General features: G+C 43.9%; 3 protein-coding genes across 9 annotated transcripts; all 3 read right to left on the bottom strand.

Annotated features, from left to right (window-relative positions):
• Nucleotides 1-469: 469 nt before the first annotated feature.
• UTP25 (UTP25 small subunit processome component) lies at nucleotides 470-18960 on the bottom strand. 4 transcript variants are annotated; one of them, XR_013956681.1, is made up of 14 exons: nucleotides 17115-18390; nucleotides 16202-16985; nucleotides 15121-15160; nucleotides 13701-13953; nucleotides 12763-12954; nucleotides 10559-10647; nucleotides 8780-9190; nucleotides 7542-7761; nucleotides 4905-5107; nucleotides 3697-3879; nucleotides 2560-2672; nucleotides 1898-2143; nucleotides 856-1164; nucleotides 470-553 (listed from the first exon to the last, which is right to left on the bottom strand). XR_013956681.1 is itself a non-coding variant. In XM_080616461.1 (14 exons), the coding sequence occupies exons 3-14, from the start codon at nucleotides 16300-16302 to the stop codon at nucleotides 918-920; spliced, it is 2298 nt and encodes a 765-aa protein (XP_080472587.1). In that variant the 5' UTR covers nucleotides 16303-16985; nucleotides 17115-17265; nucleotides 18898-18960; the 3' UTR covers nucleotides 842-917. The 4 variants fall into 4 exon arrangements, 3 of the variants coding, with proteins under 3 accessions (XP_080472587.1, XP_080472588.1, XP_080472589.1); XM_080616461.1 differs by lacking the exon at nucleotides 470-553 and adding an exon at nucleotides 18898-18960 and having other exon boundaries at nucleotides 842-1164; nucleotides 17115-17265; XM_080616462.1 differs by lacking the exon at nucleotides 470-553 and having other exon boundaries at nucleotides 842-1164; nucleotides 13704-13953.
• Nucleotides 18959-32833, bottom strand: MRPS10 (mitochondrial ribosomal protein S10). Of its 4 annotated transcripts, none has more exons than XM_080616465.1 (8): nucleotides 32781-32833; nucleotides 29515-29573; nucleotides 29345-29414; nucleotides 28098-28237; nucleotides 27538-27646; nucleotides 26368-26457; nucleotides 25998-26093; nucleotides 18959-19074 (listed from the first exon to the last, which is right to left on the bottom strand). In XM_080616465.1, the coding sequence occupies exons 1-7, from the start codon at nucleotides 32814-32816 to the stop codon at nucleotides 26007-26009; spliced, it is 591 nt and encodes a 196-aa protein (XP_080472591.1). In that variant the 5' UTR covers nucleotides 32817-32833; the 3' UTR covers nucleotides 18959-19074; nucleotides 25998-26006. The 4 variants fall into 4 exon arrangements, with proteins under 4 accessions (XP_080472591.1, XP_080472592.1, XP_080472590.1 ...); XM_080616466.1 differs by lacking the exon at nucleotides 18959-19074 and adding an exon at nucleotides 19830-19908; XM_080616464.1 differs by lacking the exon at nucleotides 18959-19074 and having other exon boundaries at nucleotides 24025-26093.
• A 3619-nt stretch (nucleotides 32834-36452) lies between these two features.
• Nucleotides 36453-56765, bottom strand: TRERF1 (transcriptional regulating factor 1; the record flags this gene model as incomplete). Its single annotated transcript, XM_080616907.1, has 14 exons — nucleotides 36453-37108; nucleotides 37754-37962; nucleotides 38404-38592; nucleotides 38838-38951; nucleotides 40618-40706; nucleotides 45477-45552; nucleotides 46706-46809; nucleotides 47520-47659; nucleotides 48409-48469; nucleotides 49047-49416; nucleotides 52749-52997; nucleotides 53921-54071; nucleotides 54764-54810; nucleotides 55392-56765. The coding sequence occupies 14 exons, from the start codon at nucleotides 56763-56765 to the stop codon at nucleotides 36787-36789; spliced, it is 3495 nt and encodes a 1164-aa protein (XP_080473033.1). The 3' UTR covers nucleotides 36453-36786.
• Nucleotides 56766-60948: the final 4183 nt, after the last annotated feature.

Raw genomic sequence — 60948 nt, 5'->3', positions numbered from 1 at the left:
AAGAACTCCCTCAAAGCTCATCACAGGATGGACGTTTCCTTCTTGCATTTGGGCTCATGTGGGGCTTACCTGCCCCTTCACAGAACAGCCTAGCACATGCCTACAAGAACTACTCTACTTGTAGCTCCTTTTAAATTAGGCTTAGCTTCCCGGAAGGAAAAGGGGCACCACGCTCTTTTCCAATCTTTGTGAGATAGGAGACCACAGGTACTTGCAACTGCCACACTGGTTTTGTACTCCACAATGCTGCTTTGGTGATCATAGCGGGGCCAGGCAGGCTCAGGTTTCTCTCCTGCCAAGTTTAACCCTGTTTCCCTTTGGAAAACACTTATCCCTGGTAAAACTGGGGCTCCTGTAAATAGGAGGCAGAGATATTTAGATCACTTACGGAAAAACGCAAAACCACAGCTCCAACCCAAGCACATTCATGGATTCTCACAACTCAAGTGTGAAGCAAGTTCAGTTCTCATTCAGCAAAGTGCTTGAGGTGAAGAAGTTGCTCCTGCACCTCCCTTACGTATACTGCATTGAATACTTGGGATCATTTCTTCCCCTAGATTAAAGGAAAAAGTTGGTTTTGATATAAGAAGATGAGTTTGCTACACCTGAAAATAGAGTGATTTTTAAATTAAAAACTTATTTATCTCAGCATCAATCTTGGTTGACCAGGGAGTTTTTCAATACACAGGAAGAACAGTTCTGCATTGACCTTGTTTCTATGCAGAAGATACCCCCCAAACCCTGCTGTCTGGAATGACATCCTCTGTTTGTTGTTAGACAGAGGACTGAAACACAAAATGCTGTATGAACAATTTCAACAGAATATTTAATAAAAGGGAGTAAGAAGTTTAATACTTTCTTTAAAAGCACCATCAGCAAGTGCATGAAGAGTAGAATGCAGGTCCATTTAATGTTACTTATTCACTTTCTCCTGTAACAAAGAGGTGCACGTTCTTCTTGGACTGTAGCATTTGAGCTGCGCGCTCTATGCCAACCACTGCAGCCAATTTCTGAGCATCATACTTGGAGTAGAGCACAGTACAGGTCCAAGTGGCATCCACTCCATTGTCCGTGGCCTTCATCATATTGCAAATCTCACTGTAGAAGTGGGAGTATGTTGGTAACTCATAGAAAATGAGGTTCCTGATGCCTTTTATTGTATACCTGTAGTAGGAAAACAAAAACCAAATGTAATTTGCAGTCCTGCATCAGTTCTTCCATCAACTTCAATGCACAGCAGCTGTACCTCAACTCCACAACCCTGTGTAGACTAAACCTAGCACAAAGGTGGAATTTAAGGGGGGGATATCGAATACTGCCAGGCACAATGACTTCCTCCAGAGTACAGACCACCACCAATTTCTGCAGATTTCAGCCTCTTTTAGCTTGGATTTTAAGACACAGAAGCCTGATCAGACCAAGCTTCGTGAAACATTTTCTGCTGATAGAAACGCTCCATTAGGAACCTCTAACTAGCCCCGGTCAGGATGTAGCAAATTTTCCAGGTGGCCTCAGCCTGCTGTACTGCATTATCAAACCAATGACAAACCCTCTTCCAGAATCTTATGTAATTATTGTGGCACAGATGAACACAAACGAAAGGCACAACGAATCCCATTTTGCAGGCTATATAATCCTGGCCTGACATCAGTGGAACTTGGCAGAACTTACCTTCCTGAATAAAGCCCTGTGCATACCAAAGTATTAGAGTCTCTGCAAAGGACTGCTGATAACCTGCATAGATTTTAAACTGAAAAGCTCTTAACTTCAGTCACAGAAGTCCTCAGAGAGATCCAACAGATTCATAAAGCAATATAGCCCACCTACAATTAAGGTCAGACTCTACATCCAAAACAGCACACACATAACTCAGAGGAAAACTCAATCCACAATTCACCTTTTGTAGAAGTGGAAGCGCTCAGTGAACAGTAAGAACTGCTTCTCTCCCTTGAGGAAGAAGCGCCTCGCTCTGCAGACAGCAGCCTTTTTGGTGTATTCACAAATGTGAGTAAAATTCAGCTCCTCTTTCTTGAAGTAGTTTCGAAGACGCACGTAGTCAAAATACGATGGGACGTAGATGAGAGTGTGTGACATGATGGCATCGCGGTACTCAGGCAACACCTTGTCGATGAAGAACTGGAACCTCAGATAAGAAAACAAGCATGTTATAACTACAGTTAACATTTAGCTTTCCAATACTGATATGACCTCAAACAGGAGTATCATCAGACAACAGACTATAGAAGATTTTGACTATAGTTTGCTGCCTTTAACTTCATGGGATTCCTACACATGTAGAAGATAAAAGGCAAAGGCTTTATCAGTACTACACAGTTATGGTAGAGCCTGGTATTCCTTTCCTAGTCCCTATTCTCCAGTGCTTTTGGCAAGGAGGTCAGTCTTCCATTCACCTGTGCAAGGCCTTGCCTGCATCTGAGCACTAATGAAGGCATACTTCTATGCTGAAATCACACTGTGCCCTGCAGGAAATAGTATGCTCAACAAAATCTGAAATTGCAGTCATTAGGGCACAGCAACATAGTCTGGAACACAGAGTACCTTGTATCTATGACCGAAGTTAAACTTTCAGCTTCTAGCCTCCGAAAAACATGAGGAAGCTGGACCACAACATGGCTAATGGAGCCACTGAGCGGTACATTGCGGATGGCCACCTGTGGACAAGAAGCAGGACGGATGTTTAGGGAAGCAGCATTTCAAAGGCAGACATGCTGCAGCCAGCTTTCTTCTAGTCACTCTTGTCTGCAGCAGTGCACAGGCTGTTCTTAAGAGAGCTCCAGTGCAAAACTACATTCCATATAGAATCACAGAACAGTTAGGATTGGAAAGGACCTTAAGATCATCCAGTTCAATCCCTCTGCCACGGGCAGGGACACCTTCCACTAGAGCAGGTTGCTCCAAGCACCTGTGTCCAACCTGGCCTTGAACACTGCCAGGGATGGGGCAGCCACAGCTTCTCTGGGCACCCTGTGCGAAAGCCTCAGCACCCTCACAGGGAAGGGCTTCTGCCTTAGATCTAACCTGAACTTGCCCTCTTTCAGTTTGAACCCATCACCCCTTGTCCTATCGCTGCAGTCCCTGATGAAGAGTCCCTCTCCAGCATCCTTGTAGCCCCCTTCAGACACTGGAAGCTGCTATACACATACCAGATATACACATACCAAATCTGTTAAATATACAGGATCACCACTTCTGCCCTGACTTCCATATACTTGAGATGGACAATGAAGGGTCTTACTTTCTTTGTTTCTTTCAAAGTAATAATGCTTTGTGCTTCTTATAGAACAGCAGTAAAGAAAAAGGAAGAAGGCAAACCCTCCACTGCACAGCAAAAGAAGTCAAATAAATAAATAAACCCAGATAACTGGTGTGTGCCAAATTAAGAATAAAACAGAATCTGATTTCTGACATGAAGCAGCTACCAACGAAATAACCAAAGATCAAGTAAGTATCCCTGCAAGAAAGTATTCTTCATGCTTTTGGCCCAGCATTAGAAATCGTTGTGCAGCATCACGGACATTCAGAAACAGAACTACTTGGGTAACAGAAACGATTGGCACATAGACAGTCTTTCCGCAACTGAGTTATGGAATTTTTCCCTGCGCTGCGTTTTGTGTTCCTCTCCCCTCCCTTAGGCCAGCATTTAAAAGGAAGCATTCAGCTCCTCTGTGAACTCACCTGCCCCATGTAATTGAAGCAGTGTTTGTTGAAGACAGAGTTAACCTGGGGGTCCTGCAGGGCGCTGAACAGCAGCGTCTGGCGGTAGTACCTGCACCAGTTATTGAGATTCAGCATCCGCACTCGGGAGAAGTCTACCCCGTGGGAATCCAGAGGCAGCAGGTTCATGTGCTTCATCAGGTGCTGCACGGAGAGATGGAAACACAGCCTCTGACTGACAGCCTCACAACCGGCCTGCAAGAGCCTCAACAGCAGTGAGAAAGTGGGCAGGGATGAGCCAGACAGCACAGAATATATAAATCAGTGGTGATCTCCCAAGACATGGCTGAATGGAATTGACAGACCACAGCAAGAATAAATGACTTGGTTTCCCACCACAGAACTGAAAGTTACCATCTCTTTAGTCATCAGTAACAGTGATCTTTGCTCTCAGTCTTCTCCCATGGGACAAGTGTAACAGATTTGCTTGTGGTATTAAAGTCAATGGGCCCAAAGTTTCTGAACTAAAAGAACCCCAAATGCAGTTCCCATCACATTCAGGGAGAGTTTGGGTGCAAGTGAAGGAATTCTCCTCACTGAATGATGCCTCAGACTGGCACTGCTGCTGCTGCAGTGAAGGCAGTTGCACCCAAAGCAAAAAACCCCAACAACCCAGAAACAAACCAACAGGAAACAGGCTCCAGGATTCATCCCTTGGATATTGTGTAGGCTCATGTGCCCTTCATGGGGCATCTTCAGAACTGGTTAACTTTGGACATAACTAGTGCTTAGTATCTCTGTGGTGATTAGAGACAAGCCCCAGCTCCTATTGCTTTCTGGAAGAACCTGAATGAGGATGTACAGATTCCTCACACTGAGGCACTGGGCAGTCACACAGCTGGCATATTTTCTCTCAGGTGTGATTAAAGGAATCATCATTATATTGTTCTGCAAGATAATTAAACCTATCAAAAAATAGTCTCAGATGAAATATGCCACTAAAGCACCAAATACTAAGATTTCTAGAGAACAGGTGCTGAATGCTACCAAAATCTACAGAAAGAATATTCTTAGTATAAGGCAAATATCACGGTGGGGGCAGGAAAAAGAACAAGCATCCATGTCTGGCATCAAGTCAGTAAATATAGCAACACTGCTCACTGCCAAAACTAAGTTCTATCAGACTAACAAGACACAGTGCAACACTGAAATCCATACGGACAACGCACCAGGACATGTTCCCAATTCTGCATCAGGTAAATATCTGCTTGATCGATTATGAGAATTTCTATTGATGACAGAAAATCAAAATCTCTCTTCTTCTCCCCCTCTGCCCCAATGACAGTCCTCATTCCCAGGGGAGAGGCGATGATGATATCCGAGGAGTAGAACGGTGCATAGAGCCTCATGCTCTTCTGGAGAATCGCAACCCCTGTCCAATGACAACCAACAGCAGGTTCTTAGTTAAGGTCAATCATCAAACATATTCTTCCAGCAGGTTCTAACTGCAACTCCCTACACTCCCTCTCCCTTAACACCCACTAATGGTTAGAGCTGGACAAAACCGATCTGTTCCAAACTCTTCTTTGCCTAAAAAATGCTTACCCACCCCACGCCCAAACTAACAAGCATCTGGCAGATGGAGTTCAGCAAACTCTTTCAGCAGTACTTATTTTTTCCCAGATTTTTCATGGCCTGGACATTTTTTATCTGAAACACACTTTTTTTTGTGATTGTCTGCTATAAAGGGAGATGAAGGGGTTAAGAAAAGTAAGAAAAAAGAAGGATAAAAAAGGGCACAAACGATTAACTACTCCTTTCTCCCTAACTCCTAAACTTTGGTGTCTGCCATTAGGTACTAGAGAAACTGTTACCTTGACCTGTCGTGAAAGATTCAGTGTGGATCTCTTTGACTATAAACTGTCTTTATCCACAACGCCACAAGAGTGGCTACTAAAACTCAAACGAAAAGGTTTTTCATGTTATGACAACTGAAAGCATAAGCTGGAGCACCTCCCATACAGACAGGCTGAGAACATTGGGGCTGTTCAGCCTGGAGAAGAGAAGCTGCGGGGAGACCTCAGAGCAGCTTCCAGTGTCTGAAGGGGGCTACAAGGATGCTGGAGAGGGACTCTTCATCAGGGACTGCAGCGATAGGACAAGGGGTGATGGGTTCAAACTGAAAGAGGGCAAGTTCAGGTTAGATCTAAGGCAGAAGCTCTTCCCTGTGAGGGTGCTGAGGCGCTGGCACAGGGTGCCCAGAGAAGCTGTGGCTGCCCCATCCCTGGCAGTGTTCAAGGCCGGGTTGGACACAGGCGCTTGGAGCAACCTGCTCTAGTGGAAGGTGTCCCTGCCCATGGCAGGGGGTTGGAACTGGGTAAGCTTTAAGGTCCTTTCCAACCTAAACCCAAATCCCAAAAGTCTTGGGATTCTATGATTCCCTTGCACTGCTTCTCACACCCCATGTTGTGGTGCACATGCCAAAGTAGCTTATGCATCACCTCTCATGTTAAAGAAAGGAAAAGGAAAGGAATCAAAGGAGTTTTTTTCCTGTGTTATAACTGTATGGTAACTTTGCTAGGACCCAGAGTTTTCTGATTTAAAAATCCAGGTAGTCTGGCCCATATTCAAACCACCCACTACAGTCTGCCCAACAAAGGTGTCAAAGGTGTTGCTTCAACTTCTCTCCCTGCATGAAGCCAACTACCATGGGCACAGGTAGAGGCTGTCACACAGACAGCAACAGGGACCTCTCCTGTGATCTATTTAAACCCAATGATAAAAATGGTCCAAAAAATGCAAAATTTGGTTGAATTTCCAGAAAGATCTCACTTCTCACCGTGTAACAACAGCAAGTCTTTTCTTTCTGATTAAAAATGTGAAAGGGTGGTTTTGGTAAAGCCTAACAAATCTGCTTTAAATGAGATCTTTGTGCAGAAGTAACAGGGTGTGAGGCACAGTAAGAAAGAATAATTATTCTGCTTCTACGATTTGCTTCTGCAAGTAACAGCACTGAAAGGTTCTTCAAGCACTTCTTCACACCTAGGAAGTGGATCAAGCAGACTCTGGTATGAGAGAGGGCTGAAAGGAAAACTATTATGCTACTGAAAGTCAGATGCTCTCAGCCAGAGGTACTCACTGGGGAAGGAAGAAAGACTGCGTGGGACCTGCTCTCATCTTCCACTCTATCATGGAATTTCTTGGGATGTCAATTTATCTCTTAAGAAACAGTAATTTCAAAAGCCTCTGATCTGCCAAGTTAGAAAAACTGCCTACTCACCATGGCAGCTCCAGGAAGCAAGCACTAGCTGATCCTCTGCATGCTGCGTTACTTCAACAGCATAAGATTATCATATTATGAAATAGCCTCAAAGTTGCTGCTTGTCCAACAGGCTTGCTGGCTACTCCTTTGCCTTCATGAAAACCATGGGCAGCACAGTAGAAAACCGCTTTGCTTGATACTGAGCTTTACGTTTGTTCTAATCATTATCCATTACAAGAAACACTGTGAACTGGCTGATTAAACCCCAAAGTTTTGGTGGTTTCTTTTCCTAGCATGGAAGACTTTGCAGCATAATCAAGGTTACACTCTTTAAAATGTAGTGTGGGCAATCTTGCTACAATCAAGCAATGACTGCATTTTAAGCAATACTGAACTTGATGTGCAAATCATTACTTTTGGGGTTCCATTTCATTTTTAAGTTCAGATTTTCAGAAACATCCAAGTTGCCAGTGCAAAACCAGCATGAATACCACAGAGCCTCGAGCCTTAACAGAATGTCCAGCCCTGAGCTAGACATTTAGGTAGAACTTGTTACTTCTCAGTTCTTTAGAAGGTAAAAATCATCTGTTGAGTACATTATTACCAATTCTGAAGTGGTCATCAATGTTGCCAGCAAAGACAGCTTCGTAATCTTCCGGTCTTTTCAGGTTGGGGGGCTTCTCTTCTGGGTCAGAGCCAAACTCCCCTTTGAAGCGCTTCTTATTACTTACATCTATTTTTCTTTTGTCATTCACCTCAAGCAGACTGATGAAAATATGTACAATTCTCAAAGCACACTCCCTGAAGGGCACTATCATCAGTACCTGTGTAGATCAACAGTTACAACAGAATAACCCATAAAATATACACTCACATTTAACTTTGTGATAAGTAATGCTTTTGACCTACCTCTGCCCCTCTGGGGCACTCCAGCAATCAAAACAGAACTCTGACATGCAGCAAGGAGCGAGCATACTCTGGGACACAGTGTGCTCATGAACAGGTACTGGCCAGCAGCTCTATTTGGTTCCCCATCTTGCACCCAGGGTACCATTACAGCAGAACTGAAAACAAAGCACGTTCTCCTGTCTCCCTAACCCCCAAGCAAGTGACAGCTCTCACCATACACAGCCACAATCAGTGGTTGGCTCCTGGATGCGTGGCAAGAGTCTCTGCACAGCACTCTGAAATGCAAGTATCTAACTGGGGAGTCACCACCACAACCCAACCTGTTCGACAGGTAGCTGGCACCACCAGTGACAAGCTAGCTGCTGTTGAATCCACCTGGTTACCAACTACAGGATGCTGTGAACCCAGGGAGCATTGGTCTGAGGCCAGCTCCACCAACTATGACGGGTAGCGTTGACAATGGAACTGGGATTCCCTGAGGTCTCCCATGTACAGAAAGATCCTTCCACACAGGCAAGTGCCTAACGACAAAAAAATTCCTGGGATATCCCACACTGGGTGACAGCCTACACTACTTGCACTAATACGGAAGATCAATGTGGAGGCACCTTTCTGTACTGGTAGATTTAGAAACAGAACAGGAAAAGGTGACATGTCAGTCTGTAGTGACAAAGGGACAAAGCAAAAGATAAGTCAAACTCATGGCTCCAAGCACAGAAACAGGCTGACCAACAACCCTGTGCTACTTCATGCAGGCACATGGCAGGTGACTTCCGGACATGATAAAGGCATGTGGAAACCCCCATGCCCAGGAACAGATCACTGAGAGAGCAGCAAGAGAAACAGTCCTGGATAAACTCCAAGGATGTTTATAGAGCCTGACCAGAAAGCCAGGGTGGGCACGGGGGAATCACATTCATGAAGCTCTCTTACCTTAGGTCTAGTGAGCCCTTGATCTCTGTGGTCATCATTGTCAGTCCCTGGCTTTTGGTTTCTTTTTTTGGCATTGTTGCTGAGCACCTGGGAATTTGCCTTCAGAACATGGTTCAAGGCATGCAAGCAGTAAGCATGCCGGATTTCTTCTCCATTGGTTAAAGCATTCCTTTCTGGATAGAACAAGTCCCTGTATGTGTTCATGATACAGAAGAGCTCTCTTTGTAATGGGGTAAAAAAGGCATCACTTGGTTTATTCACTGAGGACAGAAATTGTTTATTCACTTTTGGCCAAGTGGATTCCAAAGGCTTGTGAAGATAAAGCTGCTTCACATCAACTTCTTTGTCTGCCTTCAAAGTTTTCGGTTTCTCCAAAGTGGAAGAAAACGTCACTTGGCCCAGCCTTGGCCACTGAAAAAAACCCACACGCAAACAAAACCAAAGCAGTCAGATGAACCTTAGTGAGATGCATCTCAGCAGTGAGATGCACTCACAGCACCACAGCTGGCACCTTCATCAAGTTCAAGAACTTTGAGGAATTATCTTTCCATAATACAAATCAAAACCTTTTTTTTCATTATGCAATCTCTTTTCAAGCCTGCCAGGGTAAATAACAATACACTTGAGCTCAGCAGATCTGCATGTATTTTGCAGTGATGTGTCTATAACCATCCTCATTTCACAGATGAGAAAACTGAGGAAGGATGACATTTCTGCCTAACCCATCCAGCACATCAGTGGCACACACCAGGGACAAGATGACAGTCTGACCACATTTACAGATGAGCCGCACTGAGGTATGTACTTTGCTTAAAGATGAGAACAGAACCCCATTAGGGAATAAATCCAGAAGTCGTGATTCAGTTGCTAAATGCAATCTGAGTCTGTCTGATTTTGAGGACAGAACTATCAGTGTAGTAGGGGAAAACTAAACTTTAAGCCTTCTGCCATGCAAGTTGTCCCTACCTATCTCTGTAACATAGCTACACCAAGTTAGGCAAAGATACATCACACATTGCTTCAGGTGGCACGGGTATTTTTGGCCTCCACATTCCAAAAAAGAAAGAAAAAAGGAGTTAAACAAATCACAGCTTTCTCTCTGACTGACTAACCATTGGATATCTTCCAGGGAATGTCACCCAGCATATGGCTGACCAGAATGTAAGGCAACTCTCCAAAACAAAATCAGATGTGAAAAAGTTTGGAAGCAAAGGTTTGTCTAAAAATGAGTAGTTTGAAAACCAATATTCTCTCCCAAGCAATGAGGTGCTTTTCTGGTACTAATATTGTTAATACTGGAAATAACAGGTGAAGTAAAGTGTCAAATTGCCCTTTATGGGCTTGTCAATGTATATGGAGATGCAGTCATCTCAAAGAACGTGGAAGCGCACCACAAGTACTTACAAGACTGCAGATGGTCACCTCACAAGTTCAGTTACGGAGCACAACCTGGCAGTGTTCAGTTAACACTCAGAAGCCAGTCCTGTCCTACCTGGAGTCAAGAGCACTAAAACTGTGGGTTTGAGACCACAGCTCAAACTCTAAAGCGATGTTTCTCAGATCTGTTGCCTTGTGCCTACACGTAACAGCAGATTTCAGATTTCAACTCAAGCCCAGCACTAAGTGAAGAAGAGAACACTTCAGCAACAACACAGTGACAAAATCTTGACAATTACAATGCCAGCAGCTAATAATAACAATTATGAATTAACTTGTACAAAAAAGAAGAACTATTTTAATCCCAGATTTAGGAGCTCTGGATAGCTACAGAACACGTACCTGGCTTTGACTTGAAGTTTTAGGAAGCGTAGACATTTTTTCTACGTCTTTTTCTTCAAGTTCTTTGTCCATGTGCTGTTTAAATGGATCTATTTGTAACAACAACAACAACAACAACAACAACAGGAAAATATCCTGAGAACCATGCAGCTAATACTAGAAGCAAGTTTCAGAATCGATTTGCAAATGCAACAAACAGTTTCCATGCTGGCCAACACCACAGTTAAAACTAGTTATTTCAAAGCACTTGGAGACGAGCGAAAGGATGTCAAATTCTCTCTGCAAGAACAGAGAGAAGAGATTTGACAGATTGCTTAAAAGAAAAAAAAAGCAGCACTTATGGAAGTACTAGAACTTTCAATCACAAAACAAATGTTGGACAGGAAAGCAATATATAGCAGAAAACATTGTGGCGATTTTCTGCCTTAAGCTCTGACATATCCATCCCCTGCAGGTGAAATAGGCTATCAACAGTAAAGACTTCAAGTGAATTTATTGCCCTTCTTAATTTATAAGCAGTTCTGCCCAGGGCTTAGCATCTTTGGCCAGTGATATGAGTACAGTGTGTGATAAAGCATGGAAAGATTAAGTGGATTTTGGGAAGGGAGACAAAAAATGCCAGAAGTGAGCAAAAGTCTGATTTATCTAATCAGCATTTCTTTCTGGAAAGGAAAGGAAGGGCAGGGAAGTGTAAAATCATGCTGCATTCAAAGATACTGGCATGCACAGAGTCACATGCAAAGCTTATTTTGAAACCCAAGCCCTGTATACTGCTTGCAGCTCACTGCATAAAGCAAACCAACTAGAGAACACTAGTGCTTGCCAACAGATCAGTAGCCCACATGCAAGTTGCCCAGGCCAAAGTCAAGGCAGTTGCTCATCATGACACTGTTAGGAAAGTCTTCCCAGCAACACAAATGAACAGGGTATCATTTAATTGTAACACAGGCTCTCACTTCAGTTGACTTTCATAGATTTCAGCATTTGTCAGATAAAGTACAGAGAACAGAGTGAAGCATTTATAGGAATTCTAATGACCTCAGGACCAGAGGAGAAATTTGTCCCCTTTCTGCTATGTTACGACTCATTTTCTGTAATGAATTACAAAGCCACCTCCAAGCTGCAGGAACCCACTGAAAAGAAGTGCATCATTTATAGGATGAACAAAGCTGTTAGGATACTTAGCATTCAGTTGGAGAGCTACAGTTCTCATTAAAATGCAATGCCAACAGCCTAAGTAATATTCTCATGGTAACAAGAACGAGCTGTTTTTTCTATCACATGGCCCTTTGATGCTTCCACACATTTCATGTATCAGCTAGGCTGCCTCCCAGATCCAATGGCAGCTGCTGCTCCAATATGACAAGCCAGCATCACTAGGGATGCTACAACACATATTTCTCTCTCTCAAACTATGCCAGCTGATATTAACCAGAGGGCATGAAATACGAAGAGAAGCTCTGCAGGTGCCAACATGCAGTGTATCCCCAAACGATCACACACGTGTACACACAGGTATTTGTATCACACATGGTGGGATGGCTCCAACACTGGAGCTCTGATTGTACCCATCAGCACACTGCAGCACTGAGGTTCTGAGCTACGCCTTTAGAAGGTACCACACAGACTCCACTGATGCCTCATGCCTTCCTGATCCTGGTGCAGGAGGGCTCCTCTGTATCACCTTAAAACCTGACAGAGAGACTAAGCATTTGTCTCAATTACTATGGCTGCCCCAAGCTTCTCAAAACTCACCTCCACTGAGTTGTGAAGGATACCCTCACAGGTCAGCTTTTTGATCATCTCCTGTGCTCTCTGTGCCAAGAATATCTCCCAAAGTCAAGTGCAAGCTTGCAGGGCCCTTCATATTACACTAGCTTTTTATACTACTATTAAAGCAACAGAACACATCAACACCCTCCATGCATATTTCTAGCTCCTGATACTTCAAGCTTTATTGATCATAACAGAAACTACACACAAATCCCAGTCCACAGGGGCTGCAGAAACAAATGGTTCAGCTACACATCTGCATTAGCATCAAGCATTCCCTGTGGAATCAGCTCAAACGTGGGCACCACAATGAATAATGTAGCAGAAAAACTCGGAAGCTATATAGCATATCATTAGGCATCTGATAATTTACACGTTTACAGATCATCCTCTAGAGGCAGATCACTAAAGACAAACATACTATGTTTTACCTTCTGAGAAAGCTTGTGAAGAACTGCCATCTCTCTTATCTGCATTGCAATCTCCACTCTCCTCTTCCATGAAATTGGTTTCCAAGCTAAATTCAGATTCATGTTTCACATCAGTAAACTCCTCAATTACTCCACGACTAGGGTCACAAGAGGTATCTATGCCATCAGCCTGCTGCTCTGCCGTGTCTGTAGCTGTGAAGGGTTAGAGAGAGAAATGGGTTATAGTCTCCTGGAAAAGTTACTGTGTGTAGCTAACCTTTTGCTGGCTAGGTTATTCCTTTTTCTTCCAATGCGCTATCCAAAAAGATAAAAGCAGGCTTTGTATTCCATGGTAAAGATGACTTTTGACTAGTACGCCAAATGTTACATAATACACAACGTGTTTCCCCAGAGAAAATGAGAGACAGAACCTATTTAGGGAATATAAGTTTCAGTTTCCAAAGACCTCAAATAACTCAAAATAATAAAAAGTTGTCTCCCCTCTCCCAGAATTTCTTAGCAGTCTTTACGAATAAAGATGTCTCGTCATAAAGAAGGAGGTTTCCTCCCGATTTCCATGTTTTTTCCTCTGCTATGAGGCAAACCTTTCCCTCCTCTTGGCGGCAGCAGCCAAGGCAGATGCTGTGTGAGAGAACAGCTTGCATCTCCCCTGAGTGGGTGAGAACCCCTGGTGTGCTGCTCCATGTGGATTTCCTCTGTGCTGCCGCCCAAACAACATCTGAGGAAGCAGCAGTGGGCTGTCAGCTGGGAAATAAGCACAGCTACCCTCTCCCTGCTGAATCCTTCAGCAGCCACAGAGGCAATGGAGTAGCAGCAGCTCCAAGACAGAAGAGCGCCCAGCCAATAAGCCAGTCTATACCAGTATCCCGGCTAAAACCAGACGTTATTCAAACTTCCTAACTGCCACAACATTTACCAAAGCATGGGAAAAGACAAACTACCTTCTTCCTGCTCTGGTACATCATTCTGATCTTCTCCACCGCCATCTGCTTCTCTGGTCTCCTGCGACCCTTCGCTGTCCATTTCTGTCTCACTTTCCTCAGCTTCTGATTCACTTTCATCTTCCTCCTCCTCCTCACTCTCAGACTCAGGAGAGGTCTTTAGGGTAGCCAGGAGCTTATGATATACAGAGACCTGTTCCACTTCAGTCTCTGAATCGCTTTCTGCACTCGATTTATCAGAATTGTCAGACTGGAAGGGAAAACACCAGTGTAACAGCAACACTCCATTAGCCACAAGGCAAATACCCTAACTTCTAGTTCCAGTGTTTGGTTTTCCCTCTCCCATCCCACCCTTATGCAGATGGAATTGTTAAAAAATCACCATTTATGCAAATAGTTATGCTGGACACCTCTATTTGGATTTTGAAAGCATCTTTGTAGACCTAGGCTGAAGTGTCTTGTTCTGCACTGATTTAAGAGCACCACAAAACGTGGTTCTTTCAGTCTCATCTGAGCAAGTACATCTGATCTCCACTGACAAGGCATTTACTCAACTGGTCCTGGATTTTCCTAAGAGAACCACACACAGAACAAAACCAGGGCACACATATTAGGGACAGAGTACACCGAAAATGCTTCTGGCTTTTAAGGAGGTGACATGGCTGTTGGCTGACAACAGTTCACCGGTGAGCCGGTCAGGTTTGGCTCAGCTGTAAAGCTCTAACCTTCAAAAAACCAGTTCTTTCCTGGGCCAGTTCTGTCCTGGGCTAGCACAAACCAACAAGTACACCAGGTTATAGGCAGAATTAGAGTAAAACCAGGAGTATAAGCACAGCACCATTTACTCCATTCTTAATTCCTTTCAGCCCCAAAAGGCAAAACTAGTAGATAAGATATGCATCCATAAAATTGCAAGAGGAAATAAATGAAACCAGAAAAAGTAATTTTTCCACACTGAAACTTTGAAGTTTTTTAATAAACTGAAGATAAAGAAGGTTACCAAATCCTGAAAACAAAAGCACTGGCAATCTGAGGGAGAGGAAAGAGCACATTTCTTTGTTCAATAAAAATGAAACACCTCCTAACCCATGCAATACTAAGTTATTAATATAATTAAAACAACTTAAAGAATGATTTACTTTCCCCTGTGACTAAGTAAAATGCAAAATCCCCAAGAACAGCTGTGATATTTCCTGCTGCTTCTGCCCTCTCATGGTATTAGTTTTGAGTCTACAGATACTACAGAGAACAACTCAGAGCCACACAAAAAGAGACATTCAGTTTTTACTCCTGAACAGAGGTTTTCTAAAGGGAACAACTTAATCAGCTTGCATAGCTTGGTAAGATAAAATGCCAAGTGTTTCACTTCACTGGACAACACAAAGACTGAAGTAAGAAAGAAATAAAAATCAATTACCAGTTCACAGACTTGAGTTGCTTCTGGTCTTCCCGGAACCCTGAAGAGAAAGCACTGAAATACCTTACTCTGTCAACGATGTTATACACAGGATGAAAGAGATGAGGAGGAGAAGGAATTCATGCACTACACAAGTCTTAGAAAATGTAAAAGAAAGCATAAAATCAAAGCACCACACAATTAAGGAAACAGACTTGGCACTTACCCTGAGAGGTTACCCTGAGGTGATGCTACACTCTGTACATGAAGCCTAAGTGCTCAGGCATTATAACTGATCAAGAAGTGAAATGTTTCAAAGCAGAATCTGATGTTAATCGGAAGATGAAACATTAAAAGGAATCTAAGGAATCTAACTACAAAGGTAGTTCATATAACAAAGTTAAGCAGAGCAAGAGCCTGCCTCTAGCTCTTTTAACTATTGATCTGTGAAGTGGGAAAACAGACACATACCACAGGGAAAACAGCATTAGTTAACCAGTGTGGGGACTATGATTCTGCAGACAAGACACTACGAGCTGGGCCTGAACTAACCTCAACTCTTTCCTCAGCGCTAATTCCCTGCTACTAAAGACATGTAATATGAAACTGAACAGGGCACTGGGCAACATCATCCTTGCAGGCTTTCAGACTTTACAGCAACACCACATCACACAGCTCTTCGACTAAACAGCTCATTCTTCTCAAGTTTACGTGGGGGTCCAGAAGCGTGGTGCCCTTTTTGACAGACAGGCACCCCGCTGAGGCAGATCTTATCACACAAGCTCTCCAATGCTCTGTTTCTGCGGCCTTTACGAGATCAGAACAGGATGCGGTCAGCCGGAGCTCTGGCCAGCCAAGGGACCGCCCCAGGGTCAGAGCAGGAGTCCCGCTTCCCAGGGCAGGCTGCGGGCTGCACAAGAACACTTCAACAAGTTCGCTGCCCAGATTTCGTGCCTCTCCTTGCGAGACCGCAGCCCCACCTCCCCTTCTCTCCTCAGGGAAGAGGCCGCTGCCCAGGCTGGACTCGAGGGGCCTGGAGCCGCAGGCAGCCGCTGCCCGGCGCACCCCCGCGGCAAGAGAGCAGCGAGCCCCCCGCACTCACTTGTCATGGAAGGGGTGCTCCTCCCCGAACTCCCTCAGGTGCTTCTTCTGCTTCTTGCTCAGCCCCCGCAGCAGCTCCCGCCCGCCGCGCCGCTTACCCATGCCGGCCCACCGCCCGCCACCGCGCTTTACGGCAACGCGCGTGGCGCACCGCTGTCGCGCTGCCGTACGGCACGCCCGGGGTTGGCGGCGGCGGGTGCGGCCGGAACGGGAACCGCGGCCGTGCTGCGGGCAGGGACCGAGCCTCTGTGCCCGCCGCTGCCGGAACCCCGCGCCGCTCTGTGGCGGTTCCGATGGGGCCGGAGGTGCCCCGAGCTCTGTGGCGGCCGGGAGCCGCGGGCCGGCGGCACATTCTCATCAAAGCGGTGTTGCCGGCCCGCTTCCGCCGCTGCTCGGGGGGCGGGAGCCAGGGAAGTGTGGGGCAAGGAGGGCAGGTCGGGGTGGCACAAGAGATGGAGAAGAGCCGCCGCTTGTCTCTGCGCTGCATCCGCTGCAGCCGGAGGTCGGTCTCTTTGTACCATATCCACTGCAGGTGGAGATGTGTTCCTCTGTATCGTATCTACTGAAGCTGGAGGTCTATCCCTCTTCATATCCACTGCAGCCGGAGGTCTGTCCCTCTGTACCATATCCACTGCAGCTGGAGATCTGTCCTTCAGCGCCGCATCCACTGCAGCCAGAGGTCTGTCCCTCTGCAGTGCAGCTGGAGGTCTGCCACGGGACGGTATGACCGTGATGTTTCCCCAGCAGTACATTTGGGGTAGGCTCAGGCAAGCACTGTTTCTGCTCTGGAAACAGTCATCAAGAGGAAGCCCTGAGCAAGTAACATTTAATTCTTGCAGCATTACAGATGAATGTGGTGCTACTTCTGATCTCTAGGTACAGAAGCAGCAACAATCTAAATGAACCGAGCCTACCTTGGAGACTGACCCTCTGCATGCAAAGTGGGACGCTGCAGTGGCGTATTCTCCTAGATGTTGGTTGAGCTACAGCATCTTCCCAAACTGCCCTAGAACCCAGTGTACTCTGCAAAAGGTTGTTTTTTCAGGGAGAACTCCCGCAGTAAGGCTGAAGGAAGAGGAGGAGGAGGAAGAGGCCCAGCAGAAGTTCTTATTGTTCAGACTGCTTTAACCTAAAAGGTAGAATCAAAAGCTCCCAATGAAATCATACCGAATCCTGGATCTTCCAACATCTCCCTGGTCACTGCCATATGGATGAAGTTTAATGCTGCTTTAGCACGTGCAAAGACGTACAGTCCCCCAGAAACCACCTGACATTATGCCAAATAAGAAACTAAATTCAAGTCCATGTCTTCGCTTTTAAGTTCTTTCTCTTCCTGATATCCTGATCCTGTATCTTCCTGTGTGACGCAGCACAAACTCCTCTGAGTGCTCGGGAGGCTGAACCATGCTTGCAAGGACAGGCAGGTTGGTGGGTGCATGCAGAGCCCACCTGGTGCTCCTGGAAGTCATCCCTGCAGCTAGGAGCAGGGAGAGGAGCCATCCCCTGACCGGCACCCAGGCAGCCCAGGGCTTTACAGCCCGAACAAGCAGTGGGGAAAGGGAAACGCAGCGGGAGCGCTGAACCTGGCTCCCCGGAGGCTCTCTCCACAGCTTCTCCACAGCTCTGGTGTAAATGAAACCCAGTTGCCAAGCGCTCCCTCGCCTTCACAGTTTGGAAGCAAGCTGCAAGCTGAACTGGCATTTTGGAACAAGTGAAATCCTGTGAGGTACCCTGGAGCTTCCAGTTGCTAGCATGGTAATGTAGCACTGACAGTGCTCTTTCTACAGATCTCCTTAGTGCCAGCATCTTTGATTCCAGCAATCATATTGGAAAGAAAACCAAGGCAAAAACCTTGAATTACTTGTGATCTGTTCTCTTGCCCTAATTCTGTCAGCAGCAGTGTGCTGCTGCCACCTGTGTACCTTCAGCACTTGTATGTGTGTGACGTTCCAGACACACATGGGTTATAAAAGCTGCTTCCTTCTCAACTAACCTGAAGGTGACTCCTCACTGCTAGCTTACTGCCTTCGTGCTTCTGTCTCATTTCAGGTAGCAGTGCAGCACCAATTTTATGCTTTCTTCATCCCTCCTGTTTGACTTCTACCTTTTCCCTTGCGAGATGCCAGATTTTCATTTTAGTTTCTGGTTTTAGTTAGATAATAAATGTACTGGAATAATGGAATAAATGTATTGCTCACCCTCTTTCCTTCTCCACATGCACAATGGAGAGCTAAAGTTTAAATCATTTTGCTGTAAGTTACTTAGGCAGTGTAAGTTACATCATGGACTGTAGCATATAGGTTATAAAGTTAAATTTATGTACTACATTTAATTGATGTATCTACCCTGTTTTGTGGCATGTAGTAAAAGAAAGATGCATAACTCAAGATACTGGCTTGAAGCAATGTGAAGGGTAAGAGAGGAGTTAATTTCTTCCTTCTTCTGAGCCTACCCTTGCTTCACCTTCTCTGTTGCCTCTTTCTAGACATCACTCCAGGTAACAGCTGGCACTACACAAACATAACTACTTTGATGTTGCCTTGCTGTGCTATTTGCATATATGTGGAGAATAACAAGAAAATAAATACCAGTGAAAATAAAAAAGCAGAGCCATGACCAAATACTGGGTTTGGCAGCTGCTGACTTGAAATATAAAATGAAATTTATCACAAACCCCAAAACGTTCCACTTGCTCACAGGGTACTTAACATATCATAACTGGTCCTCTGCGCAAGACCACGAGCACTTCTGGAACTAGCCTGGCTCTGGAACTGTGAGGATGGAGCATGACTTTCTTGGTGAAAGAATGACTCTATTCTCTTCACCAGGGTAACACAATCACCCTTGGAAGCCACCTGGAGAGGCTATGCTGACCTATGAAAGAGCAGAGCATAACTGTAGTTAAGATGACAGAGTTTTAAAACTCCTTTTTCCCTCCCTTTCTGGAATTAACGATAAACAAAAAGTTATTGAGGCAAATATTTTTTACTTCTCTATGCAAGTTTCTTGTTTGTTTAGTCTTAATTTAGCTAAGAACAGAACTGCTGGGTGGTTTTGTATTAAACATCTGTTCTCAACCAGCCAGATTTAGCCTAATATTCTTATTTTGCTTGAATAAGTTTAGAAACTGCTTTGCCACTGTTTTTGGTTTTCTTTTTGCCAGTGTGAGCTGTATTTCAAGTGATGGTGTTGAAAATCAAGCTGCAATTCTTTTGGCAATAAAATGGCTGGTATGTTTACTGAACCTGTAATTCCTTACACTGTGGTTACTATAATGTATTGATACCATTAACTTAGTATTCTTTAAAGAACTACTAAGCTTACACACTGAAAAAATATGGAATATGGAGAAGATGCAATCTTAAATGCAATGTCTCTCAAAATGTTTTTCGGAGGAACATTTTAGAAAGATCCAAGATACATTAATCACATAAGCTGGCTGAATCCATGCGCTGCCTATAGCAACATTAGCTTAAAAACTCCCAGCCCCACAAACATTTATGTGGAAGCATTTATAATACAACAGCTACATGTTACCTGCCAGCTTGGTGGACATGTGCATTCCAGCTTACATGCCAGAAATGGGAAGCTGAAGGTGAAAGAAGGGAATGAAGACACAGCCCTAAGCTTCCTGTGGCCACCCACAAAAACGGGTATGTTCTTTTCAGCATTCCAAACTAGTTCTGCAGTACTTCCATGCCTGGTTTGCTGAAAATGGATTGGAGAGAGCATGTAAGGCCAAGTTCTCCAAGCCTGGGTACCCTGCACTGGGACAGGCTATCCAGTGTTTCAAAGTGAATGTCTAGATTTGAATGAGATCCTAGAGAAAAGAGAAGACACATCTGACTTCTTCAGCTTCTGGGTGCGTGCTAACATTGGGGAAGAATTTGTCAGTTTAGAATTGATCCTGTTTCAAATACTAGAATTCATTTTTCTTCCAAGTAGTTACTGAACTAACCTATGGGTTTATTTTTTTATGTCCCCTCTTGGATAATGCAAAAAGATAGTTTTGCTCTCAAAGATTCAACACTGCATTTGATTTTTGATGGCAAACTAAACCTTCTACTGTAATTTCTTAGCAGCACGACCACCACAGGCTAAAGCAGCTCTAATCAGTTCTAGGTATTTGAAGTTGCTGTACATGTTTGGAGTCATCTTGGTGTTGGTTATGATGGCACCGTGTCTCCACAATGTAGATATTTTAACCTTCTCTGAGCAAAAAGTGAAACCTTTGTACTCCAATGGTTATGGGGAAAAGCCCTATAAATATTTTCAGTAACTAGTATAAAAAAACCCTATTATTTTGAACTGGAAGTTCTTTCCTGTGAGGGTGCTGAGGCACTGGCAGAGGTTGCCCAGAGAAGCTGTGGCTGCCCCATACCTGGTAGTGTTCAAGGCCAGGCTGGACAGGGCTTGCAGCAACCTGCTCTAGTTGAAGGTGTCCTGACGCATGGCAAGGGGATGAAACTGGGTGAGCTTTAAAGTCCTTCCCAACCCAAACTGTTCTGTGATTCCGTGATTCTAATACTGAAGCAAAGAAGAGTTAGTATTTACACGGCAGGAGGGAATGAAAGTATGTGATAATAATGTGCTGATGTATGAAAGCCCTTGCATCAGCAGATGTGCTTTTTGATACCCTAAAGTGGTTATTTTATTGAAGTAGAAAGAAGAAAACATGCACTGTTTATCTATGATGTTTCTTTTAATGCAGAAGTGTTTCCAAAGAAAGGTCTTTTCTTTGGGAGAACTAGGAATTTCATATTGAATTGAGACAGCAACTTCTTTTTCAGCGAGACGCAAAACCCCAAATCCCATAATGCTTCGCAAACAAAAGCATGTAGAAAAATGTTATAGAAATGTGCTGTGTGCGCTGACTTGGACTAATAAACTGCTTGAATTAAAAGGGTTTTCCATATTCTTACTGTAAATGAAATATCCCATTCCTGTATGTTACAGAAACTGGGTCAGTTGAGGCACTGAATATACATGGGCACACAGTGGTACATCCGTTCCCTGGTGCATTGATATTCTGTCACACGAGCTCCTTGCAGTGCCTTAGGGATTTGTCATGGTTGGCTTATAAATTACTGTCAGAAATGCAACTTTCTAATTTGAAGGGACAGATATTAGACTCTGCCTGTTTTAGCAGAGTTTGATTTAAGACAAGAGCAGACTTAGAATCATAGAATAGTTAGGGTTGGAAAGGACCTTAAGATCATCCAGTTCCAGCCCCCCTGCCATGGGCAGGGACACCTCACACTAAACCATGTCACCCAAGGCCTCATCCAACCTGGCCTTGAACACCGCCAAGGATGGAGCATTCACAACCTCCCTGGGCAACCCATTCCAGTGCCTCACCACCCTCACAGTAAAGAATTTCTTCCTTAGATCCAATCCAAACTTCCCCTGTTTAAGTTTTAACCAGTTACCCCTTGTCCTGTCACTACAGTCCCTGATGAAGAGTCCATCCCCAGCATCCTTGTAGCACTTGAAGCACTTAACTACAGCTTTATATTAAACTCCCTTGGACTGGCTGTATTTTCCATGGAATAAAAGACAGATAGCAGTCAATTTCCTGGCACATGAAATGCAGACTGGTAGGAAAGGCTTCTAAAGAGAGAAGCTTGCTGTATAGTCATAAGTGGAGACCTCATAGCAGCCTTCCAGTATCTGAAGGGGGCCTACAGGGATGCTGGAGAAGGAATCTTCCTCAGGGACTGTAGCGACAGGACAGGGGGTGAGGGGTTCAGGCTGAAACAGGAGAAGTTCAGGTTAGATCTAAGGCAGAAGCTCTTCCCTGTGAGGGTGCTGAGGCGCTGGCACAGGGTGCCCAGAGAAGCTGTGGCTGCCCCATCCCTGGCAGTGTTCAAGGCCTGGTTGGACAGAGCCTTATGTGACACGGTCTAATGTGAGGCATCCCTGCCTGTGCCAGGGGGCTGGAACTGGATGATCTTAAGGCCCTTTCCAACCCAAACTATTCTGTGATTCTATGATTAAAGCTAACAGGCAATTAAGTTGTAGTGGCATGATTAAGACTAACTGTAGAAACCAAACCTGAGGTAACACTGCAAGCATGACTGATAACCCTTGGCATGTGTAAGAAAGGGAAACACGCTCCAGAGCACTTAGGTGAAATGCTGAGAATAATTTCATACTACATCCTTAAATACCATAGTACATGATACAGAAGTTACTGCTCACTAATTGGTTTTGCACTGAAAGCTATGGTCATATGCAAATGAACACTGGGTGTCTTGGAAATGCAGGGCAATTTAGGCTGGTTTAAAAATATCTTTAATCCATAAGTAATAGGATTTTGCCACAACTGGCTCTGAGCAGAGCCTTCCTGACAACTTTGAAATGGCTCAAAGAAAAATAAGATCAGTGAATGCTCTGGATGTAGTTTTATATCATTCTACGAACCTCAATGTTTTATAAACAGCTGTTGTATCTTGTCTACATAATATACTGGTCTGTATATTTTTGGACATCTAAAGTAGGCTGGCAGCAGTTAGTCACAAAGTATTTGTGGAAGGAAATCCACCTCCAGCTTGCTGGCAGTGCCCAAGGGTTTTAAAGACTGAATGTACTCAAAAACTTGCCAGTTTCAGTGCCAATATTTAGCAGAGCTCCTATTCAGATTGAGACAGTCTAACCACTGATGGAATGAAGAAGTTTCACTGTTGGATCTGGCAACTGCTTTCATGATACTTTTCTTAGTATTTGCTACCACTCTGTGGGTTGGCTTTTTGTAACAACTTTACATGGCATCTCTTTGCTATGACCCTTGGGAAAGCATTTTCTCATACTAGCAGATAGTGCTAGACACCTACCCTTACAAGCTGGAGAATGGTTATAAAGCAGTCTTCTGACTGTGAGTAACCCCACTCAGAAAAGAACCATGTTCTTTCTGTTAATGCAAATAGTTTCGGCTGCCTGCCTTACCCTTTAAATAAGAGAAAATGGTATAAAATATTTGCTCATTGGTCTGTCTGTGTTCTTGAGCATTTTCAGGTTTTTTCTATTAAAGATGTTCTTAAGTGCTCGGTGATAGTACACCAGCAGGCTAGAAGAGAATACAGCTATGTGCACAGGGGCAGGAGTGTGATCTGATTTCAGACTACAGGTGTCTACCCTTGAATGCCACACGCAGATTACACAGGGAAACCTGAACTGAGGGCAGGGAAAGAAAGGTAATGAGGTTGAAGGTTTATTGTTGCCTGAGTTCATATATAGGAAAACTTCATCTAGAAAGACAGAGCATTGGCTTAACCAAGCATTTTAAAATCTCTTGGGTTAAACCTGTTTGCTAGATAGGACTGATGAAGTATGAGCTGAGGCAAGAGAAGCAGTATTCAGAATCTGTGCCCTGATTATAGGGTGGGACTGCAGACTACTGGATATTGAAAGTCAGGCTTTGCTACTGAAGCTGTCAAGTCTTCTCATCCATCTTTCCTTCATAAAAAAGTGATGGAACTGATCCCCAGGATTTAGTGCAGTTCCATGACTGAAATCCTCTCCCTCTCTCCTTAAGCGGGAAGTGCTCATATAAAGTGACACTGAGTGGTTTGACTCTTTTCAGATCCAAACTGGAGTTCTAGGAAGGCAGGAATGCTTTGCTGTGATGCACACAACATCCTCTGTGGCATATATTGCCTTTACTTTAGGGCATGAAATTCTGGCAATTTTGCTGTATAAATGCAACAGCTGGCATTCAGTCAGGAATCATTTAAGCTTTGGATGTCTCACTTATAAGAACACAACGCAGCATGTTCAAGTAAGTGGTATGAAGCATGGCATTTTTATTAGCATCCTCTAAAAACCAACTGAAAATTTTCGGATTGAAAATGAGATGATATGGTCAGCTCAGTAGGTGGAAAGATGACTTGAGACAAGACCTAAAGCAATGATTAGAGTGTTGCCGTTCTTACTTCCTGAAGTGGCAGAAAGCAAAACTGGAGAAATGAGTTAAAAGAATGGCAAAAGAAGTATGAAAATAGTTTATCCAAAGTTTTGTAAATGAAGATCACAACCATGCTGTGAAAGCCAGAAGCCACATTAGTGGACAGCAAAAGATGATCAGAGTGTATTGCTCAGTTACGCAAATGCATAAGTAGAGATAAAAACAAAGATGTTGTTATGCTTTAGGAAACAGCTAAATGTGAAGGGGAAGATAGAGGAAGCAGGGAAGCATCACCATCTTGAAAGGGAGGAAGTTTCACACAGGGAAACATATCCATGAGAAGTGTGACCTAGTGGGGTTAGTAGATGGCACTGTTAGTAAACACGGGTCTGTAACACCAGATGCTGCACAGGTCCTTCTGCTTTCTCAGGGTGGAGATGCCCTGTGATGGCAGTTAGCTACAGCTCTGAAAACACAGTTAAGGTCCAGAGATCACTCTGAAAGCACACTGGCTTTTCCCAACATACAACGAAGCTGTATGCTCTATCAGCTTCCTCTCTATCACGAGTGATACCAGCAACATTGACTGTTGACTGTCATGAAGTATTTCTTCTGGAATAGCTTTGGGCCTCTCTACAGCTAGAAAAAGCAAGCAATCTTCAAGCACAAGCTTGGCTTCTTGTCTTCCAGCTGTTTCCCATTAAGATTGTCCATTTCTGTCTGATAACAACACTGGACTTCTTTGCTTTTGTGACTGCATAGAGCTCTGAGTGCTCGGGAAGAATGATCCGGCCTCTCCAGTTGTCTTGTCCTGGGACCGAGTTGGCTATTCCTTCCGTAATTTCTTTTAATAGCAGTCAGATCCAAGCACTCCCTTAATACTGGAGCAGATTCCTGCAGCTGTGTCCTTCCTACTAACCTAGTAAAGGTTAATGCTTAATGCAGTCTGAAGGTAAAATCAATGATGGCTTTGCACCTAGTATTATCTCCTTTGATTCATGGTGAACTAACCTTCAAAGCAGTTGAGGACTCATTTGCTATTTGTACTGTTTTTCCCCTCTAAGCATAAGTAGTGTCCAGCTAGACTACATTTACACAATAACCAACCCACCCAGCTTAGAAAAAGGCTACACCTTTCCTTGTAGTGAACCCTTCGTCCTACTCATAGTCACTCCTTCTAGTAACCACTTGCTTTGCAATGCGGTTCTACAAGCAGTTAATTTCAGTTAGCAATGTAAGCCTGTGGAAGTCTCAAACTTATACTGTGATCACTGTGTTCTTCTGTTAGGAAGCAGTTACTAAGACTGGAAATGAGACTATTGGAACAGTGGGAGCCTAGAAAAGTCTCAGGATGACTCAGTGTCCTCCAAGATTGTGGGGTTTGACTTACTACAAGTTAATATGCATGTACATATCTATATGCTGTATGTACACCCGAGATTCAGTTACTTCAAAGGAGCTATAGTAAAAAAAGTGTATCAATCTGGCATCCACAACATTAAACATTGCACAAACATGAAGTGGATTCTGCAAATACTTCAGAATTCAGAAGCCATTTAGTATTAAAAGGAGATTCTGATTTTTATCTATATATTGTATATATATACATATACATGCGCTTTTTATATATATATACACACACAACAAATAAGAACAGATTTTCACTTTCTACAAACATATTATAGATGACCATAGTTCTTGATCACAGAGCACAGTCAAACTTCTTCACTTTACAGCTGCTCAGTCTACATGTACTGGAGTTGTGATCAAGAGTAACTTGATGAAACAAGAGTTTATTAATCACTTTATGAAAGAATTTTTATTTAACAGTAGACCATCTCAGTAAATTAAGTTGATAGAAGCAACTAATTTCAGCAGCAATGGAGCCAAGTACCTGGTAAGTTCATGACTTGACTTGAGTTTCTTCTACTTGAGGTGCTGTATCCCAAACTGGTTCCTTAATGTGTTCAGGTATTTTCTCTATCTTAGTCTAAAAGGGAAGCAAAATGACCATATATTATACCAATTGGTTAACACCTAACTACTTTGCTTTATTTAGTCTGGTTTGAGATAGGCACCAGATTAGAAATGCCACCTAGTGACGTTTTCAAGCAATGCAGCCTCTCTACTGTTCCCATAGTTTGGAAAATGTTCCTTCCAAACTAAACACGTTTCCTCTGCTGACGCTAAAGACTTTGGTAATTATTGGTACTAGCATCTGGATGTAGTCTCATAACAGTTAATAATGTGAGGTGGAAACTTACCTTATTTACTTCCATGGCCACCCCTTCGGGTAAGTTTCGTTGCACATACTCCAAGTAAACTGCAGCAGTACTGCCCGTTATGTACTTTAACTGAAACAGAAGTAATGTTCTTTTAATGAGCTACTACTACTAGTATTTCAAACAGAATACAAACAAAGTTTGCCCAAACCTCTCTAGCTCTTGCTATGGGACCAAACATCTTACAGGATGGCAGCTGCCATAACACTGAACAGAGGCAGTTGAGCTGTTCACAACTCTCACACAAGTAGGAAGTAGTTATTTCACTCCACAATGCACTAATTATGATGGAGGGGGTGGATTATAACACTGCACATATCAGATAAAATTAATTACAGGTTATGCAAGAATTACCAGCTTCTGTATGCTCTCCAAGTTCACGCTTATTAGAAATCCTGGAACTCCAGAATTCCATTGAATTATTGGTTTTTCAGTTTCTCCTGGATGCCAAAGCCAGTGCTTATGGTCTGTGGGCAGCCATTTGTACTGCATGAAGGCAGCTGTTTGTACTGCATGAATGTCTGGGCACTTCAAGTCCCATTTTGCTAAGCACTGTTACAGTAAGAAACCCAGTAACCACAAAATACAGGCAGTAAACCTTTCTTCTAAGAAAGTCGACCACAGCTGCATTCTAAACCATGCACAAGTCTGTGTCATCAGCCATAGAGCTGGTGGTTTGTACACACTTCCTTTCTTGTATTTCCCCCACGCAGTTCTAGTTTGCCACATGATGCTGGCATATGGCAAAGCCATGCATTTTCAAAAACATCAGACAAACTCATAAAGAAGAGAACCCTTGGTGACTAGTGAAGGCAATGATTTAGCTGCATCTTGCTCCCATCCCACTAATTCTTGGAAAGCAAGAACATAAAACATACTGATAACCCTCCATTCTACCTTATTTTTTAATCATTCTTTCAGCTGTTAAGATGTCAAAATCAGCCTTTTAATCAAAAAATTATGTTGGCTGTATATTCAGAATAACTTGTGTTACATTGGCTATACCTAGGTCAGCTCTTCTATGCTATTCCTTGCACTCTCCTCCCCAACCCAAGTAACCAGGAGGCTTGTGTTCACTCCTGAACATCTATTAACATCTTTGAATTGTGTTCCTAGAACATACTTTTTTTTACTCTTTTTCATCTTTCTTACCTCCAAACACAGGTAATGTGTTCTCATTTCATACTGAACTCTGTGCTTCTTGTAAATATGTACAGATTTTAAGAGTGTCAATCGTTCTATCTTCTTCGGAGGGTTGTATCTGAACAAAGCACAAAATGTCATTTTGTATCATTTTATACTTTATATAAGGTAATACAAATTATCTGAACAATTATGCTGAAATCCCTGTTCTTATTTAGAAGATCTACAAGGAAGTATCAGACACTGGTAAGTTTATAATTAACCCCCATGGGCATGGTTAATAGTCAGGTATTAACCAACATTAGTTCAGGGAAGCTACAGCACTGCCAAATAGAGTACTGTCAATACCCTTCATGTAGTTAAAATGCGCTTCTACTATGGCAGTGCGGAGTGTAGAACTGCTGCTGCTTTCTCATCACTGTCCTGCCATCTAAGAAGTATAAGACTTATAATCTGAGAAAAAAATGTCAGATCACAGTTGTTTCTTCTGAAAAAAGCACAGAACCTGAATTACAGGAGTGACGTAAGAAGCATCTGACACCACATCCCTCTACAGATCAGTTACTTACACTTTTTCAATAGAGATGCCAAGTTCTTTAGCTGCAAGCACTGCAAAATATTCATAGCTGTCTAACACAGCTTTATCGTGGCCTTTAACTAGAAGGGATAATCTCTTGTACAGTATTTCTGGCTCATCTGAAATAGATACCTGCATTTTGAAAGAAAGGACACAAGTTACTACTCCCTGCTCTCCTTAGCTGACACATGCCCCACACATTTTCTCAGCCTGAGTGCCTCATTTGTAAAAGAAGAAAAAGCCCCCACTGCTAGCTGCTTATTTTAGTTTATCTGCAAAAAGCTGGCAGTAATACCTTGATGGACAGTTCTCACTCTTATCAGGGAAAACAGAAGTGTGAAGAGCTACCCAACCTCTGAACATTTAGATTAGATTTCTTGATCAGAAAAAGGAAGTGAATGCCAGATAAGGAGGACAACACTAGCAAAGGCAAGAATGAAACTCGGTGTTAAAGCAACTCTGGAGCAGCAACATTTGTATTTTAAACAGCAGCGTGAGCATATCTGAAATTCTCAGACTTCACTTGGATATGGACAGTAACTAGAACATTACGAACAGTAACCATAAGTCTCACTTTACTAAGTCAGTTTGTAAGCTATAGCTCTTTTGACTTTCAATTTCTGATTGCCTGGGCTACTGATCATCTGAAAAACCTTGATGTGTGCAGGAAGCACAGACTGTCCCACAGGTTTACTCCCAGTTTACAGTTTAGCACAGTAAATCCAGCATGTACCAGACACAGTAGGAAGGCTGGGTCTGTACTTTAGATCTAGTACTGCCTTTACATTGTGGCTGGCTTACATATGTCATACAGACTGTGTGTTTCTGATGTCCTCCTCAAAGTCAACGCATTCAGATTCTAAAAGCAAGATAACCAGCTCATGCCTTCATGAACTTCCCACCTCCTCGGCCCTGGGCTCCCAGCTTCCAAGCCAGAGACAAAGGCCTTAGCCTAAGATACTGCAGGCGCTGAACTGAGCGTGGCCAAAAAGATGGTATTTCATGGAGTTACAGCTGCACAGAAAACAAGAACAGTGACTAAGAGGCAACTGTGGGCTACAGAATCTTGCTGGGGAAGGGAGGGGAAATATCAAATACCAATAATCTAAATTTCTTTATTTATGGAAAATTTGACATCATTAAGACAGAACTTCAAAAAGCTGCAATAAAGGAAGTTTTTCTGTCCGCCCTCTTTATTACTAAGACAACATACAAAATACCATTCTATAAAACACTTACCAAAGGATTAGTCTTAGGCTCCTGTGTATCAACATGTGATCCAGCCAGTCGTGCTCCCAAGTTGGAGTTTCTACAAACATGGTAATGGGAAAGCATAAAGTAAATTGTTAAAGTCGGGTATTTTTCAGGATTGTGGATGAGAAGCAGAAAGGAGGGCCTTTTATACTTACAGAAGAACACACTGCTTTTGCATAATTCTGCTTGCATAACTGACAGGAAAAGCTGATCCCTGTATAAAACAAATAGGTTATGTTGGTTTTTTTTCCCCAGCTGTCAAGTAGCTGGTTCATACAGGTTTATTAAAGATTACTTTTTTTTCACATCAGAGCATAACATATTCCTAGGCATTGATCTGCCAAACTAGAAAGTTTGCTTTATCAGAAAATGCTGGAAAACGGAAATATGGAAATGTATTTTTGTATACAACAGCACCTAAAAAAAGGGAACACATTAAGGGCACAATGCAACAGAAAGTTCCTTGTGGTTTTGAAAACTTGTTCTTTTGAGGAAAACATTTAAAACCTTCTAACAAGTAAATGAGCTGTATTTAAAAGATAACATGATTTTTTTCTCTGTGTTAAAAGGGGAATACAACTGTTAATCAAGATGTAACATTACTGTCTTCCATACTAGAATAATGGCTCCCTTCTGAACATTATGTGGCTTCCAGCTCCCTTCCACTAATTCTCAATTTGGCAAAGTTACAGACTACTTAAGGGGAAGGAAAAAAAAGGTGGGGGAACCAGAACTCTCTCTTGCTTAAGAGAAACTCAGGGCTGCAGCAGAATGCTGAAGCAAAATTAGCTACTTAACCAGCCCCTTGCTACTCTTATTTAACAGGTGCCAGAGTCACAGCTTAAAGAGAGCAGACACATATCCCACACATTAGTTATGTAGGTGGCTGTATGATCAAAACATCAGAAAGCAGCCAAAACTGACACTTTTCCAGGTAAACTCAATTTAGTAGCTCATGGATATGAGTAACTATATGATGCTATTAGGTCCCATATCTTCTCCAGTACGCATTATATATTAATTATAGATCAGCAGTCAATGAAACTGTTTTCTGAAATCATTGTGCCTCGTTCGCTATTTATCCCACAAATTCTGCATTCAATAAGGAAGATGACAGCAGGAAGAGTTTCTCATTTACAAAGCTGCCTCTTGTTTGGAAAGCACAGCTCAATGTCTTCCCTTAGGCAAGCCTTTCAAATCCAGACGCTCACAGATGAGGGCTGGTGTTACATTCTTAAGTGCAGGACACAATAAGCAACTTCAGGAGTACTGAATGTTTGCCACTATAGTTGGTGACCATTCCAAATGCTTCAAAGTTCACATTGGGAACTACTTGAGCCTTAATACCTGAAACTAAAAAAAATTACATCTGATAAAATTATCATGTTTTCTGCACCTCAATTCTCCATCTCTGAAGCGAGAACACTGCCTCCCTTTCATTCAACACCAATATGAAGTACATTAACATCATCAGCTGACATCATTTTAGGGAGCAGACAGACCCATGAGCATAAAAGACTGTATTCAGTGTAGGGCAAATGTGAGTGAAGGACATGGCACAGAACCTGAGCCCAGATGACAGATGTAAGACTGCTGGTTGGAACTGTAAGTAAAAGCAGTATCTGTCTTTTTTTTGTGTGTGTGTGTACACAGCCTCTCCTATGTATTATTTTAATTCTAACTGCTTTACCTTGTGATATGGATTTATTACTTGCATGCAAAGGTATGTACACTCGTATTGTATTATGTGGCTTTGGATACAAAAATTTCAGTCTTTATCACATGATCATGAATAAAACAAAGCATAATGATGTTCTATCCCACATACTAAGCTCCACAGCCTTTACAACATTCCACAACCGTGCACAGTATTCCCACGTCATCTCCTTTTGTTACTAGTTATGCACCTAGGCACCAAATAAAAGGGTTTTGTAAACTAGATTAGATGTACTCCGTGCAATTTTGATAAAATGACATGATGAGCATCCCAGGTAGTAAAGATGGCATTGTCAGAATCCCATCAGAATTGTCAGATGGCATTGAAAGAATCCCAGACTGGTTTGTGTTGGAAGAGACCTTAATGCTCATCCAGTTCCAACCCCCTGCCACAGGCAGGGACACCTTCCACTAGAGCAACTTGCTCCAAGCCCCTGTGTCCAACCTGGCCTTGAACACTGCCAGGGATGGGGCAGCCACAGCTTCTCTGGGCACCCTGTGCCAGCGCCTCAGCACCCTCACAGGGAAGAGCTTCTGCCTAAGAGCTCATCTCAGTCTCCCCTCTGGCAGGTTAAAGCCATTCCCCTTGTTCTGTCCCTACAGGCCCTTGTCCCAAGCCCCTCTCCAGCTTTCCTGCAGCCCCTTTAGGCACTGGAGCTGCTCTAAGGCCTCCCCTTCAGGAGCCTTCTCTTCTCCAGGCTGCCCCAGCCCAGCTCTCTCAGCCTGGCTCCAGAGCAGAGCTGCTCCAGCCCTCGCAGCATCTCCGTGGCCTCCTCTGGACTCACTTCAACAGCTCCACATACCTCTTGTGTTGGGTTATTTTATGAGCTTCCTTCATTCTCTGGTTTAAACATCCTTGATGCGCTCTTGCTAATGGCCATCACAGTAAGTAAAAAAGACAGACTGCAACACTTCAAGAACTCCATCTCCTGCATGAAACAAGACCTTGCACAAAACAAAACTACCCCTCTCCGACTGCAAAACAGCCTTCATTTTGTTTGGCTGTCAGATTCTGGAGTACCCAGGAAGACACATGCCTGAAAGGTAAGCCAGTCCAGAACAGAGCACATACACAGATGAAAAGAGGTTAGGGTTTCAGCAAATGAACAGGAAATCCCGGCTGTAAATGTTTCTCACCTTGAAAGAAAGCAATCACTCTTCAGAAAACAAAACCAGCAGAAAACACTGGCAGTGTAAAAAGTTTTCCTTTTTTGTTCTTTTACATTATAGCTTGAAGAGTTTAAACTTTAAGACTAGAAACAGATAGGCTTCGTCCGTTTCTATGTGTATGTTACACACGTAAGTTACAGTTAATATAATACAAGTTCTGATCTACATCCAGTATTTAAAAGGCTTGGGCCAGATGAGCTCTGAACCCAAACTGTTCTAGGATTCTATGACTTCCAAGTCCAAGTTATCTCTAATTCACCATCCTTTACAGCGACTGCCGCAAAACCAGACTGCAGAACAGACTTCTGAGGACCTGCCAGGCCAATACTGAGGGGAAGAACCACATCCCCACACTGTAAAACCCAGCCCTCCCACAGCCAAAGGGAAGCCGCATGCCGCCTCCCCTGCACGACGGAGCCCACCGAGGCTCTCAACCCCGCTGCTGCTCCAGCTCCCTTTTTTCCGCTCAGCCGTGAAGATGCTGAAGGAAAAGATGAAGGAGAACTGGGCACCCACATCCCCTTTCCCGCCTCACCTGGCAGAGCCGCCGGCACAGCCACCCCGCCGCCATCTTGTCTCCGCCCCAACCCGACGACCATAGCAAGCGACCCGGAAGGAGAAGGGCGGCCTCATCCGGCACCGCCGGTGAGGCGGGGACACTGCGGCAGCCGTGTTCCGGGGCGGGGAGATGAGTTGGGAGCGCGGATGGCGCCGTATAAGACATAGGGAGGTCGTAGCTCGTCTCCTCCCCGCCTCGCCGGTCCCCGCCTCACATGGTCGGTTACCTCAGGGAAGGGCTGGCCGTTTCCCTCCAGCCGTCCCCTCACACGCGCTCTCCCATCCCGTTTTCCAGGAGGGAAGGAAACGGGAATTGTTAGTACTTTTCCCACACCGAGGCAGGGCTGGTGATACTACTGAGGGCGAGAGGTAGAAAAGGAGGATTCTTCAGCTTTCTCCCCCCTTTCTGAGGCCGCGTTTTACCACAGCTCGTTCTTACCAATAATATTCATGCCCACCCAGCTGCACAGAGGTAAATAGTATATATTTATATAGTATTTACTTCCCTATTTACCTATATATGTATAGTACTTGCACACACACCTCCCTTAAAAATACAGGCCTATTGCAGTGAACTGTATCTGTATTTACCAAAGTATAAAAGTGACTGGAAATGTCTTCTCAACCCCCTTTTTGTTACACATATAAATTATTATAATAATAAAAATTATATATATATATATATAATCTTTTGCCTGGAGCTATTCAGGAACCCTTTGTAAAGCAATTACACATGAACCTGATTTTCAGCCCTTAAAAATACTTTGAACAATAAAAGTTATACAAGCGTGTTAGCGAAACGCAGCCAACTGTATTGTACCAAAGTGACTGGAAATGTCCTATCAAGCCCTTTCTCTTTACACACGTAAATCACAGTCCATATAACACAGGTTCTGATCAGGCCCCAGTATTTAAAAGGAGGGATAAACGTACTAATTCACACCACTAAACCATCCTATACACAGATCCAGGTCCACAGTAACCTGAAATTAAGGTGTGTGCAAGTCAAACGGCAACCACAGGAACCTGAGAGCAGCATAAATCACAAGCTCTATAAAATGGGTGGGTTTATTAGGGTTTTTTTATTTTGTTACTTCCTCTGCCACCTAAAATTACAGTTCGCTTTTTACACTGAAGCACCTAAAATATTTACAACCGTCTGCTAATAAAATAACACTTAAATATTGAAAATAAGATTTTTCTCATAAAATATGTTTTCTATATGTACAGGTTTTATCAAAGAGGACTCGGTTCAATAGTGAACAGTTTTCCATCATCAACCAGCAACAAGAAAACAAGTTTCCTGAAACAAAACTATGTTCGACTTATGTACAAAGAGGCAGAACAGCATCTGTTTAACATCAGCCAATGCAACACTTAAGAATAATGAAGTCAACGTTTGAGGCCTAAATCGTGCACTTTGTTTCCTTTATGAGTAACTTCTTTGGTCATCGTTGCTCTATTATCTTCTTGGCTGTACAATAAACCAGCACCTGATTAATGTTACAGAACCAGGCATATATACGTGTATATGTAGTTATGTATACTCTGTTTAGCACAGATACCTGTCCAATTGATGGTAGAAAAGTTCCACTGTAGATCCTTTAATACAGAGTTGCTCTTCAGTATCAAGCCCACGTTTCTCCTGTATTTCACTCTGTGCTGTAAGTAGAACTCTGAGTGACTTCAATTATCACACTGTTAAACATTCATTTTTCCCCCTACCATTAACAGGGGAATCTGAAAAACACACTTCCATTTCCCAGTGTAGCAGCCTTTCTCAGAAGGATCCTTAGAAGCTCAAAACAATACCAGATTGGAAGAGAAAGAGTGGGCTCTGCCCAGTGGTTTCTAACACAGGCTCCTAAAAGCCACCACAAGTTACTGCTCATGAAAGCCTCCATTTATTTTCAGTGGAAATTTATTATCAGTGGATCTAGTTGGCAGCATACAGCTGAGCACCCAGCCTGCAGAGCCTGGGTGGCATGGCCCTTGTAAAAGTAAGGTGTAACAGGACAGGAACAGCAAGCTGGGGAGCCTGCTGACTGGGAGTTCAGGAAAGAAAAGGTGGCTGCCTGACCTCCTGACACTCACAGGTACAGTAGTTGAGAACATCATCCCTTACATCCCAGAGGCAGTGAAATTCCACCTGCTGGTCAACACCAACTAAGAAAAAAAACCCTTCTGGAACGACCCTCCAAAGCAGTAAAACACCACGTGCACAGGAACTTCACTAACCAGAAACTGAGAAGTGATTTCCATTCTCCTGAAAGGTTGTTCCTTAGTATCAGAACACTCGACCTTAAGTAGAAACTTCAGGTCATTTGGCTTCACGTAATTGGCTTTGACAGAGAAGGCACCTCTCTGTCAATGAGTCCCATTGGGTTTGAAACTTCTGAACTATACAAAAGTGCTGTGATTTACCCTCATTTTGCATAGTTATACAAGGAAGAAAGTAGAAAATAAGCTCCACCATCTCTCAAGATTCTGCTCAAGATGTTAGGAATGTGGCAAAAAAACGCCAATAAAACAAAACTGAACCCATAAAAAAAAAAACCAAACGACCCTGAAATCTGGAAGATCTGAAATCAGTCTTATAAAATATTTTATAAAGTTAGCAATACTCTTCTAACTGTGCAAAATTCACAAGAAAATCAGTGCTGCTACCTGTGAAAGCTCTACAATCAGTATTCATATTCTCTACTCAAAGGTCCACTCAAACCTAGCTTCAATACTTCCTTACGTCTTTCATTCTGCAGGGTACAATTCTTTTGAGATCCTATTTAGAGGACCAAATCTAAATTTGTATAAACGGTGTTAGACACCCAGAATGTAGATCTGAACCTAAGGGAGGAAAACCAGTAATGAAACAGCAATGTCAACTCACCTTTGCAGTACGTTTTACTAAAGAAACAACGTTTGAATTTGATGTAATGAGGACTAAAAGTGGCACAAGAATAACAGTTCATGCCTACAAGTAAAAACTGACATGCGCTGAAGGCATATGCTCCAATCTCTTCCATGGGCAAGAACATCTCCCTGTATTTGCCTGGTGAGAGAGCAAGCTCCTGCGCTGCTCAAGCATATGCTCTCCTAAAACCACTGAGATGGCTATTCAGCAGTGTGATTTATTGTCACAGCAAAACATATTTCCAGTGCAATCTGATTCCCAAGGCAGTGTTCCTGATTCAGTGTTCCCGATTCAGTGTTCCCATCAGAGGATGTGAACCACAGTACAATCATCTTTCTTCAATCCTTGAATTAGGTCATTTTAAAAATCGGCAGATCAAAACCTTGCTAAAATGGAAGCTCTGAAACATACAGTGTAGCCAATGCTTTTGCAAACTGCCTAACATGTCTGCATTAAGGCAAGACAGAACTGAAAAAGGACTGTGATACTGCAGATGATACAGTCACTCCTGTCATTATTTCACAGTTAAATCAGAATAGGCTTTTTTCCTCCACCTTCCTTAAAAATGACAGCACAAAGAATGTAATTATCTCCTTAACAGAGATGACATTTAGTCTCTAGAAGATGCTGGAAGTGATCCAGTATAGGCAAAAAAAAAGAAATGCTCCATCAGAAGTGTCTGAAGATCATTCTTGTAATTGGGGTAAAATGAAACTTGGAAAGAGTTAAAGACTAACGATCCTACCGGGACCATCTGGAGGGAAGTGATAGCAGAACCATGAACTTCTGTAATCAGTGGCCTTGGAAATTATCAGCAAAATGAGCTCAGATAAAAACACCTTATAAGAATATTTGTACCAATTATTTATTTTTCCTCCAAAACACAAATTAATAGAAAAAAAAAAAAGGGGGGAAAAAGCAGATTTCTCTTTTTTCTTTTCTAGACCTGGATAGAAGGATTATCATTTTCAACAGGTAGTTTACAATCAGTGGGGAATAAACGAGCAGTCCAGGTTTCCTGATTGATCCATTCAGGGTGTGCTCAGTAGCTGTCTTTATCAAACAACTTTATTTACAACTCGGCGTCATCCTGCAGTAGATCTGCATCTTCATCATCCAACAAAAGGTCAGCATCCATGACTTCATTCTCTTCCATGACATCACCCAGCTCCTGAACAACATCATCGTCAATGTCACCCACACTTCCAACATGTTTCACCAAACTCATGTGATCCAGAGGGATCAAACCATGCCCAACTGGCCCAGTAGTTCTCGCAATAGCGGCTGCCGCTTCTGCTGCCACAGCAGCTTTCTGAGCCTTCTGCCTCTGCTGTTCTTCTTGTTGTCTGTGAGTCTTCATATGAGCATTGCGGCTTTTGATTTTGAAAAACACCCTAAATTTGAAAGGAATAAGGGGAAAAAAAAAAAAATCAGATAAAAATGCATTCCTTTTGATGAAGTGAGCCAAAAAAGACTCAACAGCCTATCAGTACATTTGCTTCCTTGTCCTGAAATAGAAGTCAGTGAAGTCTGCAAAGCCACGGTGAGAATTTCAGGGACAGACTACCAGATTTATACATCCTGACAGTATCAAAATGGCCTACTCCTACTGCCGGAGGTACTTTGTAGCTCACACAGTTGCTTCAGTGTCTATGCACATCCTAATTCTCCCTGTCCTTAGTTTCACAGCAGTCCTGCACAACAAAGAAAACGTGAAAGAACCCCACGTTAGGATGGACAAACTCAAGCACAGAAACAGACAAAAAGTGACCCACTGTCACATGCAAGTGCGTGATGAAGCAGGAAGCTGGACTGTCAAATGTAGACATTCCAGCAGGTAAATGGATTCAGGAATACTGGAGTAAATACCGTGTAATTTCCAAAACATCCAAAATGTCATGCTAACCAATCTCTGAGGGTTTTGGCAAGGCAAAACTGTTCTTTTGAGACCATCAGAGCAAAGCAAAGGGTTTGTTGCAAGACTCTTCATCTGGAAAACAAATGGGCAAATGTGATACTGCAGAGTTATCTGCACTTACTTGCCACACTCCTTGCAAGGAAAAATCGTTGTTGGGTCGGTCTCCCCGCTTGTTGTGCTGTGGGCAGGTGAGCTCTTGATGGAGCAGTACCCGCTCTGCGTACCGCATTTCTGCTTCGTGCCTGCAATGGTGCACCGTGGCTTTGTCACCTGGTTCGTACCTCCGTGAATGCGAGCGTGGCCATTCAGCGCCTGGCGGGAGCTGAACACCTGATAGAGAGTGGGGTGGGGAAGAAGAGAAATCAAAACCAAGCAATACTGCACTGCAGAAAGAGGCATGCTGACCGCAGAACAACCATACACCTCTAACACGCACAATCTACTTGGTCAATGCTGCTTGCTCTCACCTATATCCCACTAGAGTTAAAGAAACTTAGTCGTAATAAAACAAACCAGTGATATATCTTATTACTGCAGTTGTATAGCAAAAAGGTAATCAGACCTGTCACCATACAGTATTTCTGTTGATACAACAACTCAGGATTCAGCTTTATACTGCCTGTGTTTTGTGGGCTGGGATCTAAAAGCAGGCAAAATAATTTGTCCAAAGAGATTCAGGAGATATCGCCAGCCAGCAATAGTCTAAAGCCCTGGTTTCACATGCATGCGTGCAACCCCTCCTCCTGCTATTAAATATAACAAAACACATACAGCACCACAGTTTGGCATTTCACAGATGAAGGAGGACGAAGAAAGTGAAAGACTCTGAAGGGCAGGCAGATCTATAGGTCCAACAAGAGGGATAGGTGGTGGATCAGGAGACTTCTGCATCTCCCTCTCTTCCTTTCTGTCTTCTTCAATGTCCTCATCTTCCTCTAACACTTCTTCCTCTCCGCTCGTCTGAAAGTGAGAGTGCATGTAAGAGATATTAGAAATATGGTCACAGGCAGACGGTGCTGGATAGCAGGGGAAGGCACTGGAACAGCATGCTGCTTAACCAAGCGTGCCTCCAGGTTTCCGTACTTCTTCCTCATCCTGAATTCAGAATTATGGAGCAGACCTACATCATCTAGTTCAACCTCCTCCTCAAAACAGGATGAACACAACTATTATCAGGTGTTATTCTTACACTCTTTTAGACTCACCAGGCATTCCTCTCTTCTTTTCTCTAAACGTGTTCTGTGTTTCCGTCCCAAACGCAAGATTTTCTTCCAGGTATAATAGTATTCCACACACTGTGCAACCGTCTTAGACTTAACCTGTAGGTAAGTAATGGCAGAAATAGTCCAATCCCAATACTCTGGCTTTCACTCAACACAATTTTAATATAGAACCATAGAATCAACTTTAAGCTCATCCAGTCCAACCTTTACCGCAGCACTGCCAAGGCCACCACTGTCCCATGGCACTGAGGCCTCGTCTCCACGGGGTGTGAACACTTGCAGGGACGGTGACTGCAGCCCTGCCCTGGGCAGCCTGTTCCAATGCCTGAGCACCCTCTGGGGCAGGAATTGTTCCTCAGCTCCGTCTAAACCTGCCCTGGTGCAGCTTGAGGCCGGTTCCTCTTGTCCCATCCCTTGTTCCTTGGGAGCAGAGCCCAGCCCCTCCTGGCTCCATCCTCCTGTCAGGCAGTTGTAGGGAGCCATCAGGTCCCCCCTGAGCCTTCTCTTCTCCAGGCTGAACCCCCCAGGTCCCTCAGCCGTTCCCCATCACACTGTGCTCCAGGCCCTGCACCAGCTCCGCTGCCCTTCTCTGGCCCCACTCCAGCCCCTCAATGTCTCTCTTGTAGTGAGGGGCCCAGAGCTGAACACAGGATTCGAGGTGCGGCCTCACCAGTGCCCGGTGCAGGAGCACAATCACTGCCCTGGTCCTGCTGCCGCACTGGTGCTGATATAGGCCAGGAGGCTGGAGTTAAAAGGCACTGAGAAGGACATATAATATATAATGCAGGTACTGCGTATGGGATGTAAACTTCATTCCAAATACCTAATGTGCAAACATTTGTTTTCCTTCAGATGCCTGAAATCAGGTCAGAACAACAGTAATGGGACACTGGCTTGTGCAAAACAATGCTTGCTTTTTTTAATAAGCAGGAGCCCTACCTCACCAGTGCCCAGTACAGGGGGAAACTCAATATATTGAGTTGGTCAGTATATTCTAAGAGGCAGGCTTTATTTCTCAAACATTCATATGGAGAAAACAACCCCCACAGTTTGACTACCACAGGAATACTCTTGTAGAGTAACATTTTTAGTTACTGTTTTCCAGTCAAATTTGTGGTGACTATTTCAGCTTCATTTCATTTCTCTGGGATTCTCTAGACTTCAGTCAGAAAATGACTGAGAACATACTTTTGTAGCTCAAGTGTGCAATATCACTGAGAAATCTAGGAATTAAAACTTGGTTCCCATAAACCCAAATGTTTTGCCCCATCTGAGCCAACAAGTAAGGAATTCTGTCCCGAGATGTACACACCTTGTCTTTTCTACTTCGTGGCAGAACCTGAAAATTAAGCCCAAACATTTCCCTCCTTATTAAGAGGCTTCAGCCTTTTCTGGCACCGAGCTCCATGCAAGTGACTCAGGTACGTTTGAACAGACTGCCAGAGAACACAGAGCTGACAGCAGAACACCATGCTTGTTCCACACGCACAATGCCATCACTTGAGCTTCCAGGTGTGAAGACTTCCACATGTAATAACAAGAGGAACAAGTCTGATTTAATTGTTTCTATCTGCTTTTTACTGGTGCTGCAGTTGCAGGCACAGGTACACCAAATGGATTATATCACTCCTATCGGAGTTCTCATAACCGTGGCTGGCTCTGTGCCTGCAAGGAGCTGGTCTGGCACTGGAGGGTAAATGAAGGGGAACAGAATACAGCAAATAGAAGAAAAACCCAATTGACTGAACAGAAATAACCTTACCATTTTCTGTACAAATATGAAATCTTTGCTGTAGGTGGACAGTGCCTCTTTGAACAGCCTCCTTTCTTGATGTGTCCATTTGTCAGAGCCTTAAAGAAAAGGGTGAATTCATTATAAATTATAAAAATCACCATCTTTATACTGACATCATATCTGAAATAGAAACTGGAAAACCTCAAGCACATGCTGCTACCCAAATACAAGTATGGCAGTACTGACTTAGTCCTCAAGTCCATCTAACCAGTATCTGGTCTCCAGCAGTGGCCACAGGCAGTTGCTTAGGCAACAATAAGACCAGGGTAAGCAAATACAATGCCTCTCCTGAAGTTTTCCTAACCTCTGACCACTTCCAGTGCAGGGGATTTCCCAAGTCTGCTGCAATTTGCTTATTTAGTAATTACCATTGTAAGTGCTGACCCACTCTTCCTTTCAACCAATTGAACTTCTTGCACCCAACCCATTCTCTGCCAAGGAGTTTCACAGACCAAGAAACCCTTTGCGTGAAGAACCATTTCCTCTTCTTTGGCTCATGGCTCCCTGTAGACTCACCGGAGGACCCTTTGTTCTTCAATTGGAAGAGAAAGTAACCTAATTCCAACCATCACCTCCATGCTGTCCAGGATTGCATGATCTCTCTGTAATGGCCATGCAATCCTCTCATGGCCATTACCGCTGTCCCTCTCTGAACCTCTTCCACTACTAAAGCAAGCCTATAGATATGAAGGGAGCAGAAGGGTGCATAATACTCAACACAGAAGCAATCCAGACTCTCACAGTGGTATCACTGTGTTCTCTATTCTAACATTTGACTTGGGTTTTTTTTAGCTGCTGCAAAATGCAGAGCAGATGCTTTCATAAAACTAGCATTGCAATCCCAAGGTCTCATTCTAATTGAAAAGTATCACCACAGAGCTCAATTTTATATGTAAAGCTTGTATTGCTTATTCCCATATATACCACTTTACATTCAACTACATGGAAGTCACCTATTATTTTATGCTCCACATCGTAACTCTTCTAAGGTCCTTTTGCAGCTCTTCACTTGCATGGCTTGATGTAAGACACTTAAATCCTCTGTAACAGAGGTCACAAGTAGATATTGTAGCTATGTGCAGTACAAAGTGTTTTATGAGCATCTAATGGAAGCTGTACACAAAACTTTCCAACATTGTTATTCTGGGTCTGCTTCTCCAGCCTAACTGGCCACGAAAATGTGAAATCAACATTGAGATTGAAATGAATTTGTTCTCCCTCAGTCTTAGTCAAACAGAAGGAACACAAGATCGCTATACTGCATCAAAGCAGTGTCCCATTGGTATGAGTGGGCAGCATTACATACATTAAAGGAGGATATGCAAGAAGCTGTAAAGCAGATGCCTTTGAAATGACTTAGACCATAAGAAAATTCTCCTTCAGTCTGGCTGAAGGTTTCTGAAACACATACAACTTTCATCCGAAGAAATCCCTAATATTCCTGTCAAAGTCACCGTTCTCCATAGAAATGCTTGCCTCTGCACTGAACTCAATTAACTTGGGCTTGGCCCCATGCATGGCATTGAACTCTACAGGTTACTTATGCCTATAAAAACCGCACAGATTTTATTAACTGCAAGTGTTTTGTTTCTCAGCTCCGGCTCCCAGGCTCGCAATCTCAGAGCAGGTGTCTCACTCCTCCTTCATATGCTGAAAACTACTAAATTAACTTCCCTCCAACCTGTTTTCGGCAGGCTTTCCCAGCACACATTTGTAATTTCCACAGAGATTTACACTAAAGCTCTCTCCACCGTCAGAGAAAAGCACTGGCTTCAAGCCAGTTTTATTTATTCTGTTATCACCCAAAGATCTTTCTGCTGACACACTGCCTCGCCATCTTTCCCACCCTGAGCCACCATCATTCCCTTCTTACACAGTTTGCCAGTGATTTCATATTTCATCCCTTTGGGCAGGGGCAAATGCACCGATTCAGTCCAGTGGCCTGCTCTACTATGCGGAGCTGTAACTCTAAGAGGCATAAAACCACCGCAGGAGAGATTTTAGGCTTTGGCAAACCTCTCTAGTCAGTCATGCTCCCCTGCCTCTGCCCCACTCTCCTGAAAAATAAATACTACAGAATCACTTCTATGAACTAATTTTATTGTACACCCATGGAGGATTCAGGCCTTACAGCATTTCCCCAATAGCTGTGGTATTAGCAGAGGCCCTTGCAAGATTATGCGGGTTAATTGGAAGTAACCTAATTAATAGAATAAATCCTGTGTAGGAAAAGAAACAGAAGAAAAGCTGTTTTTAACTCTGGTTGCTGGGAAACCGCTTTTGCTCTTGTTAGCTTGAGGGAGATACAGAGAACGTGCATAGAGAGAGATCTGCAATGCAGCAAGGAAGAATTTTGGACTTTGGAATACAGATAAAATTTGAAGGCTCCTCTTTATGTTCAGACATTTATCGGACACATTGTTTTACAGGCCCTGTTGTCTTTGCACTGGTTCACTGACTATAAGTATCTTCTACAACTCTGGGGGCTTTGGACCCAATCTGTCAGTTCCGAGGGGGCTACACATGCACCCCGGGAGTCACCCTGAGAGGTGGCTCAAATCCATCACATACAGCATATGCTGGCTCTGATCCACACCCGATCCCAGCAGGTACAAGAAGTTTCCAGGCTGCCTGAACCGCATTATTTCAGAGACCATTTCTCCTGCAATTCTCACTGCAGAAGAACTTCGGACCTGAGAAATTCCACTCTTCAAATGCAAATACTTCAAGTGTTTGCACAGTGCTCCTCCTGTATTAGATACATGTTCCCTCTCTCTTCCCTAGAACACCATCCTGACAGATGGCAAAGCTTTAGGACAAAGAGATGAGGGTGCTCTCCCAAGCAGCCCAGGGCCAGCATGCCCAACTCTCTCGGCACACAACAGAAAAGCCTCAAGTTCTACAACTCACTTCCCTCACAAGCTAACAGGTTTCATAGGCAACCTAGTTGCTTATACCCTCATCCAAGGGCAATGCTAAGGATGAATTTGGATTGACTGTGCTATCAGTTAATGCTCATGAGTCAATGCCATGCTCTGTTTCAGTTATTTCACCTTTAAATGTGGTGACAACCGAGAGCTGCAATTTCTGAGTATGGAGCAGAAAGCCCAAAGAATTAACCCACACAAATGCCACTTGAAGTTACATTAAGCTATTCATGCACTAGATTGCAAGAAATTCCCATATGCCTCAGGTGGCTGATTATCAACCACAAATGAGCCATTATTCAAGAGCTGCTGCATGGTGCTAGAGTGGGGCTGTCAATGCAAGTTCCAATCACATGCTGCATTCAAGAGCATTAGTAAGTAATGCTTCGTCTTGTTATTTTATGGCACTTAAATCCAGACTGGTGAGATTTTGTTTCATGCTGTGATAAACAGACTCAAACTTCCTTTACTGCTTCAGGAATAGGAATACACTGATGTCCACAGGTCTCAGTGCTAGTTAATAAGGATTAGCATCATCTCATGTGGAAGATTAAACAAAATAGCCTCTCCTGGCTTCTCCCTGCACCTTCTGAAACTACTTTGAAGGTGCTTCAGTAAAGACTGTTCCTCCTCCTCTGCCACACAGGCAGAAGTGTCTTATCTGCTCTGCTAATTAGACTGCTTACTGAGGATGAGGCTGCTGTGATAGCTCCTCACCTTCCTGCTCTCATGCCCTGGACTGTCTCACACATGATTTGGTGTCATCTCTTCATATAAGAGACCCTTGTCAAAGCTCCTGGCTGATGTCCTTCTCCACCCACCCCATATTCACCCTTTGGACTACAACAGAGCTATTATCAAAGGCACTAAGCATCTCCCCCAGACAAGACTCAAAACCTGATCTTCACATTCATTCATTCACTCTCGTTATCAGCTGCAATCAAACGTGTTTCTGTTCTTGTTCTCAGGCCAAGGGGTTAAATTGTTGCTTTACAAGAAAGTTCTTGTTACCTGGGAGTCTTCCCAGTGAGCTGCTACAGCCAGGAAGCAGCTTGTCTCTGTACTTGTGTTGCATAATGACTGGAACTGGAAATGAGTACATTACAATGACCACCAGACTTTTGGCCTGTTTCCTGTTGAGCCTAAAACTGAAGGTAGTCTCAAATCTCTTTTGTAAAACCCTATTCTGGGTGTCCAAGCAGCAGTTAGCCACTATGAAGCATTAACCAGTAACATGGAGGGCTGCAGAGGAGAGACATTTCCCACCTATGCTTAGGTGATGTAACATAAGTCCAATGACTTAACACTACCTTGTGTATTCCACAGAGCACTTCTTCATCACCAACATGTAGTTCCTGTTGTGTTTGTTAAAGAAGTCACCACCCCAGACCTCTTTCTTCTTGGCTAAATCCAGGCAAAGAAAGGCTCTGTATCTGGTACTAAAACACTAGCAAGAGTTACAGCACTGCCTCTTTGGAAGGATGCTCATGTTTATCATATTCATTTATTCACCATTACCTAAGAAAAAAAAGGCATGATGGCAGATGTGTATATACCACAAAATGGAGTTCTTCCTGCTAGTAGATTATGATCTACTAATAGCAGCAGTTTTAAAAGGAGTTTTAAAAGAGAAAAAAAACTGATTCAAGGCAGTTTTAAATCTGTAGAACCCCACACAGCCACATGGGTGCAAAGTTTCTGTACATCATCAGACAGGCAAAACACTTCCAAACCTCCCACAAAAGGCTTCAGAAGTACCACTCAGCATGGTCCACATCACCTCTCTATTAGATGCTGCCATCCCTGTGCAAAGAGTGCAGCATGATCCCATGCTCCAGCCTGGAATTCCAGCCTTGGATTCTAGATACCAGCAGACGGAGGGAGCACAGGGAAACCTACCGGCGTAGTGGTAATTTGCCAAAGGATGACACTTCAATCTCACTGGCTTCCTCAACAGCAGCTTCTCAAGAGTAACCTAAATGAAACAGCAGGGAAAACCAGAATGAGCAAATGCAGTCAGCTGTGGCCACAGCTGCATTTAGAAGACTATCTGGTATGAGGATATGAATTCATTTTCTCTTTTGCTTTTCTGCCATACAAAATCGCATCAAATTACTCCAAGACCCATTAACAATGTACGTCACAGAGCACCTAAGGTACCCCTGTCCTGCCTTAGCACAAATGTAGCTATTACTTAGCAGCTTCCAGCTCTTCCCTCCCTTCTGCTTGCCACATACAAATATGTTTACAGTGGTGATAATTAATACTAATATTTAATAGCTGGTTTGATAGCATTAATATTTATAGCATAAAGGCTTTTAGAACATCTGTTAGGTCAACATCTCTAAGGAATGGCAGCAAGTATAGTTAATCCTCCTTTGGATCAGGGAGACAGATGATCTGTGGGTCCCCAAAATATTTCCTCTGACAATGCAGACCCCTCCCCCCGTATAGCAAATTTCACATCCTGACAGTAAGTTTAGCCTCCTGTCTCAGACCCAGCTAACAAAGCCTAAGGAAACTGGGACACAAGCTAAATCCCACTGTATTAGACAATCCTGTGAGATTCATTCCAGCCCTGTGTTCTGATGCAGTTTGTTTCAAATTGGCTTTCCAGGAACCAGTGCAGGGCCTTGTCTTTCCCTAACACTGGGCAAAGTGGATGTTTTGCCCTACTTAATAACATTCCCATCACTAAACTAATGCAAATATCTGAAATGCATTATTTATATGAGACCTGTGTGCAATTACCTCACAGTTCTGAACAAATAATTAGATATGACTGCTGCTACAGAAAAGGGTTTTTATAAGGGCTAGGAGAGGACGGACTAAGCTCTCTGTGACCAAATAGAAAGCTGGTGAAATATCAGGGCTGGAGTAAGTACTGGGATACATTCAAAGCCCCAAGGCTATAAACTAAGTAATCTTATCTATATGAAATATACAGTAAGCCTTCAGAGAAGCACTGCTTTGAAATTTAAATTTATCAGAGAATGAAAGGGAAAAGTCATTCACTGCAAATCAATCAGAAATCTTTTTTATATAACCATATCTAAATCCATTTAATAAAGCATGCTAATTTATCTGCAGAAGAGGACCCTATCTCCCCTTTCAGCTTCTTATCTTACCATAATATCTCCTTTTGCTTCAAAGAGAGAGTGCAAAGCGTATTCTGAGTTAGTTCCTCCACCAGGTAACACACTGGAACAGCTCATATTTAAAAGGTCTTCCACTGTGAGAAACAAGTCAGCATTTTACTGTTAATACACTAGCCTGTCAGTCAAGCACCCAGAGCCAAGGATTCTGCAATGCCACTCAAACCCAACGTAGTTCAGGGCAGCAGCTTTCATATTCTCTCCCCAGCACCCATCCTGGTTTTAGCATCTCTCACTGAGCAGGGGATGCGATGGGATGTGCAGAATGCAATCCCTGGGATGGGACAGGCTACTGGAGAGCCAGAGATCTGGCTGTGATCACTGGCTTGCACAGGCCACTGGTGCTGCTGTGCCAAGAAGGCTCCAGTCAGGATGGAGAAACAGAAACAAACTGTGCTGGAAGCAGGAACAAGCTCTGCTCAGGACTGGTAGAAGCCGTCACACTTCCTCTCCGTTATGGTCACAGAACAGGCCCAGGAGATGCCCCTCATCTGTGACCTCTGCCCTTACCAGGCAGTTCAGCACCCAAAACTACCCCAAGACACCACTTCCCAGCAGCAATCCTTCCCCCTTGGCTGCCAGAAAGCACTTCATCCTGACTTCACTTTAAGTGGCACCATGTCATTTGTTACTCGGAACCTGTAACACGCAGTTCTGGTCTCTAGCTCTGCATCCTCAGTAAATAATACTCTCTTGAACATTTTATACAGGATACACATGAGAAATCAATGTGAATTTCTTCAGCAGGCACAGGCTGATGTACTTCTGAACCAGCAAGTCATTGTACCTCTTTGTTGGAAGACTTGGTTCTCCAGTTCTGGCCATGGTTTCCAAACCAAAGTAGCCTTGTGCACATCCTTCTCCATTAGCAATCTGTCCTGCAGCTCAGGAATATCAGCCTGGAATCTGGACCCGATATTGATTCGTCTGTAAGGACAAATAAATGAATAAGTATTCAACCACACAGTGTACAGAACAAGAACCCCCAAGAAGTCACATCAGCCTTCACTTTTGTTTCCAGCTAAACTTTTATTACACTGGCATGGCAGGAAGTTGCGTCAGACTGCTTTACACAAAGCTTGACTCTCAGTGGGGTATTCTGAATGGAGACAGACCTGATCTCTTGGGGGAAACTAAAGTTTAAATACAGAAACTGTACTGAGACATCCTACCTTGTGGACAACTCAAGCTAGCCTGTATGTGTGTTGACTAGCAAGAGGCTTAGATGCCAGATCGGTATCTTTCATAGAGAACGGCACTCTTCAGCAGAAAGAGACGTTACTGCTGAGAGACAAGCCTGTCTGCAGTCTGACCTGGGGAACCCACCAGGTAACACCTCTCCAAAACTCCACAGTTAATATCTATCTAAACAACAGTATGGGATCAGCATATGTGTCCTTCACGGTCCTCTTCCCACCCATCACTGACTGCTGTTTCGCCTTCAGTGGCTCCCATCAAGCCTCTCCCAGCATTTTTGAGCCATGACATCTCCATCTCTCACAGCCACTTTGCTTCCAGTGTCCTCAGCCATCATCCAGAGCAACCTTAAATACATCCAGCCCAACGTGATTTCAGGCAGTTGAACCCTACCTGCCCGGTTCAAAGCACTTAAGCCACACGCTGTAGTCTGGACCTATCTATGAAGGCAGTGACAAAACCAATATGGTTTTTCTTACGGTTCAACAGTCTGTTCTCCAGGCCCAGGCGTCACAGGAATGACACTTCCATCAATACTATCTGAAACAGAGATTGGTGTTTGAACTTAAAAGGGTATTTTGGTAACAACTGTATCACTGCTGACACCCCATCAATGCAGTGGATGCATTGCCACTTCCCCATTCACATCAACAATTACCCTTTATCAACGTATAGGCAGAAACTGTCTAAATTTTTAGAGGTACCAGAAATGTCTTAACTTGTAGAGGTTTCTACTGCCCTGATCATGTGTGATTAGACACGTTTTTGTTCAGTGCTTCATAAGAAAATACTTCAAATGAACCCCACATCTCAAACCAGACCCAGTGGCCCAGCCACTTCAGAAGGCCCAGATGTAACGAGAGGCATGGTGGCCCCTTCTTGAGGCACACCACACTGAAAGATCACAGCCTTACTTGCTGGCTAGGCTCCTCTATTCACTTTAAGCTTTAACACCACCTCTACAAAATCCAAGGCAAAAAACCCAATAAAGATGGACTTTTCCTGTGAAGTAGCAGAACCAGCCATGCATGTGAGTACACATGAAAATCGCTCATGTGGGAACACCACAAGAGCTGGTGTTTACTATGTGCTGCCTCTCTGTAAGTGTAATACTTACTAGACTGACACAGGAGTACTCGTGGAGTAGGTGTCAGTGGTGTAAGTGGTAGCTGAGCATGCGAGGTGCTGTGAGATGATGTGATGACACTGCTGAAGAGACCAGACCCTTGCCGAACTGGACTGAGCATCGGGGGTGGAGTGTAGGGGGGCAGCTCATGCGTCCGGTCCAGCAGATGATCCCCGAGGACACGGGGAGAGCGAAGCTGACTCTGGTACAGGGTGGCACCCGAATGGGACATGCTGAAGTTGCAGGAAGGAGGAGGTATGAAGAGAGGTTCAGGTCTGTGCCGATACTTCTTCTTGTCCTGCAATGGTTTGAAGTTTTCTTCCAATTTTACAGCACTTGGATGAGGTTTTTTGCTAATTTCCTACAGGAAAACACACAGAACTTTAGTGCTTAGGCACGCTTAAAAACGTGGTTTGCACACAGTTCCCTACAGCTCAGGAAATGCTGTGACCACCAGGCAGTTATTCCCATAAGCCTGGTCAATTCGGTATCTGGTGCTACACAGAAACCTCAGGGGAGTGAGAAAAACCAGGACAAGTTACCCTCCCCTCCATCAGCAAGCCCTTTGGGTCAGGGTAGGGCTGAGCCACAGGCACACATGGAGAGGCTGCTTCCAGCTCTTGAAGGTGTAGGAAACAGCTCTCCCAGACCGTGAGTCCCCCACACCCTTCTTTAAGCTGCAGCAGAACACCCTGGGCACATCTATTTGCAGTGTAGTACAGCACACACAGGCTGCGGGCAGTTATTTCATTACCCAGTCACGTTTTATTAGAAACTTTAGATGAGATGTTTTCCAATGCATTTATTTTGTTTGCCTGGGAAGGACACATGAGCTCAGTGAAATTACTGCAGGACTCAGCGGCAGGAAAGGAAGAAAAATGTCATAAATTCAAATTCTTTGCCTCTTATCACTACATTCCCATCAGCTTGAGTACAGTCCAGCTGCAACAAATCTTGAACTTAACTCTCTCCTCTTTCCTTGCAGGGAAAAGGGGAGTAGATGTCCATTTGGGAAACACACACTGTGCCATGCCTAGGATTCTAGAACATGAATGTTTAAAAAGCCATTTAACAATAAATCCTTAAGAGTCCACAGAAGCAGAATGCACCGGATTTGTGCAAACCTGGAATCTGGATTCCGGGGGGGAACACAGGCCGAAACAGATTCTGAGGTTGTGCTTTAAGAACACAAAGAGCTGGGAGATGAACACAGTATTAAAGATACTGCTTTAGGTGTTCCACAGTAGATCCTCTTTAGGATGAACTTGGAAAGTGGCAGAAATTTAACACAGTTACTCCACCATGTCTGCTTCATCTGCTAAATCCTACTACTACATAAATGACTGCAGTGTATGTTTAGACAACATAAATCTTTACACCATGGCTGATTCTTGAGACTCGCATTCACCCAATCAAAACCATGTTCAAGGAGCATTAGCCCTGTCACCCTTTATCCCTTCTGTTAATACACTGCAGCTTGTGGAAATGTTTTTGATTACAGAGGTCCTGTCCTCCCTGTTAGATCATGGCTGTATCCTCTCCAACAGCTGTTGACATTTTTTCTCTCTAAAAAAAAAAAGGAGCTAAGTTTTGGAAGAGTTTTCCTTTTGCAGGAAAAAAACCCAAATGCAGCTTTACAGAGCATTTTGTTGCTAATGGCCATTCAGAGCAGTGAAGGGGCGAGGGTTACCTGGAACCACGGACATAGCTCATGATGATGTTGAACATTTTGTGTCCATAAAGGAGAAAGAGGCAAAAACCCCAACTCAAACCTAAAGAGAGAAGGCCAGATCCAAGTCTTTGAGTAAGAGCTCATTTTGTTCTGCTCTTTAAATGTGAAAGAGCTGGTACTCCTTTCTCACTAGTGTAAAACTAAGTAACCAAGACAATACCCTAGAAGTCTTGTACCCCCCATCTCCTATGCCGCTTCCCCTATGGTACACCTTAGCCTCAATGTGGTTATACCAGCAAAAAAAGATCACAGTGAATATTAAAGGAGACCATCACGTCTATGCATAATCACCCCACTCCTTTTCTGAAGCTCCAGGAACTGGTTCCCAATATCCAAGACCAAATCCATCCTTGTGGGCCCTGCTGCTGCACCCTGACAGATCCACTCTGGGTAGGTCCTGATGGGCCTCACCTGACTGCTCACTGCCCTGTAGCCTTGCTGAATACTCAGTTTCCCTCTGCTGTTTGATTTTACTGATTCCAGCAGCTTTGTGGGAGTTGTTCTGGACAGCTCAAAGCACAGTATAAATAAATGCAACACAGCTCCCGTTCTTTGGTATTAAAAAGGGGAAAAAAAAAGGTCTCTAATGGCACAATCTCTTCACAGAAGAGGAGGGAACTGCAGCTCTTTCGGTCTTTGAATGTTTCCCGTGCTACTGCTTAGATAAAAGATAGGATCCAGAGAAGAAACTGCACGCATTTAGTTTGCTTGGGCACTAATAAAGACTGCAAAGCATAATTCTGAGTGAATGAATGCGCATTTAGCCAAACACTGGCAGATTTAATCTCAGTCACTTCACATACGTTGCAGAAATACACAAGCCCAAGCCACCTACTCTGGTGTCTCTAGAGAAGATCTCCCACTCAGAGCTCAGGGATTCAGAAAAGACTGTCCCTTTTCTTCCTAGAAACCAGACATAGACAATGAAAGCTGTACGGCTGAGTTACAAACTATTGTGAGATGCTGGCTTCAGCAGGAAAGGGCCGAATGTGTAAAACCAGATCAGATGTGTAAAACCTCTGATCTGAAAGGAAGAGAGTAAAACACTTCATACGTATTTAAAATGACTGTGTTATGTCTGAGAGAAGGGTCAGAAGGGAGGTGATCCGTGATGGTGTATTCTGTCCCCTCGTTTGGCCATCAGCCTCATGAGAAGGAGAGGAAATGTAACCACAGGAGTATTTCTTTGCATAACACAGATAATGCCATGCAGTACTTCTGCTTCCCAGTAATCTCTTATCATGGAGTAGACTGCAAACATGGATTTGAAGGAACAAGCAGCATCTGTTCCTACACTGGAATGTGAAATAAATACCGCTTGCTCCAGGAGTCTTTCAGGGAAACAAGAAAGAGCATTCTCACATCTCCTTCAAGTACTCCTCAATTCCTCGTGCTGCCTGACAATCCCGGTTTTACAAGTGAAATGAAAGCACTGAGCATAGCTCTTTTTCCTAGATCAGATTCTCTTAGATCTGATGCATGCAGAAAGAAAGGAAAAATTACTTCATAGTGGTTGAGAGCACACGCTGTAAGCACTACACGGTGCCCTCGTGTCTTGGGCTGAAATGAGAAGCACATAGATCTGCCTTTAAAGAACACCAGGAAGAAATAAAACTGCAATAACGTAAAACAAAAGCAGCCTGAAAGGGGAAAAAAACCAAACCAAAACCAGTAAAAAGATACTAAATCCCTTTGTTCTAGTGGCATAAAAGAATACTACGGTCCAATTGCAAATTATTTCTTTTCAACTGAGGTCTCCATTTCCCCAGCACAGGGAAAATTAACATTTTCAAATGGCCTAGGAAGAAATGCTGTGATGCTACAGGCCCTTTGTGCTTACTGGGCATCGTGAAGACTCTGGAACATATTCTAGGATACAGATGTTTTAGGAAGTAGCAGCACTATAAGCAAAGGGATTTAACAGGCACAGCACAGTTAGTGGCAAGAAACGCAGCACTCACAGAGGATGAGCAGGGGTTGGCCACTTTTGGACTGCACGGTGGCGAGTAAGTCATCTTCACGAGCACGGGCATCTCATCATCTGACACAGGGTTGGCAGGCTTGTCTCTGACTGTGGCAGTGCTGGCAGAGGGCTGCGTGCTGGGCTCAGGCGACAGAAGCTTTACAGGGACAGACACTGGCATGACGATGGGTGCGAGGCTATCCACCTCTTTAGGCAGCGGCTGCTGTGGTGGGTTCTCTCCTTCATCCTGTACAGACAATTAAAGGCTTTCAGCCCGAGTGAGGAGGCTACTGCTGGATGGACACACTAGACAAGGTATGCACCGTGGCTCAAAAGTAGTGGCCAGGGTTACAAAACACACAACGGTGTTGCTCCCTGGGCTCTGCTTGCCTTGAACAAAGTTGGTGGATTACTTATGACTCCTACACAGGCTTCAGCCTCGGTGGAAAATAACCACATGAAGCATCTTCACAAGATAGCTTGCAGGAGGGGAGATAAACACGTGCTCTTTTTATCGCTATAAAGACAGAATTCTCCATCCCCCACCTAAAAACAAAGACGCAGATGGTGTAACTCTGATGGCTCTTTGCCTTCCTGGGGTATTCCCAGTTAGGACAGAATTCATCAAATACCAGGACAGAGAAAAACCAACTGACAGGGCAAGTTCTTCTTATGCAGAACAATTCAAACTCCATGTTTGGTTTGGTATTTGTTGATACCTATAGAACCAAAACACTTGGGAAGAAAGCTGTCAAAGATTCAACAATCCTGCTCCTTCAATTAAAGCCTGGGAAGGCTTCCAATTAACATCCTTTAGTCATCCAAGTAGTCCGAATGAAAATAAGGAAGACTTGATGTTCCTGGTATTTCTAATGCAATAAACAGGAGGGGAAAAAAATTCGATGCTCCTAACTGATTCTGTGGGGTGCTCTTGTAACATGCAGAGAAAGAGAGGGACAAACTCTGTTCTGTCCTCCATCACTGCCTCGGGCTTGAAAGCAAGACTTCTGGCCTACAGACTAACAGATTCACGTCCTTTTCTGCTTACACAGGGTATGACAAAACAAAAGAGCGCCGAGAAGAACGAGTTTTGACAGCAAAGCAAAGCATGGCAAAGCAAGCAAACATGGAAGGGAGAAAGCCAAATACCGAAGTAAACCGGACTGCTACCTGTTTGAAGTTAGGAGATGCTCTTACTCCTCCGTGAGACCTCATGTGACCATTTAGAGCAGGCAAACTCTTAAACTCCTTCAAGCATATTGAACACATTAGTTTGTTCTTCGCATCAGCTCTCTCAGGAAGTGTTTCTCTGTTCTGGCCACTATGTGTATTTTCATTTGGTTTTAGCATGGAACAGAAGAAGAGACATTAGTTTGGCACGGTCCCTTTGTTGCAAAAAGAAGACTTTTAGTCAAGGAAGTCAATAAAATTTTACAGCTAGATGGTTATGAAGCCACAAGTATGCACACGGTGACTGCTGTGGAGTATGTGGGCAATAACCTGGATCCGCTGCTCCCAAGATGGGGAGAAGGGAAGTTTAGAGTAGGCCTCAGTATGGAAAACCGAGAAGCCACAAGATCTATCGTGTCAGACCTACATTTCCCCACTCATGACAGCATTTAACAAGTGCTCCTACTCATGGGAGGAAGCTGTGCTGGAGGACACCTCAGTCCTTCAAAGGTGAGACCTTCAGGTGAAACAGAAGATCCCCAATGCCAAAGATACAAATCCAAACCACACGTTATCTCTTCTCTTACAAATGCAACACTGAGAGCAAACTGCTCCCCTGCTTTTGCTCTTTCTTTGGTTCTCTTCTATGGAACACAAAGCAAAGAATTGATTTTCTTGCTGGGGGCATGGTGGGAATCACACAAACTTAAATACACAAAACACAGAACATGCATCTAGTAGAGGAACAGTACCCAGAGAGCCTCTCCCTCCCTCTACACCGCAGCACTCCTTTGTATTTCTTGTACTTAAATTAAAAGGACTAAAGTAATCTTGTTCAAGTACCTTTGTTCTGGGGACAGGGGCTGCAGTCTGCCGTCTGACAGTGGCACCTGCGAGCAAAGGAGGAGAAAAGAGGGGAAAAGAGAGAGAAAAGCCTTTTTCAGGAAAATAGGAATGCAGAAATGAAGGTCCCCACAACATAACGGCTGCATTGGGTGTATGATTTTACTAATATGAAAAGCCTCTGAGCTGACAGCCTCCCAACAGCTCTACCAAATCAGTGCCCCTCTGAGCATGGCTAGTGCAAGATTCCTTACACTCGCTTGCTGTTGGAAGCCTTTGCTCTGACCCAGAAGCATTCCTTCTGCAACAGGCAGTTGTCTGACTGCTCCTGAGCAATCCAGCCCTCGGGTGTTGAAAAACTAGCAGAAGCATTTGTTGTAACTGGGTCCCTCCTCCCCAGAAACAGAGGCAGAACTTCCCAAAGCCCCTCAAGAGGGAAGCAGCAGCTCTGTGGTGCCACCAGCTCGGCCTGAACCCAGGGATGGAGACAAGAGAAGTCTCCTAATGCAGCTTCCCAAAACATGCAAGTGATCAGAGCTCACATCCTGACCTCTTCGCTCTCTTGCAGCAGTGTCATTTCCACACTTTGCTACACTTGTGCAAAACATGGGTCTAAGCCATTACCTACCTGAGGCCATGTGGTGCTAGGAGAGTCTTGCTGAGAGCTTTTGTTGTTCAGATGAACCCCCGAGGGTGGCAAAAGAGTTCGATGAGGGACAGCATTACCTACAGAGTTCATCTCCTGCCGTGGGGCATCCTCCGCGCTCTCTGGAGGAGTGAGGCCGACATGGGAGTTCAGAGCTGGCACCCTGCTCTCACCCGGGTATTGCTTCTGCTGGTCCTGCTGCTGCAGCAAACTCTGCGGGTACAAGTGCCTGTACTGTTCGTGGGGATCCTGGTAGCAATACTGAGGCACTGCTCCCAACTGGATAAGCTGCACAGGATGGCTGGGATCCTGAGAGTACTGCTGTGAGTCATGCATAGCCTTTGCATCAGGTTCCCTGTGATACGGAGGAAGCGGCAACTGCATCTGTTGCTGCTGTTGCTGTAACTGCTGCATGACAGGTTGCGTTTGGTAATACTGAGCTATTGGCACCGGGCAGTGCCGCTGCTGCTGCTGCCGAGCGGGCTGCTGCTGCTGGATCTCCTGCATGGAGAGCCGAGGATGTCCCTGCTGTGGCTGAGCATAGTACTGAGCCTGCTGCAAGTGCTGCATCTGCTGCGGTAAGAGCTGCTGGGGCTGCATTTGCTGAACGTGTGTCTGTCCTTGCTGGAACGCAGAGTGCATCTGCATCTGTGATAAATGCTGCTGGTAGTCGTAGTACAACTGTTGGTGCTGCATGACTTGCATCTGCTGCTTCTGCTGTGTGCTTGCAAAACTCTGGTGGCTTTGCTGCGGCACCGGCTGGTATCGCTGTACACTGGAAGTTACGGGCTGTTGCTCAACTGCTGGTTTCTGGGACAGCAGCTGCCTGAGCGCACTGTCACCAGAGCTCTCCACCACCGAAGCCTCGGTGTGCAAAACCTGGGCCATGTTGTTCACTTGGATCCTCAGGTTTTGGTTGGCAAACACTTGTGTGAAGGAGTCCAGTTTATGCAGGACCCCACTGGTAATTTTTTGCGATCGATTTTCACTGGGTTGAGAGTAGGAATATTGGTACCCATCGTGGGACTCCCCCTGCCCGAGAGGGCTCCACATCGCGCTTGGATTAGTCAAACTGTTCCTCACTGGGACGTGGTTTCCTGAGCCAGAATGTGTCCAAGTAGTTTGTCTGGATGTATCCATTGATCCAAGACTTTTTGAACCTACAGGCAAAGCTATACTGTCTCTTGAATCTTGGGGAAACTGTGGGGAGAGAGGGGATACCTGGGGAGCATCCAGAACAGACGTCCCATAGCTATGATTTAGAGATGGAAGCGAGTTCATTTGGTGTTGTTGGTAGTACAAGTTCTCATTGCTGTTGGCAGTATGGTTAGTTTTATACAATTGCTGGTCCCCCATTTTTGGTCACTTCTGTTCCAAACTTACAGGCACACGAACCATTGAAATCTCTATGAACCCTGAGATAGCTGAGTGAGGGGAAGGGAGGGGAGGGGAAAAGCTAGAATTACTTATAATCCAGCATGTCCATGTGCATCACAAGGACTAAGATTTTCTCCAGTCTATCAGTAATTCCAACCTCAGACTTGCCGTTGCTTCACATCTTCAATAAATGGACCACAGCACAGATCCTACACAGATCAATAGGCTCAGTGTGCCAGGCACCTGCGGAGAAAGAGAAAGACAAGGTAAGGGCCAGCTCTCCACATAAACAGTGACAGTTATTGCCTCAATGGAAACTGTAAAATCTCTTAGTTTGAAATACATAATCAGATGCAAAAATTGCAGCAGCTGGGCTATTCTAGAGCAGCCAAATTATTTCATCTCATCCCGTTATCCTGCCTCTAGTGCTCCGATAAAATCATTCCGCCAAATAAAGGCTTATTCTTCAAAACTCTTTTCTCCCATAAAGCATGTGACCATTCAAGCAGCTTTAGCTGGCCATAGACTGCTCTCCCATGCCTAGTTTTAGCCAGACAGTTGACTACGAAGCCAGGTCACCTTCCTACAGCATTACAAGCCTTCTTGTCAGAAGCAACACGCCCTTTATAACAGGTAAAAGAAAACCATGGCTTTGAACAGAGCTGACTGTACTCGGGTATCAGCACCTAAAAGAACAGACAGAAAACTGCAATCTGGGATTTGCACAGGGCCTTCCACACCTTGCCAACTTCCAGAGTACCTACAGAGAGTGCCCACTGGTGATACGAACATGGAGCATCACTGACGAGTAAGATGTCACAGCAGTGAGCATTAATGTTGCAATTAAGAAAAGCAACTCATGAGCAGTTACCCAACTGCATCGCTGCACATCCATTTGTTTGACACATCCATGGGGAATGTGATTAATGGCAAGACCAAACCAGTCCATGGAAATCTTTCCTGATCACTCACCTTACCTCAGGAGTGCTGAACTCCAACTCCTGTTCCACCCTCTCACCCTTCCTTCTTCACTTTGTGTTATTTTAACAGACTATTTTCTATCAAACGCGACCTTTTCTCATTTTTACTGTATAAACTGTAATTCAAAGTAACACTTTACAGCTGTCTCAACTGGTTTTGATGAATAAGCCAGAATACATAAGCACATTATAGGGCTGTTTTAGTGTTGCACAGTATGAAGCAATCACTGTGTCTACAGTCACACGCACACACAGAAGCACAATATGCTTATGCAGACATAAATACGTCTTAACATAAAAATTGATCCTGAGCTTTAACAAGAGCACAAAAATATGAGACCACAACCATAACGCTGCCTCCTTCACATCTGCCTTTCTAAAGGCACCAAAGACTCCTGTGTACCCACGTCCTTACCTGTTTTAACTTAGGAGAATCCTTGATCTGGATGGATAAATGTGAAGTCACTGATGGAGAAAATTTTAACCATAGCCAGATGCATATTAACAAGGTCTGTGCTAGCAACAGCAAAGAAGGGTAATACATAGCTGCAGGCAGAACAAACCCTCTTCCGCTCTAGCATAATGTATGACAGCAAACCAGAGCTCCAATGAAGAGGGCTTTCAGTGCATACAGTTTTTGTCTAAACCATCTGCAGCCATTAGCATGTAACATTTTTCACGTGACAAACAATGGCTGAGAATAATTGCAAGTTTATTTCCCCTTTCCAGAAATACAACATTGCTTCAGAGTCCCTCTCAACACGCTCCCCTTCCAGACTGTTAGAGATGCATGAGTCAAAGAAGGGAGAAGTCAACAGTGAATGCTCAGGCTGCCGACGAGATGGTTCAGCCCCAACCCAACTTCAAAGACTGCCTATTAAAAATTATGCAGGGAAACGGAACAAGGCTGGCACAAAACATTCAAAGGGCATCAAAAATAAACCCTGTGTGGTATTTCACATGGAAAGGCCATCAACTTTTACAGGAAATGAGGGAATATGCATCGCCTCTTATGCCTGTGAAGTCAAGAAAGACCAGCAAAGATGCTCTCAACACATCTTCCCATAAAAACAGGGCACTATTGGGTCTGTTGATACACCTTTTGAATAGGAGGTCTGTCCCATATTACCTATTAACAGTGGTGTAACTTGCACCATGTTCCTGGGATTTGGCTCTTCTTTCTGAAGTTTGAAGTGACAAGTATGAGTGAAAGGCCAAGAAACAATAGTGACACAAACCAGTGAGTGAGAATAGATGTCTCCGGGAGACAATTAAAAGGCTGTCAGTATTTCAGGAGTAAGAGCACTTATTCTTGAGGCAGGAAATGGCACGATTTTGGTATTTTTTATATATATATAAATATAAATGTAAATATAACTATAAATATAAATGTTATATATATATACACACACACACACATAGATATGACAGATGTTATCTCCTGCCCTAGCAGCCACAGCGAGTTGTGTGGTCACCAGAGAGAATGCCAGCCCTTGGGCACGCACCAAATTCCATTCACTGCACCCTTTCACCTGGGGCTTATCCCACACCAATCTCAGGGGACTGGAAAACAGTCAGGAAGGTTTTACAGCTGAAGCACCAGCACAAACCTCTCTCTTCCCCTGTCTCAGGATCAAAAGTTAACGCTCACAGAAACTTCCTGTCCAGCATCCTCACAACACCTCCAGTTTGGGAGCTGGGACATAACTCGTGTCTCTGAAGTAGTGACAGAGTTAGCATCACAGTGACACAGAAACATTTGTAATAAACCTAAAGAAAATTATAATGGGATATTACATTAAAACACCAGGGCAGGGAAGGATGGGTAAGTTCAGTCCCTTCGAGCATCGCATTTGAAGACATCTGCATTCATAGAATCATAGGATAGTTAGGGTTGGAAAGGACCTTAAGATCATCCAGTTCCAACCCCCCTGCCATGGGCAGGGACACCTCACACTAAACCATGTCACCCAAGGCCTCATCCAGCCTGGCCTTGAACACCGCCAAGGATGGAGCATTCACAACCTCCCTGGGCAACCCATTCCAGTGCCTCACCACCCTCTCAGTAAAGAATTTCTTCCTTAGATCCAATCTAAACTTCCCCTGTTTAAGTTTTAACCTGTTACCCCTTGTCCTTTGCATTGTTTTCAAACACCCACTGTCCCCCCCAAAAAGAAAGACAGAAAGATGAAAACATTCCTTTCAAGTGTATCCAGAGGGAGAGAAGTGCAAATGCTAAAAAGCATTATTAGTATTGTACCTTCAGGAACACAATAAAAACCAAGAGAGAGGTGTGTTGATACAAGCATAATCAGTAATAAACCAGTCCCTCAGATACCAGGGGTGGTTTTGGTACTTGAACAGGCTTAAATGCAAGGGCCTGGTGCTGTACACACTGAGCATTTGTTATCACGTTAACAAAATGCTCACAGAATGCATTTCTTGTGGGATTAAAATCTAAGAGTATTTTGGTGCTGTACACAACACCATTAAGGCTTTAGGGGCACTCAAGTTAGTCTCTGGCCAACTGAGAAGCCAGTGGCAGTGCACTGAATGATTTCTATTTCCTTCAATGGGAGGAAGAAAAGGGGCTGGTGCGTGAACAGTCATCACTGCACTTTATCACAGCTCTAACTCCAAAATGGTTAAACCAAACAACTAAAAGCAGCACAAGTTTTCAAGCAACAGTGGTTCTGCAGTTGTGTTTCTTCTCTTCCCAACAGCCATTTATGCTACTTAACCTCTTACGTGTCTGACATTACAGATACATCCCAATCATGCGATCATTACAAAGGCACATCAAAACAAATGCAAAAGGATAGAACCGTTTCTCTAGGCTGCCTAGAAATACCCCACTTCAGTTTACGGATAGAATCTGGACTCAAGCTAACAGGAGTTCAATTGATTTCAACAGAGACAAGATTTCGCTCCAAGCCCTTCTCATCATTTCAGCGTGGTCCCCTGCAACTTCCCCAGCCTCAAAGCCAGGGACATGCCAAGCTGGCTGAAATGCCTTTACACACTCCAACTCTGCAAACACAAGCAAGTGTAAGGCAATACAAGCAACAGTCCCTCCTGGAAGCGTGCCTTAAATTAATTCTGGTAGCCATGAAATGGAAGAGTATTCCAACATTATCAGTTGTCAATAAAGGAGATCTGGTTTCCCTCCTTCATAAACTATA

The sequence above is a fragment of the Psittacula echo genome, assembly GCF_963264785.1.
Source record: "Psittacula echo genome assembly, chromosome: 4".
NCBI lineage: Eukaryota > Metazoa > Chordata > Aves > Psittaciformes > Psittacidae > Psittacula > Psittacula echo.
This window is presented reverse-complemented; position numbering and strand designations above follow the sequence as displayed.

Coding starts and splice junctions, on each gene's coding strand:
- UTP25 (XM_080616461.1), bottom strand. CDS start 16,302: ATGGGTAAGCGGCGCGGCGGGCGGGAGCTGCTGCGGGGGCTGAGCAAG. Junction 12,955..13,700: donor ACCAGAGCAGGAAGAAGGTA/GTTTGTCTTTTC, acceptor AACCCTTCACAG/CTACAGACACGGCAGAGCAG. Junction 3,880..4,904: donor AGAATTGGGAACATGTCCTG/GTGCGTTGTCCG, acceptor CTCTCCGTGCAG/CACCTGATGAAGCACATGAA.
- MRPS10 (XM_080616465.1), bottom strand. CDS start 32,816: ATGGCGGCGGGGTGGCTGTGCCGGCGGCTCTGCCAG. Junction 29,574..32,780: donor TGTGCCGGCGGCTCTGCCAG/GTGAGGCGGGAA, acceptor TGTTTTATACAG/GGATCAGCTTTTCCTGTCAG. Junction 26,458..27,537: donor CACATTACCTGTGTTTGGAG/GTAAGAAAGATG, acceptor CTTCTGTTTCAG/TTAAAGTACATAACGGGCAG.